General features: G+C 43.3%; 3 protein-coding genes across 6 annotated transcripts; 1 reads left to right on the forward strand and 2 right to left on the reverse strand.

Annotated features, from left to right (window-relative positions):
* Positions 1-15,736: 15,736 nt before the first annotated feature.
* On the reverse strand, positions 15,737-36,278 carry tut4 (terminal uridylyl transferase 4). 4 transcript variants are annotated; one of them, XM_031574442.2, is made up of 30 exons: positions 36,133-36,278; positions 34,434-34,940; positions 31,148-31,293; positions 30,716-30,832; positions 30,288-30,465; positions 29,910-29,998; positions 29,663-29,714; positions 29,258-29,327; positions 28,837-28,963; positions 28,391-28,510; positions 27,481-27,657; positions 27,101-27,275; positions 26,073-26,680; positions 25,575-25,725; positions 25,321-25,407; positions 23,301-23,404; positions 23,053-23,110; positions 22,837-22,940; positions 22,477-22,566; positions 21,565-21,678; positions 21,391-21,468; positions 20,891-21,068; positions 20,575-20,622; positions 20,360-20,442; positions 19,704-19,819; positions 19,199-19,353; positions 18,644-18,747; positions 17,686-18,301; positions 17,081-17,251; positions 15,737-16,669 (listed from the first exon to the last, which is right to left on the reverse strand). In XM_031574442.2, the coding sequence occupies exons 2-30, from the start codon at positions 34,903-34,905 to the stop codon at positions 16,587-16,589; spliced, it is 4,671 nt and encodes a 1,556-aa protein (XP_031430302.1). In that variant the 5' UTR covers positions 34,906-34,940; positions 36,133-36,278; the 3' UTR covers positions 15,737-16,586. The 4 variants fall into 4 exon arrangements, with proteins under 4 accessions (XP_031430302.1, XP_012677214.1, XP_031430303.1 ...); XM_012821760.3 differs by having other exon boundaries at positions 34,434-34,985; XM_031574443.2 differs by lacking the exon at positions 15,737-16,669 and having other exon boundaries at positions 17,087-17,251; positions 17,714-18,301; positions 34,434-34,985.
* Positions 36,279-36,358: 80 nt separating this feature from the next.
* On the forward strand, positions 36,359-46,783 carry gpx7 (glutathione peroxidase 7). The gene is made up of 3 exons (XM_012821759.3): positions 36,359-37,012; positions 45,263-45,524; positions 46,219-46,783. The coding sequence occupies exons 1-3, from the start codon at positions 36,881-36,883 to the stop codon at positions 46,380-46,382; spliced, it is 558 nt and encodes a 185-aa protein (XP_012677213.1). The 5' UTR covers positions 36,359-36,880; the 3' UTR covers positions 46,383-46,783.
* A 7,389-nt stretch (positions 46,784-54,172) lies between these two features.
* shisal2a (shisa like 2A) lies at positions 54,173-60,180 on the reverse strand. The gene is made up of 3 exons (XM_012821601.3): positions 59,802-60,180; positions 57,340-57,476; positions 54,173-54,602 (listed from the first exon to the last, which is right to left on the reverse strand). Exons 1-3 carry the CDS (start codon positions 59,981-59,983, stop codon positions 54,430-54,432), a joined length of 492 nt encoding a protein of 163 aa, XP_012677055.1. The 5' UTR covers positions 59,984-60,180; the 3' UTR covers positions 54,173-54,429.
* Between the last annotated feature and the right edge of the window lie 11,909 nt (positions 60,181-72,089).

The following is a 72,089-nucleotide window of genomic DNA, read 5'->3' on the forward strand; positions in this document are numbered from 1 at the left end:
CACACACACACACACACACACAGTCACATGTACATCCTGTCCCTCACTCAGGACTCGTGGTCGACTGAGAGCACTCACTCACACCCTCTCCCTCACACACACACACACACACACACAAACACACACACACACTCACTCACTCACACCCTCTCCCTCACATGCTAAAATATGCAAAGAACAACTGCAGGCAGGCGAGTGAGTGAGTGAGTGAGTGAGCTAGCGAGCGACCGGGATAGGCTGGGCTCCGCTGGGCTCCGCTGGGCTTCGCTCGGCTCACAGCTTGTGCAGCACTTCTGCTGCGATGACTACTACACGTCTCAGCCACCCACTGTTCCCCTCACTCTCTCTCTCTCTCTCTCCCTCTCTCTCTCTCTCTCCCTCACTCACTCTCTCTCTCTCTCTCTCTCTCACACACACTCTCTCTCTCTCTCTCTCTCTCTCTCTCACTCAGGGCCGCTCTGCTCGTGCGTTTTGGTTTTCGAGTCCTCTCTCTCCTGCTTCCTGTATCTGAGGAAGAGAGAGGGCGAGAGAGAGTGACTGACATGGCACACGAATAGCAGGCTGAAAATGCTAAATAAGCTAAATAAGCTAAATATAGGAACATAAAATACAAGTGATGCATACAGACAGATGCAGGTAATGGTAGATGGAACAGATGTGATACAGACAGGCTGAGATAGACAGACATATACACTCTCAGATAGATAGATAGATAGATAAAGAGAGAGAGAGAGAGAGAGAGAGAGGGGAGCAGCTGCCTCTAAAACACAGAGCACACACCCCACCTCCACAAGTGGCGGTCAGGCTGGGCTTCAGTGAGTGTCAGGCCAGTTGCGGTGTGGGCTGTGACTAATGTTAAAGAGCACGGAGCATGACTCATCCTCACTTACGACCACCACTGAGCACACGGCTCCCCCCATTACTGACAGCAAGAAAAGAAAAGAAAAGAAAAGATCATCTCGTCCTCTCCACCTTCAAAGCGTCACACTCTTCATGAAGTGCTTCTGACAGGATGATTTGTTACTGCTCTTGGGTTTTGATTTTGTGTGTGTGTGTGTGTGTGTGTGTGTGTGTGTGTGTGTGTTGGTGTGCGTTTCACACTTTTTCTGAGGATGGGAAGAATAAAAGTCACATTCCTGGCGCAGCAGCTTGAGTTTGGAGGAGAGCCAAAAGACTCTCTGATTGTGAGTTTGTGAAATGTCTCCACTGCTCTTACAGACGCCAGAGAACTGACAGAGACCTACTGAGACTTGACATTCTTTTCACATACACACAGACGCAAACACCAACATTTATTTAGACACGTTTTAGACTTTAGACTCACCATACACAGAAGGTATACATTACATCAGTATACGCCTTATCTGGTTATACATCCTACAGCTTTGGTTCTGTTGCCACCTTCCTTTACCAGTTACGCTATATAAGTACACAGGTTTCAGTGCAATATAATATACAGAAACATATAGAAAGGTTTCAGTGCAATATAATATACAGAAACATGTAGAAAGGTTTCAGTGCAATATAATATACAGAAACATGTAGAAAGGTTTCAGTGCAATATAATATATAGAAACATGCAGAAAGGTTCATTTTTCACCCTCATGGTCTCTAAGGCTACATGTGCTTTCACAACTTGAGATGGTAGACTCTCTGAACCTGGACTGGAGCAATCTATCATTCCTGCAGTCAGGGACCAAGGGCCGTGCCTCTCTCCGGTGTGAGAGCAGCTCTTTGTTATTGAGTGTGCCCTCGGCTGGGTCAGCCACATGTGGGGCTTGTTTTTACGCTCCTCTGCTCCGACCGGTGGGGTCAACCACGCTCCTCTGCTCTGAGCGGCGGGGTCAACCACGCTCCTCTGCTCCGACCGGCGGGGTCAACCACGCTGGCCCACTTCCTGCTCTTTGTCACACGCGGCTCCTCCACTCGCTGCTGACCTCGAGGGGCCTTTTAGGTTCTTGGGTTCTTGGGTTAGCCTTCCGATGCTTTCAGCAGGACTCCAGGAGGACCGCAGCACCTGAAACACAGGAGTCTTCCCTCCTCCTCTCTGCTTGCGTGACCTTTTGAAGTTTACGACCCCCCCACATCCACACCCCAGACCTTTCCATTAGTTCACCGGCTCGCAGTATTTCACTGAAACCCCTCCTCTTAAGAACCCAATCCACCCAACTCTTCCCAGACACTCCCTCCTCTCTCTCTCTTGCCCTGGGGCCATGCTCCCTGCCTGGACTTCCTCCCACTCCTTCAGCCCCCCCTCTCTGCGCCCGCCCCCACCCCCTCCATCACCCCTGTCCCAGTCCCCTGGGCCCAGCATGCCTCTCACATTCTTCAGCGCTGACTTACTCTGTTTACATGGATCTTCTTTTTTAGTGCACTGGGGTTCCACTGCTCAGAAGCATTCTTTGTCTTGCCCCCCCCCCCCCCTTCCTTTTAATCTCTAATCTTGTCCTCTGTCCTCTTGAGTTGCACGTTTATGAGGCAGAGTCCAGTCAAAAAAAGAATAAAAGGAGGATTGTTTTAGATACAATAAGCACACAGCTGATGCCATAAATGTGTTTTCAGCGAAGCGTCTCCAGACTTCGCTTACAACACATTTTTAGGTTTCCGTCATGTCCGTCACTCAAAAGCACTGCATGTGGTAAAGCTGTAGTTGGAGCGGTGGCCAGTATAAGCAGAGAAACATCTGGCAAACTCTGAGGGAATCTTTTAACTTCCCTATCACTCTGTTATATTTACAAAAAGTAAAAAAAAAAGACAGAGGTAGATAGGTAAAGAGAGAGAGAGAGAAAGTGAAAGAAACAATGAAAAGAAAAGAAAGAGAGGGGGGTTGAGAGAGAGAGAGAGAGAGAGAGAGACGTGACAAGAGACAAGAGACGTGACAAGTAAAGCAGGCTGAAAATGCATTTACTGTTCACCTATCAAGAAGGTCATCTTTTTCCTGTGCGTGGCACCGGTGTTGCCTACAAGACAGTCAGCACATTCAAATGTCATTGTGTGAGCGCCTGTTGCATAACTCTCATTGTGCGGAACGAGGCGGCATGGAATGCAGTGTTATAAATCCTGTCCTGAGTGGGGCTGCTTGAGCAACAGACACCTCCTGTCTTTTGTGATCTTCGGTCCTTATTAGGGGAAAACTTCAGTCACGCAGTCATCATTCCTTAGTCAACATTTTCCACCTGGCACGGCAGAATTATTCCCTGACTTTGTTTTCGGAAGACCACAGGGAGTTTCGACTCATCACTGTCTTTGTGCTTCTAGGCAGTCGCTTTTTATAATCAAAGAAAAAACATTGCACATGACTGACCCTTCATACATGATTTCCATACACTACAGAACCGTCTACCTGAGCTATCTTTCTCCCTACCTACCTACCTGCCTACCTGTTCGTCTGTCTATCCACCACTACTACTATTAACAGGAGAGCTCCAGCTGGACCTTTTCATTAAAGGTGTGGGTTTCAATGACGTAGAGGGGATTGTGCACCATTTACTTCTGTTCATTTTTAATGATTATAATGATTACTTAATGATTAATAGCTGTCATCTAATGACGTTTTTTGTCAGTAACTGTAATGGATAACAATTCAATTTCTTTTGTAATTTCATTACGTGACTGTGTTACATGTGACTAGTTACTCCCCAGCCTTGCTTCTCATTACTCTTAGACAAAGCCATCTTTGAACTGTCTCTGTGTGTGTCCCTGTCCTGGATACAGCAGGCCAGATACCTGCATCCAGGGCCTGAAGTTCCAGTCTACCCAGGGGTGGGAGGTGTAGCCAGGCAGGCGAGTGGGTGGATGGCCCACAAAGGCGCTGATGTCAGTGCTGTGGAATTGGCCAGCGCACAGGCGCTGCTTCTCTGTCTGCGCTGCGACACAACGCCCTCTGCCACACAACGCCCTCTGCCACTGAGCCGCCCACGCCCTCTGATCCGGCAGGAATGCCGGACCCGGCTCCCTCTCCCCGCCTCATGCCACCCCCTTAACCCCCAACCCCCACTCCACCCCTCCCCAAAGATCCAGTGTCGACTGTTCTAGGCCCCCCCGCCCGCGTTGAGTGTGTTCAGAGGCAGCCCTCGTAAACACTTCTGCTTCTGCAAACACAAGTACAAGCGGCTAAGGTCACAAACACACGAGCCGGAGCAGAATCTACAGTGTGCACTTTTCATGATGCAAAAGATCATGCACTGCATTCTTCTCACCTCATGAAACCAACCACGTGAGAAGATGTACTAGTTTCTTAGCCTCACTGCAAATGACAGCAGGGCTGAACAGCCATAGGAGGCAGCCCACACAACAGAGAGCTAGGGGCCACTGAGAGGCTGGAGGCTTAAAGGGCGCAGAATGGGAAGAGCTGTTTGTGTGGAAATGATAGCTTACGGCTCACCTGTGTGCCACCTGAGGGCCAGAGGGGGCTTGTGATTACTCCTTAGAGTGAACAAACAACCTTTTGCAGGTACGTGTATCAATGTATGGCATGAACCGTACATAACACCTCTAATTTACCATAAAGTCCTGAATGGAAAAGGTGAAGAAAGAGCAAGGCACTTTCCTGTTTCCCCCCACACCCACAGCACACAATAGCCTGGTGGCCTTGACGTCGAGTGAGGATGGCGCTCGGGAATCCTAGGACGGAGTGAGTCACTGAGGGGGAAGAACATGCTGTTAGAAGTGTCAGGAGCAGTGAATATCTCGCTCTGTCGGACAATGACTAGAGATGACCCGTGCTAAGGTGGCCCGACTTAATGAGGCGTCTGAATGCGTCGAGTCCGTCTGGTGAGCTCGTTAAAAGCCCCGAGCTCGGAGATAAAAAGAGCCACTCGTCATCCTCCGTGGGATACCTTAGTGGGGATAGGTCACACTAGAGGCCACCTGTGTGAGTGCGTGTGTGTTGGGGCTGAGGGTGGGTGGGTGGGTGGGTGTGGGGTATTATGTTTCTGTCACCACCACCTGCCACCACTTGTGAGCCAAGCGTTCAAATAACACCCACTGTATTCCTAGAACCCCTTGCTCTTGCCATTAAAGGGCTCAAAGATTACCCTCATCTTAAATGACAAATTGGAATTATCATCTCGCACATTAGCCTTGTTCCCACACACAATTACGGATGTCAAATGTGTCAAATATCAGGGATCGCACGCTGAAAGACCCCATAATTCCCTCGCTGCTCCAATATTCCCATTTTAAGGTTTCGCCCTCGAAACTACACCGCACTTAACTGCGATAACATCGTTAAACACAATATGGCTGTGTCAAGTTACATAAACAATAACTACAAATTAAACAAAGATGACTGTGTCACTGATAATCTAGTAATGAGATAGCAACAGTTATGAGGAGACGCTGAAGTAATGTTAAGGGTTGTTCCTTAGGCACTGAGGCGAAGGACAAGACTGGCCAGTGAGGACACAGAGTTTATGAATGCTTATGACCGCCATCTGGGCTGGTTCTGCCTGGTACCACCCACATCACTGTGGCTTTGGCCAAGAGCTGTTTGAGCACCCACACCTTGTGCTGTGGGTGCTGTGAAGTTTACACAGAGCACATTCTTTTGTCTGTGCGCAGCGAAACACACACACACACACACACACACACACACACACACATGCATGCATGCACACACACACACGTACACACACACACGCACGTACACACACACACGTACACACACACACACACACACACACACACACACACACACACACACACACACACACACACACACACACACACACACACACACACACACACACACACACACACACACACACACACACACACACACACACACACACACACACACACACACACTGAGAGGCCCAGGGAGAGGAGAGGGCTCCCAGGCGTAACCCAGAGAGACACGTTCGCTTGCGGGCATATTTCATAATCTCTCCCCTCTCTCGATTCTCCACTGTGCCCCCCCCCCCCCCCTCCTGCCCTCTGCTCTGCTTTCCTGTCTATCTCTCCTCTCCTCTCCTCTCCTCTCCTCTCCTCTCCTCTGCTCCTCTCCACTCCTCTCCTCTGCTCCCCTCCTCCTCTGCATTCCTGCCTGAGTGGGTGGAAGGTTGAATGGGGCTGCCTGGGCCCAGCGAGGTAGGAGTGAGAATGGGACGAGTGGGCCGCGGGGACCTCTCCTGCCTGTCTGTCCTCGTCCTCGTCCTCTTCCTGGAACTATGCAGCCCAGAGGAGGACATGGAGGATCGAGTGGAGGGGAGGGAAGAGAGTCCAGGGCAGGTGCTTCCGAAAAGGGTTCCCTGGGTTTTTCACTTTGCTCTGGAGACAGGCAGTCAATTCATAGCCAGCTCTGTGCTCTGTGCTCGCTGACTGACTTTGGGCAAAGCGGTAATCAGAGAGAGACCCCTGCTGGCGCCTTGGTGCTACTGCAGCTTTCGCTATTTGAACAGCTCTTCACGACTTTGTTGCCTGTTCCAAAAGGGCCATTCACAGGATGCATATTAGAGATTAAAGACATTTACACATTAAGGCCTAAACAAAGATTTAAAAACTTTGTTTGAAAATGTAAATCTTTTTAACAAATACAGCGTGCCACTGATATTCATTAGAGCCTAAATCCAAGCGATTAGCAAAACAATAGCCCCATTGAGTCAAGCAGTTGTTAGGCATTAAGCTTGGGAACGGGAAACAAGTCCTGGGGTGATGGGGCGGCCCATTAGCGGCAGAATAAGCCTCAATCATCTCCAGTCTCCTTGTAATCTGAAAATTGACATGCCTGTTGTTTCAATCTCAGCCTATTCTTTAACAAGCCGTTTCCCCCCCACACCCAAAAGCACCTTTGGATTGTCTTTCAAATCAACCAGAGGGGGTTTCACCCACACACAATAGAGGTGATTGTGTGTGTGTGTGTGTGTGTGTGTGTGTGTGTGTGTGTGTGTGTGTCTGTGTATGTGTGTGTGTTGTCTCTGAGAAGCCTTTATCACATGTGGCCCAGTGCATTAATGCTTTGCTATTGTGTGTGGGTTCACAATGAAAGGTGGATCCAGGTGGGTAGATCTGTCCAACTGGGCGGGCGGGGCGGCTCAAATGCGCTGGGTGAGGACCTCCACAGAAACGGGGCCTTGGCTAGTGGCAGGAGCCCTGCTCAGAAACGGGGCCTTGGCTAGTGGCAGGAGCCCCGCTCAGCCCAGTGACGCCTGGGCATGCCGTCTGTTTCCCCACACGCTCAATCTTTATGCAAAAGCTTGGTTTGTTATTTATCTCTCGAGGCTCTCTCTCAGAAGAGCACCCGTGTCAGAGACAGCGCTGGCCTGTGGGCAGCTTGATTCCAACATGCAGGAGGGGGGGGGGGGGGGGGTTGCTCAGCCAGTGATCTGCATTTGCCCTTCCTGTCTCGTCAGTGACAGCAATCAGGCTATCGATTCAGCCCACGCCAGCCCAGTGCACTCCTACTTACGTTTACTGGAATACACAATCACACAGACACACACACAAACACACACACACTCTCTCCCTCTCTCTCTTTCTACCACGCACACACACCATCACACACTACAGTCTCTGTCTCTCATACGCCCTTACAGTGCATTTTCTGTATACTGATTTCTAGTAGTTGACATTGCATTTCAGTTTATGGCCTGCAATTGACACTTTATGGGGACTGAACAACTTCAAATGCATTTATGCAGCTGGGCTTTCATTACTTTTTCCCACAAAAATAATGATTTTTTCATTATTTTTTTAGCCCTGAGCTAATCGGATGCTGTTCTGTCGTCCTTTACCTGTCAATACCATTAGAGGGAAGAGAGACAGCTGGAATCAATGAGAACCATCCTGTGGCGTCACAACCAAGACAACAGCTCTATGATTAGGCACTTTAGCAGATCCACTCCAGATCCCTGCCAGATCAGGGCCAGATCAGGGCCATATCAGGGCCAGATGAGGGCCATATCAGGGCCAGATGAGGGCCATATCAGGGCCAGATCAGGACTAGATCAAGACCTTATCAGGTCTAGATCAGGGTCATTTGAGGGCCGTATCAGGGCTAGATGAGGCCGTATCAGGGCTAGATGAGGCCGTATCAGGGCTAGATGAGGCTGAATCAGGGCTGGATCAAGGCCAGATGTACACTAGAGTTAGCTGCTCTCCTCAGAATGCTGCACAACAGACATGTCTTGTTTCCATCTTAAATCTCTTTACAGTAAGTGATATTTCCAGAAGATCACTGACCATAGAGACCTGTGCAAATATTAAGGCAAGCCCCCTTTGAAGTCTTTGTTTGCACCCTTAGATAGGCATTGCGTTTGATTCTACTTTGCTGCACACCACATGACATGAAGGGCTTCAGAGAGACAGAGACAGAGACAGAGACAGAGACAGAGACAGAGAGAGAGGGAGAGGGAGAAAGAGAAAGAGGAGAGCTTCATCAGATTCAGAGCCACTGTGATGCGAAATAATTGTGCTTCTATGGAAACAAGAGTAGGTGTCTCATACAGTCTCTACAGTAACTGGTTGCTTTCGGTGGTCACAATAACAGATGCTTACAGGCAGAAGTGCCCCAGACTAACATTCATGATAAATCTGTGGAACTGCAAGGTTAGCAAAACTCCAGCTGCAACACCATGCACGAAAGTTAGCAAAGCAAAGGCTGGAAAGACATTCAGATGCACGTACCGTTCACGTGTTTAATATAAAATCTTTGCACGGCTTTTGAATTGAATTTTACAATTGAATCTCACATACACTGGTCCACAAAATATGATATCATACTGAAAACTGCAGTCAAATGTGTGAATACCATCAAATGCCTCAAAATAATCTGCAAATCTGATTTTAAAGCTTTTTTTATTCAGACCACTAGAGACACAACCAGCACTATCATTGGCAGCAATCAAGCCTGAATCTAAGGATGCATAATAATGTTTTTATCAGGGCAGGAAGTCCATTACCGCCTAGGCTTTCAGGCATCGAGCAATACGTCTGAGCCTGTAATTAAATAAAATCTGGTTGAAGACATTTCTAGAAAGTCACAACATCGAGATATTTAAATGCCTGCAAGCTTCTTCCTAATTGCCTTATTTAAATCTAATGGGTCAAACAAGTTGCAAGGAAACAAAGAAACATGTAAACACAATTATCATATCAAATGCGTCGGCTGCCGGGAGAAGGAAATAGTAATTTGATGAGTGCTTTGTTCTCTCTGTCTGTCTCTCCCCATGTTTGGGAATGCCTGTCATAGTCATTGCTCACTATTCAAGCTCCTGCTATGTAAGCTGCCTGTACATGCTGCATGGTATTTTAAGAAATGCTCTTGTTGTCGAGATGTAATATTTATTCAATACAAGAACGGTTTCTTTAATGAATTGAATACGAACAAGGAAATGGGTTTGTATAGTGATGTCATTCTTAATATACCTTACAGAGCTGTGGCGAAATAGGCCTACTGCTCATTGTTATTGTATTACTATTTGAAGATATTCCTAATACTGGGCAGATTTCAGAAAAGACTGAGAGAGAATGCAGGAACAGAGGTTAAACAGAGTGACTCTGGAGACGTGTGGAGAACAGAATGACTTGAGTATCGTGTGTGTCGGCACATGTCGGTGTGCATGCTGGTTGTCATGGCAGCGTGTTGTCATGTCAGCTCCGGCTCACCTTGCATGAATGGAGGCCCGTGGGATATGCTTATCAGCCCTAGGCTCCAAGGAGGGGTGTGTGTGTGTGAGAGGGGTGGGGGTGGGGTGGGGTGGAGTGGAGTGGAGTGCGAATGCGTCAGTAGCTAAACAGCCGGCACACACCCACGGCAACCGTGGCTGTTTGTGTCTCCTGTGCCAGGATACAGACATTCAGCTCTCCAAAAGCGACACACATGCCCCAGGGACAACAAACAACAACAAAAGCGACATCTCCCTCCACTTTCCCTACCCACGGCCTCTGGGCTCCTGCCAAGTGATCATGCAAATTCCACAGCCCTGCAAAATTTCCTGTAAGGTGCTCGTCCTGGGCTTGATCTCCAGGACAGCTTTTACACGAGCCAGAACCAATGCTTTAGCCCCCCCACCAACCCTCCTTTAATAGAGACAGGGATTTTGGGTGGAGGATGGTATGGCGGGTTTCCATGGCAACAGCTTTTATTTTTGCACTTCCTTGATGAAGGAAGAGGAGAGGAGAGGAGGGCCTGGGCGAGGAAGGGGGCTGAGAGACAAACCAGTGGACTGTGTTGAACAGGAAGAGGAAGAAGAGTGGGAGGAGGATGAGGAGACAAGGCTGGTGGGCTCAAGGTATCCAGCCCAGAACACAACGTCCGTTTTTCACTCAGCTCTCCATGAGCCAGCTCATAGTGTCTGATATTGTCTTTCAAGTGCCCTCTTTTGAGGACCCACACACACACACACACACACACACACACACACATATTTATAGTCCAGACAGTGGAAGGGATAGTCCAAGGGAAGAGTGCATCAAGCGAGGGTCGAGAGGAAAACTGCGTGTATACATGTAGTTGGTTGAGGAGGGGGAGGGGTGACTGTGTGTGTGTGTGTGTGTGTGTGTGTGTGGTGTGTGTGTGTGTGTGTGTGTGTGTGTGTGTGTGTGTGTGTGTGTGTGTTTTAGGTCTCTAGGTGTAGTTCTGAAAGGAGCTGACAGGTTGACTGAGACTCCTCCTGTACTTTCGAGTCCCACAGGGACATATCCCCCGTGTGCTGTGAGGTGGTGGTGACGTCAGATCCGGTTCCTGGTGGTACTTACACTTGGCTGTCACAGTGTGCACCTTGGCTAATCCTGATCATCCTCTCCCACTCAGCTCGATCACACCTTCACGCGTGTTTGGCCCGATGAGACACATTTCGCAACTCCCACTCACTCTGCTGCTCCGACACACGCACACTCACACACTCTCAGACACACACAGACACACACATACACGCACACAGGTGCACCCACGCACGCACACACACACAGACACACACACACACAGACACACACACACACACACACACCTCCCACCACAACGGTAACTGCTAGCTGGCTGTCCACCTCCACATGCACGCGGACAAACTCAGAATAACAATATGGTTGTGTTTGATCTCTTCAAGCCACATGTGCAAGACTAGCACGGGAAACAGCCCACTACAGTAAACACAAGCCCTTTGCTGTGTTACCATATGCTGCAAGCACACTGCAGAAACACTGCATGTGTCTATAAAAGTGCACAAATTTGAATGCATTATAGCTATTTTGAATTAGTGAGAATTGTATTGTCATAGATAGCTGCAACCTTGTTTCATTGGGTTCAGAGACTGCTACTGTACATTGTCAGAGACCACAGAATTAACTAGAAATGTTTTGCAGAGGGAAAATATACTATACTACAATGTATGACCGCATATATAGTTTACAGAGACCTACACTGTATACGCTAACCTGCAGAATCAGTGTGATCTTAGTTTTGGAACAGTGAAAAATAAACTCACTAATGCCTCACAATCTCATTTTTGAAGAGGTTTGTGAAGTATTATTGCTTTAAGAGGATGGGCACTATATCATATCAGCATGGAACATCCAACCTGATCAAGCCCCAAAGGTACACGCTCCAGTGCCTCACATATCTGGGCCTCCGGACAGCGTCACCTCATTGCCAAAGATCAAATCAGTGAGGGTAAATGTGCTTTTTGTTAAGTGTCACAGTTTGACAGGTGACCCAAATAGGCCTGGAGTGCAGCCAAGGCAACGAGCGATTGCAGCTAGACAGAGAGAGACAGAGAGAGAGACAGAGAGAGAGAGAGACAGAGAGAGAGAGAGAGAGAGAGAGACAGAGAGAGAGAGACAGAGAGAAACAGAGAGAGAGAGACAGAGACAGAGAGAGAGAGACAGAGAGAGAGACAAAGAGAGAGAAAGAGAGAGAGACAGAGAGAGACAGAGAGAGAGAGACAGAGAGAGAGAGAGACAGAGAGAGAGAGAGACAGAGAGAGAGAGAAGCTGTCAGCTCTACAAACAGCTGAGTGGAAAAGTGTAGCCCTCAACAGGAAGCCATGGAGCGTGTGCGTAGGAGGCACAGGCAGAGGGCGCACTCACACTGGCCCACAGGCACGGGTATTTTTAGCCTGGCTGTGGTCCCCCAATATGCTCTCCTGTGGCCTGTGATGCGAAAATGTGTGTCTATTTCTGGGGACTGTGCGCGCTGGGCCGTCGCAGGCGTACCATGCATTGGGAAGCCGCTGTGATGTTCTGATCACACCTTCCTCATGCGTGCTGACGGTGCAGGCCGGAATAGTAATCGCAAAACATGCGTTGGCATTTGTAAACTGCAAACAGTGTTCAGGCAAACAGCTGGTATGGTGCAATCTTAGAAATAGCAATGCTGACAATGCTGACAAGGATGAATGATTATTATTATTATTATTATTATTAAGGATGAATGCAAATGTGATATTCAGGAAGATTCTCAATCCTCACTGTCTGTTGTGTATGTCACTCATTACACATAAGAGTGTTACAAGATACAATAAATATGTTATCTTTCCAAATTATTATCACCAGTTGGTGGTATGGCATGCACCCTCCCTTATAATTGGTAAGGGTCGTATGATATTACTCTGGACCTAATTCCACATGTGCTTGGTCAAATAACTCGTCAAATATAATTATTGTTTTCTAACAAATAGAAACGAATAAAAACACACAGATCTTCTGCTTAACCATGACGATGTGCATATTTCTGTGCAGCAAGCGCATGAAGAAAAAACTGCCCACAATGTGCACCACTTAAGACTGTTGAGTGGAAACAAGAGAAGCCGCAGAAGTCATTTAAATATGTTAGATCTGCTTGTGCCTGTTTCCTGCCCAGTGAATGATATTTGGACCAAGGGACACACACAGTTGAGTGGCCAAATCTCTCATGTTCACAATCCGGATAAAAATGCAAAGCCTCATCCCATGAAACATGATTTGACATAACCAATTCTGGGCAACTGCAGTCTTAAAATTAAATTGTCCATTGGATGGCGCTATCACCAATTCAGCATTACAGTAAAAAAAGGATTGTTTATGACAGATGCCATAATAAACTTTTTATCCTTTGGAAACAGCATTATGCTCAGTCTTGGAGTTTACTTTAATGCTTTTATTTTGAATGTCTCTTTTGAGCTCTCTCTTCCTGAGTGTGTTTGTGCACCAATGCTTATTAAACTGAGCAGAGCTAAAAACAACTATGTTTTCTTTGTCATCCTTCCTATAAAGGCACTACCCTGGAAAACGGTTGTTTTCTTTGTATGTTTTCTTTGTCATCCTTCCTATAAAGGCACTACCCTGGAAAACGGTTTGTATAAATATATATAAATAACTGTAGGCCTTTTTAAGATGACTACATGTTGAATTTGATGTTTACCAATGGTTTATAAGAACAGAGCAAGTACTCCACACACATAATTTATAATGAGGAGTCGCAGTACTTGAGCTCCCTCTGCTGGTGGCAGAGCATTCTGCACAGTTTGACGAAGAGAATGACGTGGTTGTTACCTTTGTTACCCACGCCCTCCAAAAACACAAAACAAGGAAGTTATAGCTTTACTACTCTTTTCTGAAATAGTGAAACAGAAAGCAGTAGGCTAAGGTCCTTTAAACATCACTAGTGGTAAATGTTAGTGACTGACGGGTAAAGTGGTATTAAGTCACCTGCAAGCTGAACTCCTAGGAATTTTAGTTGCAAACTATATCCAAAACACCTTTGTCGTGAGGAAATTATAATTAGTTCGACTCCTTATCGGTGTCAATTGGTAATCCACAGTGGGTATATACAATTAATTTTATAGTCTATTAACACCTTTTGTATGCCTGTGTGTATTACATGATAACTGAGGTGTCTGTAGCCTAATTGGGTTTCCGCTTCTTCATTGTGAGTAGAAATGACGGGAGAAAGTAATGGAGCGCCAAACATCATGTCCTACAGGGACGCAGTGAAGACTCACCTACCTCCTCAGCGCACAACAGGTGAGTTCAGTGAAATATCCTACACATTTTTAACATTACGTTAACTTTTGAGTTAGCCAATAGTTCTTGTCTCTCAATACCCATAACACAAGAGGGAAATACTTGTTAAAACACCTGTTCGGGTCCATTAAGTCTTGTCTTTGATCCCATAGCGCCATCTGTGAACGTCAACCGGGCCAACCTGAAAGCCCAGCTGCGTAACCTGTTGAAGAGACACCCAGAGGGTATGCTGCTGACCCGGCTTCGGAGGACCTGCCCGCTTCTCTTCCATTCAGAGACCCTGAGCTCCTATGCGTCCACTACAGAGCTCTTGAGCTCGATGGGGGATGTGTTACGAATGCAGGGTGTCGGGGTTCAGACCCGTATCTATCCTGCTGGCATGTAGGCTGGGCCATACGGCTGCAATACGGGGACCAAAGAGTAGCTCATTGGAGTAGTCGAATAACTTGCATCAGCACTTTGTGAATCACACTGGCCAGGGACACCTGGTTAGTGCGATTCAAAAAATATTTAAAAAGACAGATACAATTGGGGAAACACCTGGTGACCTGGTCAGTATACCTGTCTAATGAGTGACCAAATTACAACGATGATAGCATTTATGTATCAACACAGAGGTATTACCCTGAAAGTAAACAATATAATAATTTACTTTTTTTGGTGCATTGTAGAGTGTGGTATGTGACTGAGTGTGACTTTCAAAACGTTCACATTTTTTGTTAGAAATCAATATTTAATACCGGGTAAAGAATATTTTGGGTTGAATCAAATCTAAAGTCGTATTTACACTCGGTACATTTGATACAAACACATTTATATATATATATACATATCAACATACATATATTGACTTGTATTTCATCAATAATGCATTTTAGTGATTGGCATTTCTTATGTTGCCATGTATTTGATACAAATGTTTGTAAACAAGGATTTTAATACCTTTGATATCTACAAATGTTCAAATATTCCATACACCAAATCAACCAAAACAAAATGTAATGGAATGTGGTGTAGGTGATGACATTTAATAGTGAATACCGTATATAAAAAATAAAATGATTATACACATCTGTCATGTTTCAAATGTATGAGGACCAATTACTTTTTAGTCACACAGGCATACTGATGCCATTATGAAAAGGCAGTGTTAATAGTTACTTAATCTGTTGTGAGGTTAGACATGTACAAGATGGCAGAGATAGCACGGGGGCAAAACACACTCATATTCCTCTCAGGCTGCCAAGGTAATGGTGGCTGCTAATGTTCCATTAAATTGCTGGCGTCCTGAAAGTACTAAACCTTTGTTCTCCAGAAAATGCATTGCTCTCGTTAAATATCATCGTCATAGAGGTCATGAACTGTGTTCAGAGCATCTTCTTCATTTCTCAGTAAAGCCATTTTATTATATTGCTTATTCCACAAGCTGAGTAAGCTAACATGTCACATCTGCAGAGTTCAGCCTGGTTGCCTTGCTTTATCATTTATTATTTTCCCATTACATTACTTACTTACTTTCGTATTGGGTATGTATCATCCAGTTAACACATTTGGGTAATGACATTTCCAACACTGAGAACAGTGATTGATGATGGAGAATGTAAGTGCCATGTGTTGTATATTGGTAGATAATATGTTTAGGTAATGGTCCTGTAAAATAAGTTCTGGACTCCAGGGTTTGATTTTGCATACTGCTGTATATATGCCATTTCTATTTCATCCATTTCAAACCAACACTGTGAGCACTTCCCCTCAATCTAATCCTACTACACACATTTGCCTTCATTGCTTTTTGTCCTTTTTTTTTTTTTAAATTACATTTTTTATTTTAAACCCACTTCGTGACCCTTCAGTCTCCATGTCCTGGTCTGGCCCTAGACTCAGAGGATTATCTTTCGGAGTAGTCACATCCTTTAGGACAGAGCAGGACCTTCTCACCACTAAGAGTGTATGCAATGTGGCGTCTATAGGTTGGTCTATGGCAGAGACCTTATGCAGTAAGTTCACAACAATCATTACTAAAGTCTCCTGTAATCATTCAACCAGTCTAAACAACATAGTTTGGTTTTTCCACCTGTTTTGGATGCACACATACTAACTTGGTGGTTATTAAATAACAGACATAACACAACAACATGGTTTGCTTTTTCTTTATTTTTTTTTGGATTTTCTGATTTTATCTTTTTTTCCTCTTTTTTTTCTTTACTATTGGGGGTTTCTGGCACTACATAATTCTCATCAGGTGGTATGCTTGTTTTAAAAACAAAGTTCTATTCAAAGCTGGTTTGTTCATTATGCAAGCAAAATATGAATACAGCTACCAAAAATAAAGAGAATACTTTTGTAGTCCTTACTTTACACATAAAATAAAAACACTTTTAGACCCCCTTCAAAAATGAGGGTATTAAAATATTTGACATTTGTATCACAAATCAATGTGATGACACACAGAAGAAAATAAAATGTAAAAACTGTACAAAAATGATAAAATTCATTATTTAAAAAGTCCTGTGACCAAATAATGCAAATACATACTTGATTTTCCTGATTGTTGTTTTCTTTTTTTTGTTTGTTTTTTTTCTTTCTCAGAAAAAGGACCATGGGCCAATACTTCTCTAATTAAAAAAGAAACCAAAATTCCCTCAGCTTCATTTCTTCTGCTGGATGAAGTTGAGATTGTGATGCCTCCCGTGTTGGAGGAGGGGGTAATGCTGATTGCCCACAACAGAACCTGCAAACAGAACAGAACAGTACAGCCTTTAACGTCTCCAAGCCACTGCAAACTACATTCTAGAACTTAAAAAAAAAAAAAAGCTTTACAATCAATCTAAATGTGCTTAACTACTCTTAACTCTGTTCCTTTTGGTTTTTAACTAGTACAGTATGGTGTTAAAGCTACTAACATCATGATTATGGATTTGATTCCCAGGGAGTGAAGCATACTGACAAAATATTTAAACCACCTGTACTTTAGATAAACCATTCTGCTAAATGAATAACCATAACTATAAAAACAAAAACAAAAAATCAAATCATGGTCTATTTTTCCCACAAAGGCGAGAGACATGAATACGAGCTGTGGTGCGAGCTGCTCTCTACGGTAGGAGCTGTGGTGCGAGCTGCTCTCTACGGTAGGACTCACCCTGGGAGAGGTAGGGCTTGTTGGGCTGGAAGCCCCCGTTGCCCTGCGGCAGGAAGTTCTGGGGCATGCGGTAGGGCCAGGAGGGCGGGAGCGCAAAGTGGGGCGCGCCGCCGTGTTCCCACGTGCGCGAGCCCTGGCTCAAGTTACCAAACGGACCCTGATAGCCTGCATCTGCAAAGAGTCGGAGAGAGCACATTATATTACTGGGACTCATTAAAGACGAGTAACACAACAACACTCATACAACTCAGACAGAAGGTTTTTTTTTTGGTCTAATTGCAAAGAAGTACAAGGCATATTTAGCAAGTGAGGTAGTGTGCTTGTTGTCCACCCAGCACCAAGTGTCACCACACACACACCACATCCCAGGTGACACTTACCTCATCAAACACCAATGAACACACACACACGCACACGGCAAGAAAAGCTAAACAGATCAGAAGTAGCAGGACCCCTAGAAATCCGGGTTCGAGAAGAGCATGTATTTGCACAAGGTGCATTAGAACTTATAAAACTGATACAAATAAAACAAAAACAAAACACATCTGCACGCGCACAAATACACACACACACACACACACACACAGTGCACACCCAGTGTGTACCTGACTTTCCCACCGTGCCGTTGCCCACCAGTGCCCCCGGGTTGAGGTGGTTGTGCCAGGGGAGCCCGTCCCGGCCTGAGCTGCTCATGCCCAGCGGCCTGCTGGCCGGTTGGGCAAAGATGATGCTGGGGTCGTTCAGGTTCATTGGGGAGGGGCTGCCAGTGGGTCCACCTCCACCTCCACCACCTCCTACCCCTCCAGCAGCGCCACTGTTGGCGGCCCGCAGAGGGAACTTGAGGCCCGGCGGGGAGGGGCTGGCGCTGCTGGAGGTGCCCTGCATCACCGGTCCGTGGATGGGCCAGGAGGCCGAGGTCAGGGGCACGGCCGGGTGGTGGCCCGCCTGAGCCTGGGCCTGCGCCTGAGCCTGCACATGTTGGGTGTGCTGCTGCTGCAGGAGCCCCAGGGCCTGCAGCCCAACATGGTAGGGCCCCGGGTGGGAGTGAGGGAAGCCCGGGGGGAAGAGGGGGAGCTGCACCTGGGCGTGGGGGGGCTGCTTGGCGGCGGAGCCGATGGGGCCGTGGGGGCCCTTGTTCTGGGCGGACTGCGGGGAGCCAGCGGCCTGGGAGGACGCCTGGCTGAACTGGGGGGAGTAAGGTGGGGTCTGGCGCGTATCAGACTGGGGGAGAGAAGACAAGAGAGACAGAGACAGGGTTAGAGAGAGAGCCAGAGCAAATGCAAGTTAAGTGGATTAATCTAAGATGGGGACATTTAAAGTTTTATGATGATGCTTCTATACATGCTTCTAAACCTACAGTGATGCATTTCATTGAGAAGTCTCTCTACATATGGCTGAGAATTCTAGCTGTGCATCGATTATAGAACACCTATAATAAGCATCCAGTGCTTTTCCCTGCATCTACAGGTCTGAATGCATACCGCTGCATCAGTCTTCAGCCCTGGCGAGACCCTGATTACAGACATGGCAGGTCTAAACGAATAAGAGTTTGGCTGCTCTTACACATTCTGAAGGCTGCCTGATGCGGCCAGTCCTCTCCTGGGCCACGCCACTCTGAGGGATGGGGATGGACTGAGAGCTCACCATGGAGCGAACCATATGAGGGACTGAGGAAAGAAGGAAGAGACCAATGTTAACGTGACAAAAAATTCCAAACATGTCTACGCTGCCCTCTGCTGGTCATAAAGTTCTACTACAAAAACAGCCAAAACTCATCTGATCACAGGCTGCTATATACTGAGCACAACGATGGTTTCGTTTCCTCTGAAGGACTAGGGTCACTCATTAACTTTCACATTTTAGAGCTTAACATGCCACCTCTACAGTCTGAACACTTCAACCTGGAAGAAACTAACAATAATAATATAATTAATAATTAATATATTCTTCATTTCTAAATGATCTATTTATTTATTATCAATCAAACAGGATTAACTTCCCTAGTGGTTAGCTTTACTGAAGTAACTCCTGACATAACAACGGTCAATGGTGGATTGGCTAGAGCTGGCTGAATGCCTCCTGTCTAAGTGAGCTGTGTGATTGGCTGAGAGCCGTCACCTGGTCCGGCCGAGCCCCTCTGGCGGAGGTGTCGGTACTCTGGGCAGTCGCGCCGCACGTGGCCCATGTCCCCGCACTGGAAGCAGCGCCGCTCACGAGGCTCGCGGTCCTCCTCCTTCACCTCCTCATCCTTATCGTTCTCCTTCTTCTTTATCCTGGGTCGAGGAAGAGGAGTGTTAACACACACACACACACACACACACACACACACACACACACACACACACACACACACACACACACACACACACACACACACACACACACACACACACACACATTAAAACGTGAATTGATGAAGGGCATTCAACTGGACACTCAACACGAGTGAAGCTACAGAAACCTTCCAGTCCAAAACCTCATGGCAAACTTTTGAAGGATAGATCAGCAACTAACACACACACTGGAAAAATAAGAACACACTCGAACTCAACACGAGAAACAACTCTGGTGTTAGGCAACACGGGTTGGGGAAGGCGTTGATGCTTTGGCTGCGGTGCCTGACCTGCGTCTCTTGGGACAGTCCTTCATGTAGTGTCCAATCTTGCCACAGATCCGGCAGCAGCGGTCGTTGGGAGCCAGCTCTCCATCCGTTAGTACCTTGGAGTCAAAGAAGTAATCCTGAGGAGCGAGAGAGAGCAGGACCGTTAGACATGACTTCCTCACGTTTCATCAAGTTCACAAGCTCAGACATGCAGTGAACACAAGCTCAGACATGCAGTGAACACAAGGGAACACAAGGGAACACAAGCTCAGACATGCAGTGAACACAAGCTCAGACATGCAGTGAACACAAGGGAACACAAGGGAACACAAGCTCAGACATGCAGTGAACACAAGGGAACACAAGCTCAGACATGCAGTGAACACAAGGGAACACAAGCTCAGAATTGCAGTGAACACAAGGGAACACAAGCTCAGACATGCAGTGAACACAAGGGAACACAAGCTCAGACATGCAGTGAACACAAGCTCAGACATGCAGTGAACACAAGCTCAGACATGCAGTGCACACAAGGACTTTTGTTACATGGGACTTCCAAGAGAATCTATTTGGGATGTACAAAGGCGCAAGACAATGCGAGTCCCAGTGTTTGTGTGCGCACGTGCGGACATGTCCAAGTGCGTGCGTGCGTGCGTGTGTGTTAGATGAGTGCCTACCGCTTCAGTGCCAGGCTGGGGGAGGAAGGGGATGCCAAACAGCTTCCTGCCGTTTATGAAGGCCTTCATGATGAAGTTGGTCACTGAAGGAGCAGGTGGAAAAAAAAAGAAAACAAAAATCCAAATTAGGCTAATAAGCAAGATGGAGCACATCTCCAGACAAAACGTAGCATTACATGTGAGGGTCTTCCATTTAGAGCCAGACAGACACTCACTTTTGCGAGAGACCCCTGCACCAAGGTTATGATTCAAGTCAAAGGGATCTGCGGAGATGAAAGATTTCACATTAGAAAAGGACAACTATTCCTACTTTCACTTTGGACAGAAGTGTCTGCTACACTATAACTATAATTCTAGTTATAACTTGAAAGGGCATTTTTATCTCACACGTTGTAGTTCGGTGCAATTGGACATAGTTCCAATGAATAAAAACTGTTCCATCGTCCAGCTCCCCTTTTATTTGTTATCTGCCGTGGTCTAAACACACACACAGCAAGGCAGCGGAGTGAAATCACGGGTGTGGGTAGTCACCTTCGATGGCGATGCATTTGGAGGTCCACTGCTTCTCGAAGGTAGTGAGGCGCTTGTGCTGGCGGATGCTGATGACGTGCTCCTTGAAGTCGAACTCCTCGGTGTAGAAGCGCAGCAGGCCCAGCCACAGCTCGCCCACCGACTCACGGTTCTGCTGCAGCTCCGGCATGCGCCGCCGCTGTAGGGTACCCAGGAGAAATAAACAACAACATCAATAACAACAACCACTTCTCAATAACAAATGTCTGTGTGTGCTACCATTAATGCTATCAGTTATGCATAGTGTGAGAAGGTTTGGGGAGGATTTGACTTCTTGCCATTTAAAAAAAAAAAAGAAAAAAAAAAAGGCAACATCCAGAAGTCTAAGGGTATTTATTCAAAATCCTTCCAATTCAGTTCAGTTCAATATTATTTATATACCACCAAAACAATCAAATTGTCTCAAGATGCTTTACAGAGCCCAGGGCCTAAAATATATATGAGCAGGAAAAATATCATACCATATCATCAAGGTCATCAAAGAAGAATGCATTCCAACCGTCGACCATCCTCTCAGGAACATCGCTCCCGTCATATATCTGAACACAAGACGAGGGAGAGGCAGGGGGGTTAAGCAAGGTGGGTCAGGCTGACACTGTAAGAGAGGCGAGGGGAGGGACTGGGCTGGACTTTACCTCCTGGAGGACGGGGATGACAGGCGGCTGCCTCTGCTGCAGGTAGTACAGCACCATGAGGATGTAAGCGTAGGACGAGAGACTGCCTCGGGACGCGTCCCCAATGTCACAGCGCTGGGGGGCACAGAACACAGCCGTGTTACTGCTGTTCTACAGCACTTAAGGAGAGCGCAAAAACACGGCATGAAACTTCAACACCACTTGTTAAATTAGATAAATCAACCACCTTATTTACCAAACCGACAGATAAAAACAGCATTTTACATGCTTCTAGTGCACACCTGACATTTGTAAAACAGGGACTACCATACACACAATTTTCTAGGATTAAATGGATATGTACTAATAGCTCAGATTTCGACAAAGTCTATGGATTTTTTTTTATTTAAAGACTCCACAGGGCAACAAAGAATTCTCTTTAGCATGCTTTTATAAACTTTATTCTCTTTAGCATGCTTTATAAACTTTATTCTCTTTAGCATGCTTTTATAAACGTTCTACACTGTCTAGCCATCACCGTCTGTGATCGTCTTAACATGCCTACGTTCCGCGACATGTCTACAATAACCTGTCCACCTGTATGAATCTACTTCAATATTTACGGTAGATCTTATGCCATAACCTATTAGAAGCATTGGCGCATTAGGTGAAGCTTCTCACACAGGGAATACTGAGGATGGGCTCCACCCGAAACCTTCCGTCCCTTTGTCTTGTCCAATGAAGTTCCTTACACTTTTTCGGTTATGTGTTTTTCAGTTAAATCTCTATGTCATCTTTTTGGCATCAGTCTTAGTTTGTGGAGTCCTTTCTTTCACCAAACATCACTTGTTACCCATCCATATATGCAGGGATGACACAACTTATAAACAAACTATGAAATATTACGCTGTGGCTGAACACAGACATCCAAACCTTGGCGAAGACTTTCATTGTGTATCCGAGATATTGCACACGAGGGTCAATGGCAGCATACTTGGCCAACATCCTGGTGTTGTGCTGGGCCTGTAGAACAGATGGCAAAGCATGGAACCGCCATCTTAAGCATAACTCTACACAAAGCGCTTGGCAGTTAACTCTTCCCTCTTAACTGAAACAGCAGTAAGGTTATTCTTTTCTTTTTTTTTGTGTGGTGAATGTAATCATGTGTGTATCTGTTTACATGTTCAGTTGGCATCCACTACATTAAGACAGAAAGTGAAACGTTCCCGACTGAGAGTATAAAACCCCGACAGCAAAAAGTAGACAACATGCTAACGAGGTATCGGAGCTCACCAGGGTATTATAGAGGCTGATGTCACCTTCCAGGCCACTCTGGCGATGTTCAAATTTCACAATAGGCACTTTAGCGGTCGTTATAGGCAGGATGTTCCTCAGACCTAAAGAGGAGATGTTCACAGGGGGGAGGGCTTGTAGAACCAGCTCACTTCCAGATAATGCAGGTGTGAATGGTGTGTTGCAGAAGAAAAACTGGGGCGTCAAGTTACGTACCTGTGTGTTTCTTCAGTACCTTTGCAAGCCCCTCAATGATCTCCTTACAGTTAAGTTTCTAGAAGGTGCATAAATATAAAATCTCAAAGTTAGACAAGGTATGCCGATAACTAGCAAGTAGTATGAGAATTGATGTAAAACATTTATGGACAAAGTCAAATATAGCCACAGCGAGTGTAAGTGTGACAATCTGAAGGCGAGTTGGTGTGTGAGAGAGATAAACATAAAGATGGATTCCAACCACATACTTCTGCTGTGTCATGACCTTCCAGTGTCATGCAGATGTCCAGGTCGCTGTCACGGAACCCAAAGCCGTTCTTGGAGGAGCCAAACAGACACAGCTGAGCCTTATCTGGAAGAAGACACACCCGCTCGTCATCATCACATACTCATCTGGGAGAGTGAGTCACGCGCTTCGTCAACAGGACACCGAGGCAGGTGATAGCACAATTACTCCAATTCTCCAAGTCAAGCAAGTACAAAAACAGATAACTACCGTGGCCCTGAGATCTCAACACACTGCAGCTTAAGAAAGTACATGCAAATAGACAAAACACAAAAGGGTTTGAATTTCTTTAAATTAAAAAAACATCTTCATCAATTTGACAACACACGTGCAGCTGTTAGAAACTTTAGAGAACACGACACCTTACGCAAAAAAAACAGGACACTTAAAAGTAGGGCTGTCAGCGTTAACGCGTTAATCTATGCGATTAATGTTTAAAGTTTTTTTTTAACTTTAGTTTAGTTAGGGCTGTGTAGGCTACGGTTAACTCGCCTTGCTCCTTTATTGATGTCAGGTGAAAACTTATGAGTGAAACTATAATACACAAGAAACGGAAAATACTTAGAAGGTATCTTAACGAAACACAGCAAGTTACTATTAGATTCATTCCACCAAGAATCAGAGCAACAACAGATTACAACACAGCTGGCTAATAAGTGCTAACGTCTGCCACCAAGTTATGAATGAATGGTGTGCTAACGGTCACATATTAGAACGTAACGTATCTAAATGAATAATAATTACATTTTACGTTACAACGAACTAACACAGTTCATAGAATTTAAACATAGGTCACTTAAACATATTTATCACAGTGTGAGACAGCTAAATAACTTAGTCATTGTTTTTGAGCGTGCGAGGGAAAGCATAATTTAATAGAGGCTTACTAGACATGTGCGTTACTAACTGTCACAGTTGTCAAAGTAAAAGTCCGTCAACAGAAAGAAATACAATACTGTGTGCGTGCAAGGATGGATTACCGAACGGGCTGAACGGGCCCAGGCCCAAGGCCCCTCTCCCTAAACCAGAGCCTCTGCGTGAAGTCGCTGTTATTAACTTTGCTTGCTGTCAATTGTTTTTAGACTTTGTATTTGTTAATATCAGAAGTGGCTTAAATGTATCTCTTATTTGTGGTTGGAAGCGGTGTATTTTGTTACACGTCCTGACCAATGGTTTCATAATCCGTCCATGTGTGTGTGTCCATAGCAACAATACACTACAACATGAAACATTAAATCACTCCAAGCAATATACATTTGCTGACCTAAATAAGATGCTATTTGTTATTACTTGAGGTTATTTCAATAATTAACAATTTTAAGCTTGGCCTACCATTTTATGGGAGCGATGAGGGAAAAAGCCCCCCTTGTTCAAAGTGGGGAATGACAGAAAAAGTTTGAGAACCACTGCTGTAGTTGAAGATGGAGAGAGCTGAGGGATTGTTGGGCGGAAAGTCTCTGTTTAAGAGCCAAAATGACGGAACAATCGACAAAACTGAAGTTGTATGTAGCGTACACGCTGTATGAAGTGATTACTCGTTAATTTATAACAATTAGTCTTTAGAAGAAAAAAACAAACTTTTAATCGCGATTAATCTAGATTAATGAATTTAAAAATGTGAGATTAATTAGTTAATTTTTTTTAATCTATTGACAGCCCTACTTAAAAGTGATGAACACGTCCGGATTATGATTACATGCTATGTTAGCTGGTAACATACGATAACATTAAAAGTTACTTTTAACCCGAAATAGGACACAAACAAGTCAAACTACTGTTTTGTCTGAATTTGCATGTGGTTTTTGAAATTGCAGTGCGTTGACCTCCCCGTAGATAATAGCCTTATCCATGGTCACAGTCAACACAAAAACAGCAAGACTTCAATTTTCATGGAACCGCTATGAAGGTTGATGAACTCAGGACAGAACACGGTTTCTCATCAGTACCAATCTGCAGTAATTAAAAGGGTCCTGTTCACCTACCAATAAACTCTTTCCGTATGAACCTCTCCAGACCGACCAGAATCTGCTCCCTTTTCTGCTGTTCCATTGGGGTTGGGGACAACTCATCTGCACACAAACACACACACAACCTGCTGACTGACTCAATACTACATAGCCAGTTAGCCCACAAAAAAAAGGCCCATTGTATTAATGGAAAGGAGAACTCCAGCCATCAGATGAATGTTGAGTCTATGAGACTGCGGGTGTGTGCGTGTGTTGGGAGTGCCTCTTACGGTAGCAGAGCCTGCACAGGCCATCGAGGATCTCGCGGAAGCGATCACCCATCGGGGGCAGAGGCAACAGCTCGATCTTCTTGAAGTCCTCTGGACACTCGTCCTTCAGGTGGCCGTCCCTCTTGCAGATGCTGCAGACCACGGTGGGGGGCTGCAGAGGGGGAAGAGGGCTTAGAAGAATGGCCTTTCAGAATGAGCATGCAAACATATACAAGCTACACTGACCGGTTTGCTCTGTAAGAGGACTTATGGGTCTGAATTCACCTGAAAAGACCGATATTGGTACAAATACGAGTATTTGAGTCCAAGCAATTACTCGCGTCATGTATTGTAATTACAAAGTGGTTTTGTTGCCAACAGCTGAAGAGATTGCTCACTTGTCCAGAAATGGAATGCTCACTATTATGTGACACAATGAAATGATGATTCCAATGCCAAGCCTCTCTTTTAAAGCAGTTCATACACTTCTGAGAAAGAAGATCATTAATAGTACATTACCTTTCCTTCGGTGAAAATCATCCTGTCAAACACATACTGCAGGTCCTCTGGGGCAATTTCCTCCTGCTCTTCCTCTTCTTCCGCCACCTCATCCTCATCCTCTTCACTGTCCAGCAGGCCGTTTTGAGGGGAGGGGGAGCTGTGGTCCGAGGGGGGCTCCCGGCCCTCCCTCCTCACGTTCGCCGCCTTCTTCTCCCTCTTGCTCAAAAGCAAGTCCGCCAGCCCGCTCCTCAGGCCTTCCTCATCTTCATCCACATAAACATCATCATCATCTTCGTCATCCCTCCCGCACCTTCCCTCTACGCCGTCCTCCTCTTCCTCCTCACCACCTTCTCCTTCCTTGCGCTCCTCCGCTGTGGTCCGGCACCGCCCGGCCTCGGCGCTCTTCCCCCGCTTGCCCTCTCCCCCCTCCTCGGAGGCCTCTCTCTCGGGGTGGGGGGGGTGGCGCTTGGCTCTCTTCCTGGCCCCCCGCCTCTGGCCCAGCTCGCGGTTGCGGCTCTGGGGGCAGGCGAAGTAGCGGTAGGCGCTGCGGAAGCGGTCCTGGATGTATTCGAACACCATCTGGCTGTTGAGGCTGCGCGCCACGTTCCTCTTCAGGGCAAAGGGGTCTGGGAGGCGAGAAGAGGGTTTACACATAAAAAAAAATGCTTTGTGTGAGAGCGGTCAGTGGTTACTCCTTAATTTACACTGAAAAAAACGGTCAGAGGATAAAAGATAAAGTGCATCTCCAAACTAAAAAAGTCAATGAATCAACGATACTCTATCATTCCTCGATTCTTACACCACTAAATTAATAGTAAATAGTATTCAATGGCCCATATCAGAGTTCATAGCCATTAGAAAACCCCAAAGTACATCTCAAAGTGTGTTGTCCTGCATTTCTGCAGTAGCTAAAGGCCAAACTGAAGCAACAGGTTTGTCTGGGCAGAGGATAGCTGTGTGTGTGTGTGAGGTGAGCAGGGTGGTGGGCAGGGTGGTGGGCAGGGTGGTGGGCAGGGTGGTGGGCAGGGTGGTGGGCAGGGTCTCACCCTCGATGGCGAGGCGGCGGCGGGGCCAGTTCTTGACCTCGCGGGGCAGGCGCTGGCGCAGGCGGATGCTGATGATGTGCTCCTCTAGGGCAAACTCTAGCGTGTAGAAGCGCAGCAGCTCCATCCACAGCTGGCCCAGGGGCACGCCCTTCCCGAGGTCAAGGGCCAGGCGCGTCTGTGGGGACACACAACAGCAGCACAGTCACACACTGGCCCTATAAGAATATAAACTATGAATAAACCTCAGGCGTAAACTAAAGACCATTTCATTTATGATAAATGGTAATTAGAAACATCAAGGAGAAACATTGTGGCTCTGACTTCGATTTCCTTCTCTCAGAGTTCTACACAGTTCTGGGGGCTGCCCTGCCCTCGCTCACCAGGCCCTCTGTGGCGTCGCTCTTCCTGCGCGGTGGGGCCTTCTGCTCAGGTTTGCCCTTGTTCTCTCCACGGCCCTCCCCACTGGTGGGGGGACGCAGCTCCCAGCCCACAAAGATGTCCAGCTTCACCCCAGTCAGGTGGTACTCGTCCACGCGCTTCACGTCAAAGCCCTCAATCTGCAAACACACACACAGGAACACCCAACACAAGAGAGGACATCAGCACCACTGACCGACCACACACACACACCAGAAACCGGAGGCTCCCTAAACACATGCAAGAAAACACGTTCTTGCTATGTTTTACCAGCCTATTGGGAATGTGTGCGTTGTTTTGCTGTTATTTATGTTCATAACAATGACAAATGAGGCTACTGAAAGGTTCAGAGTCATCACTGTACGCCTACTTTCCACTGTGCAGCAGAAAGCAGCAACAGTAACTATAAAGCAATGACAACAAGAGTTAATTTCCAATGGTAACATGGTTTAAAGAAACACCATTTGTTTAATCTATATCTTTCTACATTGATCAAGAAGAGAACTGGCGTCTAATAATGATTAATTCCCAGCCAACCTTGAAGTGACAGACAAACTTGGCAAGTCAAAAAAGTGAATCTAAATCATAATTTATTTAACACAACTTTTAATTAGGGCTGTGGACTTTTACTGAATACTGATTTTAATTAGACTGATGATGGTCTGACTTGCTTTGATTGCTTTTTATGCTCTTTTCACTACTTACATTCCACAGATCTTCCCCCCCCCCCCCTAAATATTCATTTTCACTTGCCTTTCAGCAGCATCCTCTCTGAAGCACTTTCTGAAGTGCACTTTGAAATAAAAAGCAGAGCCATGTGTGTATAAGGCCGATAGATCACTGATGCGTGTTATTCTAGGCGCATGTACCCACCCAGTTGCCCAGATAAACGGGCAGGATGGGCTCCTTGCGCTGCTGCAGGAAGAAGATGACCATGAGGGAGAAGGAGTATGAAGGAATGCCACCCTCCGCCTGGCAGTCAATGTGGCACAGCTGGAGACAAAACACACACACACACACACACACACACACACACACGTCAATGTGGCTGAAGAACAAAAACGTGCCTCAGAGAATAATTCACTCATTCATTCCAGCTGGGAAAGAAACAAACAAACAAAAAACCAACAAAAAACAACAAAAAGCAAAAAAACACATCTTGTGTTTAATTAGCTCTGGTAGGACCCACAGGACCCCCTCAGAGTGGTAGAGGATTTAGTTGAGGCCCTGGTGTGCTTGCTTCTGAAGCACTGCTGAAGTGAGACTCGCTGCTGGGAATAAACAGCTAACGCTGTGGAGGTGAGCGGGGATGTGCTTACTTTGGCCCAGTGGCGGAATGCCAGGACCAGGGGCACCAGCCTGGGCTCCAGCCTCGCCAGCGCCGCCAGGTGGTTGGTGGTGAGGCATGCAACATCGTTACCTGCACTGACTTTACACATCAGCCCACTGTGCAGAGAGGGTCAGAGAGAGAGAGAGAGAGAGAGAGAGAGAGAGAGAGAGAGAGAGAGAGAGAGAGAGAGAGAGAGAGAGAGGAGAGACTTTTAGGATCAAACCGCACTGACACAACTGTGTAACTGTTCAGAGGACATTCCAACCAGTTTGCAGTTAGCAACACAGACAGGGCAAAAACGTCGACAAGAACAAAGAACATGGCAACCTGCTCACTTTACATCACGCAAGGATTCATTGCATCCTGGATTCACTACACATAGGAAATTATCCCAGTGTGAGCACACTAACCTGCTGGCATCCTTGCAGTACACCACAGGAACTTTGGCGTGGAAGTCAGAGTCTACTTCAACATACTGAGCTGCAAGCCAGAGAGAATTTAAAGTAGCTTAAGTTAGCCAAGTGAAAAAAATGTTCATTAAATGAAATGAAATGGAAACCCCCCCCATTTTCTCTCTTTAGCAGTCCTAATCTCAGTGTTGGGTGAAACTAATTAAATTTGTTTTCCAAAGAAAGCTCATTCATTAAGGCACCTCGCCAGTCAAGGAATAAAGGCTGTGGCAATTAATGTTAAGTAATATCTATGCAAATGCAAACTTGCAACAAAAAAGGCAACAGCTTTCTTATTTGTGGTTTGTTGCCGTTGTTTACCGCACGACAAAGAAAGAGTACACAGCAACATGTAGGTGTACTTACAGCTGTTCTTAATGATCTCCAGCACTTTTATAAGCACTTCTGGTTGGGTCATCTGTGGATCGCAAAGGACAATAGCAAGGCCGATGTCAAGAGGTCAATATGTTATTCGACTGATGTAAATAACTTGGGAACAGTTAAATTAAGTTAAGTTTTAGAATTAGGAAAAGTAGACAGGATTCTACACAACTGGGTATGACAGTGGAGTGTTAAATGCAACAGCTAAAAAGACAAAATACTATTGACTTACACTAGATGGATAGGTGACATCAATGTTGACATCACTGGTTTTAAAGGCGAAACGTGTCAGGCATGAACCATACAGGCGGAGATTGCATTCTACAGGAGGAGAAGAACAAAATAAATAATTAATTTCACTTCAGCCAGTAACAAAACTGGACACCTCAAATATCAACATTTTCATTTTTTTTTAACTTGACTTCATGTATGTTTAAGTGACAGGATACTATTTCTAAATGACACAGTGTTAGGAAGTGAAAATGCTGATTAAGTATTAATACAGCCATTGACAAGGGATCAAATATTCTTCTAAAGGATGTAATGCAGATGAGGGAGTAGAGGGAGCCCTTCTGAGGTGCTTCCACAGGGGTTTCCCCCCAGGCTTTACCTGGCAGGCTTTCCTTGATGACAACCTCCATCCTGGTCACCATGGCCTGTCGCTCCTGGAAGTCCTCCTCAGAGATGCCGTACAGCCGGGCGGCCTCGTGCACGGCCGCGTCCACCGCCTTCATCTGAGCGGGGGAGGGGGCCGGCAGGGCCCGCAGCTCATTCTCCTCCTGCTTCTCCTGCACAACACACACACACACAGGCATGTGAGCGCACGAGGAGGACGGTGGGTCCAAAGTTACAGCACACCCTCAAATTACATTTTTAGTTGTCAAGACAGATTTGAATTAACAATTCAATCTAATCCAGAAAAGAACCATCGATAACATATTGTCTAACCAGCAGCCTTCCATCACGTCTATAACAATGACATTTGTTTATGGAAAAAGGCATAAAACCGCTGACTGCTCCGGGTATTATTGGACTCACCATGATGTTTTTCTTGTGCCGCTTTTCTTTGATGTGTTTGTGAGCACCCTGGATGTTCTCCACGTGGATTGAGCAGAGCTTGCATAGGTAGTGGTAGTTGGGGTACTCAGGGGACTGCTATAGAACAACACAGCTACGTCACCAAAAACCAATGGCGCATGAAGAACTGTGCACACACCCACTGATGCAGCAAACGACGGTCGTTTACAGCTCCACCCAAGCAGTGGAAGCCATCACAAGAGACTAGTTGAACTCCTCAGAAACTATGGTCATTCACACTTGCACACTGAAAACTACATTATGCACCCCCCCCCCTCTGAAAACACCTTCACAGACACAGTAAGGAAACATGACTGGTGACTGGTGTTTTACTTTGGAGAATTCAATATTAGGAGTGATGTCACATTTAGAGAATATGTGTCCGTTCCTAACCTTGACCAGCCGATGGATGTAGTCTCGACGCAGCCTCTCCTCCGCCTGCTTCAGCCCCAGCTGCTGCTCAGAGGTCAGGCGGCCATCGTCCACCTCCCTGCCACGCCCTGGTGTAGGCTCTGCAACACGCCGACCCCCCACCTCATCTGCAGGTCAGAACAGAGCAGCTACACTTAGACACACAGGTCAACAACAACAACAAAACACCAGTCACCAGAAGTCACCTTCCACTGGGGTTGCAAACTTTCGGGAATATTCAAAGTTGGAAACTTTCCATGGGAATTAACAGGAATAATTACAGGGGTTATTTATACTAACTGTATTAACCTGGTTACCAACATTTTGTTTTTGTCGTAAGCAGACATGAATGCAAACATTTCTAATGCTTCTAATGCTTAATGCTTCATTTAATTCTGGAACATTTCCTTCTCTTTTCAAAGTGGCTCGGGTAACGCCGCTGCTCAAGAAGCCGTCTCTCGATCCCACTCAGGTGGAAAACTATCGACCGGTCTCACTTCTCACGCTCCTATCTAAAACCATTGAGAGGGCAGCTTCCAAACAGGTCACCGAGTTCCTGTCAAAGAACAATCTCCTCGATCCGAACCAGTCTGGCTTCAAAAGCGGTCACTCCACCGAAACAGCCCTGTTGTCTGTAATGGAGGCCTTAAAAACAGCTAGAGCAGCAGCTCAATCCTCGGCTCTCGTCCTGCTTGACTTATCAGCTGCGTTTGATACAGTCAACCACCGCATCCTTCTGTCCATACTGTCAAGTATGGGCATTTCTGGCAATGCGCACTCCTGGTTTGAATCCTACCTCACTGGGCGCTCGTTCAACGTGTCATGGCAAGGTCATCTGTCTGTACCTCACCGCCTCACCACTGGGGTGCCCCAAGGCACGGTGATGGGACCACTTCTCTTTGCCATTTACACCACCTCGTTGGGCCCTATCATCCGCTCGCATGGTTTTTCCTACCACTGTTATGCCGATGATACTCAACTGTTTCTGTCTTTCCCTCCTGAGGACACCACGGTCTCGACGCGGATTTCGGACTGTCTCGCTGATATATCCACATGGATGAAAAATCACCACCTTCAGCTGAACCTGGCCAAAACGGAACTGATGGTCTTCCCAGCCAAACAGGTCATCCACCACAACATCAAGATCAATACTGACTCTTTATCTCTTGCTCCATCCAAAACAGCAAGAAACCTCGGGGTCATTATTGATGACCAACTGACCTTCACGGCCCACATCGCCTCTGTCTCCAGGTCGTGCCGCTTTGCGCTATACAACATCCGCAAAATCAGGCCGTACCTAACCCAGTATGCCACCCAGCTGCTGGTGCAAACCTTGGTGAGCTCCCGCCTTGACTACTGCAACGCCCTCCTAACGGGCCTGCCGGCTTGCGTGGTGAAACCACTACAGATGATCCACTACAGATGATCCAGAACGCGGCGGCGCGTCTGGTGTTCAACCAACCGAAAAGGGCACACGTCACCCCGCTACTCATCGAGCTCCACTGGCTGCCAGTAGCTGCTCGCATTAAGTTCAAGTCACTTATGCTTGCCTACAGAGTGCTTACTGGTTCTGCTCCCACCTACCTAAATGCTCTTGTAAGGGCAAATGTTACACCCAGGACGCTGCGCTCGTCTAGTGAGCGTCGTTTGGCACTGCCGTCCGTGCAAGCACGGCAATCCAGACTATTTTCATTTATAGTTCCACGTTGGTGGAACGAACTGCCTAGTACTACCAGAGCAGGGGCGTCCCTCTCTACCTTCAAGAAGCTTTTGAAGACCCAACTCTTCAGAGAGCACCTCCCCTCCTAACTGGCACCTGACTAGCGCTTAACTTGCACTTCAGCAGTTACATTCCTGCACTTCTTTTTCCTCTTTTCTAGGTTGTTGTTTTTCTAATTCTCATGTAAAGTAGTATTTATTGTTACACCATGCTTTTTTATTGCTCTTAGCTTGACTGTTCTCTCCCTTGTACGTCGCTTTGGACAAAAGCGTCTGCTAAATGACTAAATGTAAATGTAAATGTAATACAAATTTTAAAAATTTCATTTTTGACTAACGGATTATTTCATCAAACAACAAAAACATAAATGTAAAATGGAAGCATTTAGTTAAGCTTCTCAAGCCTCTTAGAGTTTTTCCAAGGCTAGAGGTTTTAGCGGTGTGCTACATTCCATACATCTATAAGATATAGTTTTGTATGACATTTTTATTGCTCAGCCTTTAATTTGCAGTAATTACTTTTATTTTCGATAAGTCGCCCCAACTTGCCGCCCCAACAGCCGCGAGTAATCAAGGTGATGGTGTACTTTTACTAGACATACATACATCCTACTCTCACTGCTGTAAAAAGTTAGCCTACTGTATACAAATAAACTTGGTATTAAAATGAACATGGCTTCAGTGTAACAAGTAATACATATGCTAGGTAATGACAAAGACGTTCAAAAACAACTGAAAGTCATAGGTTTGTTTCTGGCAGACAATGTTCCCAACTAGCTGCATCCAGGGTCCAGCTGAGCTACACTTGTGTAGCCTTGTTTTCAACTACATTTAAGTTCCCTGTTATAGGCTAACCTTTACAAAAAAAATTGTCAAAATTTTCAAAATTTCCAAGCTTAACTTCCCACGGAAAGTTTCTGGAAATGTTTCGCCCCTTTGCAACCCTACCCTCCACCAGACCAAAAAAAGGCTGATTAAGGATCCAGTATGATGTCCTCCAATACAGGAGGGTATAGCGTAATACTTGCAGTGGTCAACACTAAAACAGCATCAAAGATCCCTTTGTTGTAAGCACACTCCATGCCATTATATTACTAGTTCACAGGGGGGTGTTTAGCCAAACTATGATGACAACCAAATTAATTTAAAAAAGAACGGGGTAACCAGGTAAATCAGCCCACAGTAAACAAAAGCAGGCTACTACAAATTTCAACCACATTATCTGTGGTACCAATAAAAACAAGCATTCAAACTTGACTTTTCTCTGTCAGTCTCTGTTGTGTTCCAGAATACATGGAAATAAATCACTGTACGCATTCACATTGTTTAACAAATACTGCAATGTAGTACAATGCATGGGTCTCCAAAAGCTGCATGCACCTATGCAGAAGCCTCACAAAGCAACAAAAGTAAAAACTTGCTTTCCAAGACATGTTCACAAAATCCAAATGCATATTTCTGATGTTGCGCCATGACCAAATCATCAGAAAGAATAGCATGGAGTCACATATAGATAAGCAAGTCTTTGACTACAGAAGCAAATACATACCTGGTAACTGCTTTGCAAGAGCTGCTACTTTAGAAGGCTTGGATTGCAGTGTCTTTTCCTCATATGAAGTAGGACCTGCCGCTCCAGGACCCTCAGCATCTTTAAGATTGCGGTTCCAGCCAGAGGCCCTGTGGTCCTGGGCAGGATGCCTAGCATCTGTCTGCTGCTGTGGACACCCTCCCTTCCCTTTCACCCTCTCCCCAGAGCTGGTCCTGCCAGTCAGCCTGCGAGGCTTGCCTCTCCCCTGGTCCTGTGGGCTTCTAGCTGCTGTCCTGCCAGTGCCGTGAACACCCTGGCTGTCTCTGTGATCATCTCGTGCCCTGGAGATATTGTCCTTAGTGCGGCCAGGGGCTTTTGTGGGGTCCCTCAGCAATGGGGTATCTTTCAGAGTCTTGGAGGTCGGAGCTTTCGCCCCTCTGGCCTCTCCACGAGAGGGCTTGACAGACTTTTGTGGGCTTCTGGATTCCTCCATCTTGCAAGTGTCTGTATCTGAAGAAACTAACCTTTCTGTATTGTGGAAAGCCAGGAGGCAGAGGATAGACAAGTCAGAACCTGGAAAGAGAGACAACTATCAATTTCCTCCTCACCATCCACAAGGAATGAGGTACCAATATTTCTGGCTTAACTTTGTCTTTCGTGGTGTAGATATTTCATTATAGTTTCTGCGACTGTTCAACAACTGAAGCAACACTTGTATTTTACATATTACACAGGAAATAGCTGCTTTGCTAATGCTATCGAAACGGTTCAACATGACTTGCAATGTATTGTAGAGCATTGATTGTTCATACATTTACTATGCAACACGCAGAGATGTTAAGTGCTTAGCATATGAAACTAAATATGTAACTAAAAACTTTGTACATCCTTATCAAAGAGTTATCTGTAAAGTAACTGCAAACTTGCCCGCAACACCGGCTAGTTTCGCATGGTATCAGTAGTGTTGATGTTAACTTCATGCAAGGTAGGCCATCCAAGAATCGACATAGTACATAATTTAACATGAGACTGAAGACAACGTTATAATTCTGGGCTTTAACAAACAATTCTGCACAGGGTTCAAGCTGGTCAGATTATATTACAGACAGATGTAACGTTATCGCTAGCTCTTAACCAAGGGACGGACATTATTGGTCCTGTATAGCGCTAATGTTAGCTATTTATCAAACATTAGCTGCCAAGCATGAACTCAGTCACCCATCGTGCGTTCTACATATTAAAAAAATGCAAATGTGGTCCATAATGATGACTTGTTTGGATTGCTGGTAAGATGAAACCATTACTTTTACTTATTAAAAATCGGTATTTCTAGCTTGGTTCAAGCTATGGTAGCAAAGCAGCTAGCGTGTTAATTTTGCCGCAGAGATCATTTTATTGCTGCAAAGAAGGAAAAAAAGATGCGCCTCTTCATTACATATTATAGGCCGGACGTATTTTCCCCAGCATACTGTATAATTGTCAAAGATTCTTCAAACCTAACACAGCCTGACAAGCTTGCATAACCCATTGCTTCACGGGTTTGCTTACACTTAGTGACCGTAGCACGCTAGCTTAGCCTGTCTCTTGTTTGTTAGCTAGCCTGCTAACTGCGTAGCCTAAGATGGCTAGCTACCCAAGTTGTTCATTACCTTATTCCCAAACTAATCGTAAACCAAATTCTAGTTAGTTATATGGGAAGTTAATATAGATTATCTCTTACGTTCATGTAAGCTGTATTTCTGTTCAAACAACAGCTACATGCTGTCCATCTTCCCAGAATGTTTTTTTGTTTTTCATGTCCACGGCCCAGATCAAAACAGCAACCATAGCCGCCATGTTAATTCTCGACGAAAGGCATTGTGGGTATAGACTACAGCTTGTTTATTACTGGTCTTTCCTGCGTTGATTTATTCCTCCAGTTTTAACTTATGTGTACTAGTGGGTTCAGAGTGTGTTGAAACCGGTTACCCGTGTTCGTTGTGTGAACCACATTTTCACGGGACTCATTTGTCTATTTATAGAAACCCTCTGTTTCAGAAGTGTTCTACAATTGAGTGACAGATTTAGTTTGAGTCGTTCATTCTGAAAGGGATTCCAAAGAATCAGGCTATATTTTTCTGTGGCAAGTCACTGAAAGCAAAAGATTTAGCCTAGCTTAGTCAGATGTTAATATTGATACATCTGATTAGATGTTAATATTGATACGCAATTCTCCTCGCATGTCACATATTTTGGACTCTTACAACACATTTGGGATATGGTAATAGCCTTGGTCTGTGCAAATTCCGTACGAGGCCAGACAGGCAAGGCCCACTGCGTTTTCTTTCACTCATTCCATTTAATTTCATTGGCTCTTTGGACGTCCTGTACGTAACACAAAATCAACGTGTCCCACTACGCCACTGTAGCCTACTCAAAACGAGAAATAAAGTAAGCCAGTTTGGGCCAGCCTACCCTCACATTCCAAGATGTTTCTAGCGGTCCTTGTATTGTTACCCATCCTGTCTCATCTTATCGACGCCAAGCAGAAAGATTTTTACACATTCAAAGTCGTTAATATTAGAGGGAGATTAGTGACTTTGGAAAAGTACAGAGGTTCGGTAAGTTTTCAAACTTTGGAGCGCCTGAGAACGGGATTGGGGACGTTGGGGATGTAGCGCACCTGGTGTTTTGCATGACTCTAAAGCTGCTCTGCATCCTTTGTTTTCCACTGAGCATGTCTGTTCGTTTGTGTACCTTACTTTTTGTGCTTCACTGTCTTTCTGTTTTTGAATAAAGCACTAACACAATACAAAATTCCGCGGAGTTTTGTATTCTTTCCGTTCACTTTGTGTCTACGTGGCACCACCTTTAACTAGCTTAGCCTATCATCTTATGGTCCAATAAACGGTATGCTACCTCTATGTGACATACCCTGAACTGTCTGTTTAGTTTGATAACATAAAGTAGCCTAGACTATCGCTTCCCTATAATTAATATGAGTCCTGTAAGCTATTTCTTCTTGTCATATTTGTGTCGTCTGGATTACTTGTCTCATTTAAAAAAAAAAAAATGCGCTATTTCATGAATGTCTGAGGGTTAATATAGAACTCATTATATCTCGATAGCCTATGTGGTCGTTCTTGAATCTATCATGTCTAAATTATTCTACTCAGACATCCATAATTCAGCAAAAAGTACGCTACCCTACGTCAAAATAACACTAGAGGTCCTCACGAGATAACAAGTGAAGGCTCTTGTCATAAAGTGACTAATTTTACCGATAGGTGTTTCTTTCTGAATGTTCAACGTATGGTAAATGTTTCAGATATGACATCTTGCACGTGAAACCACTAACAACGTCCTGATAATGCTTTTTTTTCAACGGTATTCATTGCTGCATTTGAGGTCTGCTCTTTGTATTTAGCCTATTAGAGAGAGGGACAGTATGCATAATATTACAGCCTACACAGAATCAGGGAATGTCAGTATTACTTTTGTTTCAGAAATGTTTTATATACAAACCTTGATTCTTCACCCTCATATACTGACTACTTATTGTATATGTATAGGCTACAGTCACCCCATGGAGAACTAGCCTACATAAACATACATGTTTGTTCTGTCGTTCAGTTATGCCATCATCTAAACATAGTATACTATGTTACACTACTACTACCTACTAAGAACGAATTATTAAGGGTGTGAATGTTTAGTCTAATGGACAATGGTGTTTCCTCAGAGAAAGAGGGTAGTCCTGGTGTTTCCTCAGAGAAGGAGAGTAGACTACTACTGAATTAATTTGGTCCTGCCTGTAGGCCTATGACCTAATTTATATAAAAGTAAGTATTGTTTCAAGGAAAATAGTGAAAAAAAATGTGCATTAGTTTTTTTCGAGTAGACGAGAGAGAGAGAGAGAGCAGACAAGAAAGAACTATCATTTCCTGAAGCATACATTTTCTGCCGTAACTACTACCACACTAGTGACCACTATTCACTATATCTTTCTGAAAGCTATGCACTTCTTGAGAATATTTCTGCATGGTAGCAACAACCCATTAAGAGCTCTCAAAGTATCATAATGACTTATCAAAATGTGATATTTGATCGTTGCAACATGAAAATTATGATTTGTGTGCCAATTGGATCGAATGTGGCTTACAAATTTCAAGATCTGCTAAATATCCAACACATTTCAAATTGTCCGAGGCGTACATAATTGCATCACAGGCTATCACCACAATCTTTGTCAGGAATTTGAATTATACTTTTTTTTTAATTTTTCACACAGAATGTAGAGGTGGACTGGTGATGGTGAAAATACTGATACGTCTAGTAAGTTGAACTGGTGATAAAGGAGAAACACAACTAGTGATGGTGAATTAGTGTATAGAAAGACACTGTATATTGGTGATGTGAGCTAGTAGTGCTTGTAGCTAGTGATGGTGAATAAGGACAATTATCTGTCTGATGATGGAAGTGATGCAAAGTTGAGAGTTGAAAGGAAGGACCTGTAAGAGTATCTCCAATGGGTGTATAGTGACAATCCCTAGGCATGTGGATGCCGTGTTTCCCGCAGACATTCCTCCAGTTGGAGAGATATGATTGCCAATGGATGATGGCCCATCCAGGTAGAGAGAGGTGCAAGAGGTTGTGCGTTGTGCAAGGGCTGCATCAGCTCCTGGACCTAACAGGGTACCTTATCATGTCTATAAAGGAGCACCAACCTGGAAATATCTAAGGATCCAGCAGTCAAGAACACAGTTCCAACGGTGAAAACCGGGAGAAAGTGAAATCCACAAGAAGCCGTTCACCATGCTCAAGGTGTTTTGCAGTATAGGGATATCATTGGGCAGGTACAGAGTGGAACAGCAGGGTTTGGGTTAGGTGACAGTTGGAAACCATGGTGTAAGGCTACATTCGAGAGGAGGAGGCAGATGGTAACCAGCTTTGTTCGCAAGCAAGAAGCGGAAACTTGACCAGCAGCGGTGGCAATGGAGCAAGGGGCAATGGATGAGCTGGCATAATGTCGAGAAGAAGACGGTTAGCTATGGATGGAGGAGCTGTTGGCTATGGATGCTCACCACATTAAATTCATTGTTGGAGACACTTTTGATGTCCCCCTAGCTCTGCAGAACCTCAGTCAGTGGATGGGTAAAGATGGAAGCTGCAAGTTGCGTATAGATGTTTGCTGATTCAAACATATTCTGTCTGATTGAAGAACTAGCTTGAGCCAGGGTTAAATGAGTTGCCGGTTAATGACAGGGATAGTAGAATTTATTTTACTGGCAGATCTTGGAAGGCAACAAGTTCCACCATGTATTGTTGTGACTGCTATGAGACCAGACATGGTGTTGTATTCTGAGTGTGAGCGCATTGTTTACTTTATTGAGTGAACGATTCCCTTTCAAGATATGATTGAGGAAGCCTTTGAAGGGAAATAGCCAACTTGTGCATAACTGGTATCGAAAGCAAGGGAACGGGGTTGGCAAGCACACACAAGACCAGCGGAAATAGGTTTTGGCTTTGTAGCTAAATCAACCACAATACTTCTGTTCGATTTTGGAGTTTTAAAGGAGTTGTCCGAGACGCTCACAGACTACTTAGGGACATGTGAATTAACCTGTATTATGTGGGAAAGCCTACTGTCACAGGATGTTTAGTTGCTTAAGGTGACCAGGTGATCATATCCCAGTTTTGTCTATGTCATAAACTAAATAACTAAAAATGTTTTACCAAACATGATGGTTCTTTGATTATGTCAAGCAACCGGGCAGGCAGCTGAGTTCGCAAGAATTTTACTAGCAGACTGCTTGTAGTTAAATACCATTCATCCCCAGACATTATCTGATGAATCCTACACAGAAGAAAATGCATCAATCAAAGCTCAGCTTTGAGAAGGGAAGAGATAAAAAGACAGAGAGAAGGGGATGGAAATGGGAGAGGAAGAGCAGGTACTGCCAACAGTGCCAACTCTTATAGAAGAGCCAATTACTTCATTCCTGTTGCAAAACAAAGCCATAGTGCTTCTATTAGGAGGTTTACTACTTACTCTGAGTTAACTTACCCAGGTTTGTCACTAAACCATTTACTCGGAACACAACACAAACCAAGGATGATCATAGTGTCATAATATAGTATTATTGTGAAAAATATATTATTGTACATTTAGCTTATGCTTATGTAGGCTACTGTTTTAGACACATTTCTATGATTCAAATCCAAGGTGATGCAAACTCAAACTGAAAGATAAAATAAAGGTGTATATAATTTTGGTTTTAAAGCTATATTGTTATCTAGTTTTTGCCCTCCAAACATCTTAAAAAGCTGTTACTATGTTGCTCAAGCCTCAACCACTCAAAACTCAGCCACTCAACCACTTAGCCACCAAACATGAAGAGCACCGTCTGTGTTTTCACAGATGGTAAATATGAAAAATATGTAAAACAACAATTGTGGTATGGGTCATACTGTACTACACAATGGCCACATATTTTGCATTCAGCGCATGTAAATACATTTGAATCCATATGACATGATTAGAAAAAGATATATTCATCTGTACATCACTGAAGTTCATGTCTCATGAATACTCTGAATACATGAATATTTAAAATTCATTTTCATATACTGTATGTCTGAATGCATCTAGTTTATACATATGCCCTATTAGCCTGTGTTCAACAGTCTGCTGATTTCCTTGAGGCATTGTGTTAACAACCAAATGAGGAAATCTAGAATAACACTGTAGCTTCATGCCACTCATGGTAATACTTATCTCTGCATGATGTCAGAACATAATTGTCATGATGTACAGTAAATATTGCAATGTCTGTGTGTTTTTCAAAGAGGATAACTGCGTGGTGTTGCTTTTTTTTGTTTGTCTGTAGGCCTTTATTGTGACATGCATACAGGCAAGAAACACTGACATAGTAGGACAGGAGCGACTGACAGGTCTATTCTCGACATAAAGACACTGACAGTGTACAGATAACTTAAACTAACACAGGGGAACTACACAAGCATCAAACAGCAATAAAGACGGACAAAATGATGACAATCATACACGCTAACATTAGTCACAAACGGGAGTCATGAGGAACATTCTAGAACAGAATAGTTCCACATTAATCAGAACATATTGGGTACTACAAACAGTTACAACATTATGTTGCATCTTAAGACTTTGATCATTCTTATCCATCATGTCTTTCCCATGAACATCAGAATGATGTCAAACAAACATTTAGAAAGCATTTGAACATTGTTCTCCTCTGACTGAACGGTTGAATTGATATGACATATGATGTATTTCTTATTGAAATGATAATTGATTTAAAACAGTAGATGCACTGGCATTTGCCAGTGTGCTCTGAGTATCTTTTTGTGGCGCTGAATTTGATACAAATTACAGGGTAGCAACAGACTGACAATTGAATTTAATATCATTGAAGGAACACATTTGGGGCCTTTGTCTGATTGTGAGTGAATGAAAGAATTAAAAGTGAAATGCCAATCAGCCAGAGCAAATTTATGGGAGCTAATGGAAGGTGCGTATTTGCATATAGACCAATTATAAATGTGTGATTAAATCAGGGAGTCATGTTCCTATTCAAAGTCAAAACAAAAGTGCACATGTCCTGGCAGTTGTGTTGGACTTGTTCTGTTGTCATGTTGTATAAATACCTAAATATTAAAGGGTCACTGAACTAAATGCGTTCAGAATGAATTAAAATGACATTAAATGAAATGGCAGGTTTGAGTAAAATGGGAATAGTAGGGAATAGTGTTGTTAATCGTCCCTGTGCCCAAGAACACCAAGGTCACCTGCTTAAATGACTATCACCCGGGAGCACTGACCTCTGTGATCATGAAGTGCTTCGAGCGGCTAGTCAAATCATTCATCTGCTCCTTGCTGCCTCCCACCCTGGACCCTATGCAGTTTGCATACCGGTCCAACAGGTCTACAGACGATGCCATAGCCCTGACCACGCACACCGCCCTCTCCCACCTGGACAAAGGGAATACATATGTGAGGATGCTGTTCATTGACTACAGTTCAGCATTCAATACCATCATCCCCTCCAGACTCGTCTCGAAGCTCGTAGACCTGGGACTTAGCACCCCCCTATGCAAATGGATCTTCGACTTCCTAACGCGGAGGCCACAGGTGGTGAGGATCGTGACCGCACTGACAATGATGAGTCAGCCTACAGAGAGGAGGTTGTTACCCTGACTACATGGTGTCAGGATAATAACCTCTCTCTCAACATCAGCAAGACAAAGGAGATGATTGTGGACTATAGGAGACGGCAGGTGGAGGAGCACGCACCCCTATACATCAACGGTTCCGCAGTGGAAAAGGTCAGCTGCTTCAGGTTCCTCGGGGTAAACATCAGTAATGACCTCACCTGGTCTGCTCACACGGACAAGGTGGTCAAAGCGGCCCGGAAGCGCCTCTTCTTCCTGAGGAGACTGAAGAAGTTTGGCATGGACTCAGTCATCCTCACCAACTTCTACAGATGTACAATAGAGAGCATCCTGACTGGTTGCATCACAGTGTGCTGCACAGCCAAGGCCCTACGTAGTGTGGTCAGGTCTGCAGAGTTCATCATCGGCAGGGAGCTCCCAGCCCTGCAGGACACCTACCACACACGATGCCTCAGGAAAGCTGGCAGGATCCTAAACGACTGCTACCACCCAGCCTTCAGACTTTTTACCCCACTGCCTTCTGGAAGCAGGTACCGTAGCATCCGGTCTTGTACACGCAGACTGGAGAACAGTTTTTTCCCGAGGGCCATCAGGCTGCTAAATGGACATTGACACACTATCGGCACTTTTGCACTCGTCACTTTACATACACTGTAACTTTCAAATTACTGTTTGCACCAGTGGCGGTGCGTCAATACAGGGCGCAAGGGCGCCGCCCCTCCTAAAATTTTGAGATGAAAAAAAAAAAAAAAAGTAAAAAAACATTATATACCAAACAATTAAAATAGGAACTGTACTGTGTTAACGCGTTACATGTGTGTGGGAGAGCGTAAGCCCCTGTCAACAACCACTTAAATGTGACCAAATATAATATATTGCCATTCGTTATCACTGAGATAAGCCACTCCTCCCTGGAGGGGCGCCGGCCAAATGGAAGTCAATGGGAGCTCTCATACTTTTCTGCAACATTTGAGCAAGGACAGCTTCTCATTGGCGGATGAAAGTTCGATCCTGGGGCGCAAAATTTTGCGCCCTGACCAATGACATCGTTTCTTATTTCAACGCGACTGGACTATTCGTCGAATCAGAGACCTTTATCATTCCCTCATATCCCATATACATCTCACGTATCTACGAGAGCAACATAGCTAGCAGAGACTTTGATTCTGTGAGTATGCCGACTGAAAACTTTCGAATCGACGATCAGATGTCGATAAGAAGAGACTGAAAGACATGGGACCCGAACGTCCGGATTTAAAAATGCAGCAGCAGAGCATCGATCGCGGGAGGACGTACACCCGTAGCTTCTCCTCAAGCCTGTATGCTAACCGGAGCTGGTTAGCTGGTTGTTCAGTGAGTGATGCGTTTTTTTGTTTTCCCTGCCTGTTGTTCCAAAGTCCTGGGACTGAAACAATCTGGACTGCAACGGGGATGAGGGATCTAAAGCACTTCAACGATAAATGTAAGAAGCACGAATCTTGCCGCAGCCATCTAACAGCCTGAAGCTAAGCCTCTTTGGAAGACTGAGTATTGCAGAGCAGTTGGACGAAGGGTACCGAATTGGCATTCGAAAACATGTATCATCCAGTGTTTCTGAATCTAGTCTGCTCTAAACTACTGGTATCATTCAGTCTTTCTCACTCTATTCTGCTCTAAACCTCTACACCCTGTGTTTTTTTCATTTTTTTTATCTACTCTGTTTTAAACTTGTACACAATGTTTCTGAATCTAGTCTACTCTAAACCTCTACTACCCAATATTTAAACCTCTGGAACCCAACCCAATGTTTCTTAAACCATTCTGCTCTAAACCTCTCATGCCCAATTTTACAGTTTGTTGAGAGTTGTTAGTGGACAGTGTTGAGCACTGTGTTTTCATGAAATAAATCTTTTGTTTTTTAATATATTCGACTCAAAACCTCTCTTGTGTTTTTGTTTTCTCATTGTGGAGTGCTATTTAAACCGCACTGCCCAACTGCGCCTATAGTCTATATATGTCTATGATTGCGCCCCCCCCCCAAAAAAAATCACCAGCCGCCACTGGTTTGCACTACACTTACATTCACTGTCACTTCCAACTTACTGTTTGCAATAGCAGTAATATTATATCAGAATTATTGCACTACCTGTAACTCCCTCACTGGATTGTCTGTAGGTTAGTATAGGCTTAATAGGTTAGCATAGTTTATTATATGTGTATTTTATGTTTTATGTATATATGTTAGTATTATATAGGTTGTTATATGTTTAGCATATTGTATTGTATATTATAGGGTTAGGGTATATTATATATCTTGTATATTTAGTAAGGTTATTTAAGTTATTATATGTTTATTACGTGTAAATGATGTTCAGAGTACTTGACGTCATGTTATGTTATACTATGTTATGTTATGGTATGGTAGGTTGTTGTGCGGTGCCTTGTCCTAAGAATTTCAATGCCCAGTCTGATCCTGTGTCATTCTGTGCATCTGACAATAAGAGACTTGTAACTTGTAACTAATCAAAGGGTATTCAACCATTCTCTACTGTCAAGCTGTTCCTCCTTGTATGTTGACCAGTCCTCATTCACCTTTGTCCATGGGAAGCTTCCAATGAGCTCCTGCTACAAGCGATGTATGAACGAATCACCAGGTCACCTACCTCATTACTCTTTCGCAGGTATCTCTGGTGGTTAACGTGGCCAGCGACTGTGGCTTCACTGAGGCGCACTACACAGACCTGCAGCAGCTCCAGAGGGACTTTGGGCCGTACCACTTCAACGTCCTCGGCTTCCCCTGCAATCAGTTCGGGCAGCAGGAGCCGGGAAGCGACAAGGAAATCGACAGCTTCGTAAGGCGCGTCTATGGCGTGTCTTTCCCGCTCTTCAGCAAGATCGCCGTGGTGGGGGCAGGGGCCAACAACGCCTTCAAGTACCTCTCTGGTGAGCTTGAATAAAGAATGATGCATGTTTGGATTATCTGGTGTTAGTGTGTGTGTGTGTGTGTGTGTGTTCGCTTGTGTGTTTGGTTTTCTTGTGTGTATGTGTCTGTGTGTGTGTGTGTGCATGTGGGGGTGTGTGGGTGTGTTTGTGTTTGTGTGGGTGGGTAGGTTGATGTATGTATTTTTGTGCATGTGTGAGTCTGTGTATGTTCATGTGCATTGTGAGTAGCCGATGGTGAGGTGTGAACAAACTATCTGTATATGCATAAATGTCATGTAGGGTTTCCAATAAGGAAGGACTATAACTATTAGGATTTTGTTAACGTGCTGACAGCTGACAGAGGGTTGTTAGGTGTGAATGAATTCTGTTTTAGCATGAGGCCTGCATTTCTATCAGCAAAGTGAAGACAAAGCTACGCTGCTTACCCAAACCGCTGTAATCTGCAACTGTAATCTTTTTGTAATCTGTAATCTAATCTGTATCATTCTCATCAAAATGTATTTAGGGATGTTCTCAGAATGATGGCTACCTCTGAATTGTTAGCCTGATAGAAGCAGGTATCTCATTTGAAATAAATACAATTACTCACTCAGTCATCTCAGAAAGAAACCGCCATTGCTTAATGTTGGTAGAGTAGAATGGTTAGACTAAAAAGGACAGGAAGTTCATTTGTTTTAATTTTCTCTTGCTGTAGATGCGTCTGGGAAGGAACCTGACTGGAATTTCTGGAAGTATCTAATTGATGTCGATGGAAAAGTTGTCGATGCATGGGGTCCCCAGACATCTGTGAAAGAAGTCCGACCAAAAGTAGCTGATATGGTCCGAAAACTTATCCTGAAGAAGAAAACTGAACTTTAGTGAGCCACTGTAGTCATCTTTCAATGAACCACTGTTACAAATGCCAAGACACCAAGCACTGGGCAGGAATCCATACTGCAGAAAGAGGAGCCATGCCTTTGAAACGTGATAAACCTCCATCATAAAATCTTGAGAACAGGAGTTTTTGATATTTTGAAAATGAAACCATCAATAGTTCAATGGCTCATTAGAACATGGATTCATTCAATCAATTTTACATTTTTGTTGTGCACTATTATATGCAGGATAAGTGACCATTTTGTGTTGAAATAAACAGATTTCTTTGCCTTGCCTTGTCACTTATACTATGCCGCTGCTGAAGCTATGGAATGTGTGATGACACACGTGTGTGGACTAATAAAGAAGCCATAACCTACAGGCGTCCGAGCGCCAGAATTGTTTCTCATGTTTCCCTGTTATTCCTGAGGGTTGAAGCAGCAGAAGTGTATTCTGCACACAGTTCATAAGGACTGCTTGTGCATGTCCACAGAAATTTCCCCAGAGATTGGCAATTTGCCTTGCACCAACAGCAGAGAAATTGGGCTTGAGCTGAAGCTTCCCATCCTTCTTTGTGGTAACAGGAAATCACATTAGTTTTCCAAGAAGCCACTTGTCGCCAGGTCCATGATCTCTCCCTTGCATATTAAACATAACATAAGCCTGTAGATACATGGCTTCACCTCATAGCCATTGATTGAGAACAGGTGGTGTTTGTCTATTTGATGGAGACTGAAAACTTAAATTATCTAAAAAGAAAAACAATTTTACAGGCCCAAGGACCATATGGCGGCAGAGAAAATGTATTTCTTCAGTCATCTTCTTTCATTGTGTTCATTTAGTTTAGTTTAAAAAAAAAAAATGTATTCCTCGGTTGTTATAAACCTGGTCTGCGCAAGACAGGAGGGAAAGGTTAATCCATCATGTTTGTGTTCACAGCAATTGGTCACATACATATTTTGTGCCAAATTAGTTTTCTAATGAGTTTTGTTAAATTATCACCCTATTCGCCCACCTCTGGGTCTATCCCATAATGAGTAAAGCTTAGGTTCTGATTTGTTCTCTGGCCTGCATCCTTTCACAGGATATGCGAGTCAAGTCAAAATTATGCAAAACACAGAGAAAGACTGCCAATGATGTAAAGTGTATTGAAAATCTATGGAAGATGCAAACAAACAACACAGAAAAGGTTGATGAACAAAGAGTGATGAATAAAACATTTCAATTTAATGGTCAATATGCTGCACTGGTAATTCAAATATCTGAAGCCATTTTCACCAAGAAGCAAACACTATACCCTGTGTGGTGATAGTCTCGGTATCTGATTTCTTGTTATTACATTTGAGTACATATTTGACCTAACTTGTCACTCTGAATTTCTCAGTGAAGCTAAAAATGATTTTCAAGCAGGGCCTCTGATAAACCCTCGAAGAAGACTGTATTAACTTAAGTGCAAATAAATTGCACAATAACCCTATGAACAGTATTTCAGTATTGCAACTTAAGCTTAATATACTCTTAAGCTAGTTCTGCTCCTGGGCTTAAAGAGAATATTAACCCTGACCTTTCTGCCTCAGCCTCTCATGAACATAGACTGAGTCATCTCAAATTCACAAGTGAGGACTTGTGCAGGATTTGAGAGGTTTAATATGAGAGGTGAGAGGTGTTTTTTCTTCATCTCTTTCTTTAGTTGTCTGAATTGAAGGACATTTCTGAGGTCAGGTCAGTTAATTAAATATACAGCTTTAGCGTTACATCTTCTTTCTCATGAACAATGTTTCCCTAGAGGGAATAGGGACTGATTTCAAGTTAAGACACTAAACATGTTCAACCGTGAGCAGGAGGTATCAAGCATGGAGCTGCTTTGTTTGTTTATGTTTAATTAAGACACATGAGGTGTTGTTGGCTCTGGGACACAGTGGCACTTCCGCAGACTCTCGTAAATTAAGTGTCTAATATGTTGCCCAGAGGTGAAATATATAGGAGATTTAAACCAGTATGCATTTATGACTCCCATGAATGTGTAAATGTATACATACAATGTATTTGTCAGAGGATCATCATTAAATGTATTTAAACCTCTGTTAAACCATGCGTCTGTTCTGTGGGCAGCTATCTGTGCACAGATGTGCTAGGTCAAAGTGAGCAGAGTGTGAAATGATGAACTAAAAAATGATTAACTAAAAACGGCCGAAAGAGCTTCTGTCTTATCTTCCAGTGAAGCCATGCAGAGACTGACAGAGGCATGTACTGATTGGTAGTATTGCCCTTTGCGTCTTCAAGCACACGCTTCCTCAGAAAGAGATAATCAATGGAAGATTGATTGGAGTCTCACTTTCTTATGAAATGAGTATGAACTCCAACGATTTTTGAAACATGGGAGGAGTAGTGAACCTTGTAAAGTCCATTTGTTTATCTATCTTACATCAAATAACATGGCCCTACAATCTTGTCTCTTGGGGAAAGAGAAGCCTCACGTCTCCCGCCACCCCCTCTGTGATGTGTGTCTCTCCGTGCCTCTCTCTCCTGCCTGTGGATTTCAGTCAGCAGGTGACACAATAACAACAAAGTAATTTGGGATGCCTTGGCTTCCAACTGTGTTTGCAAATACGGTGGAGTCCTAAGAGTCGCACAGTGCCTCAGATACATAGCGGAGATACATTGGTGATTGCTAGAGAGGAGGCAGGCGAATCGACACAGCCACAAAGGTGAGATTTACACAAGGAGGTTAAAAGTGAATTCTGACTTTGAAATGTAACCCAAAGTTCTTGGTGACCTTTTGTGGTTTTGAGTGTGTGATTTTGTCACACACACACACACACACACACACACACACACACACACACACACACACACACACACACACACACACACAAAAGAGAGAGTTAATAAAATGAAAGGACAAGAGTGGGCATGGTTGTCATCTATATTAAATTCTCTGATAGAGAAATTGTAGGTAGCATGTCAACACTCATGCTGAAGTCACAATAAATTAAAGATTATGGCAACACAGAGGAAAGTCTGTGATTTGGCAAATGACTCATACTAATTTAACATAGAGGAGGTATTAGTCATGTTTTCACTCTTTCCCAAGGTTCTGCTGCACTTCATTTTTCTTCTAATCTAAAAATATGCTGGGGGTAAAAAACAAGATGAAATTAATTAAATTTCCTCCCACACAAACACATCAAAACCAACATGGCTTGTGAACACATTTCTGACACAAATTAAACATTAACATATTTGTTTTGAATCCCAGTCAGGACTGGCCAGCAAGTGCTCTACTCTTCAGTTTTAGGCAAGTATGAAACAACACTAATGTAGGAAGGCCTTGGCATAGTTCTGAGGGTTTGTTATCTCTTCTTCCGATGGAGTATTTTTTCCTTGTCTTATATATGGTTTGGGTGAGGAAGGAGGGTTAGTTAAAAAACACAAGCTTCTCCACATTTCAGGAACATAGGTTTTTTGGTAATTGTATCAACCTGAACTGCAAAATATCTGCTAAATATGAACGTTAAAGCAGCAATAAGGAGTTCTGTTCCAAAACTAGCAAGCTAACTATCTAAAAGGCATGCAAAAAACTTGCTAACTGGTGTATTTTTGCAGTATAGTTGGCAATGTCATGCTGTGAAAGCTGAGGAAAGGTGATTCAGATATGACCATGCGTGCGTTCCACAGCACTCTGCCTCCGTCACGCCCTTAATGATTCAGATATGACGATGCGTGCGTTCCACAGCACTCTGCCTCTGTCACGCCATTAATGATTCAGATCGAACTGTCATGGTGTGTTGTTTTGTGAGTGTGGTTGACAATGGTAGCCTGACGATGTCATACTCATAATTCTAGTCAGAATATGAGTCTGATACCGCTCCGTTGGACTGTGATTATGGGGCGTGTTTCAACCGAACCAGGAAAAAAAATGCCTCTTCGCTCAATTGGATATATCTAGAACCAATCAGAGCAACGTAGTATGACCATAACGTAGACCATGGGGCCAGCTGATACATTAAACTTTTACCGGATCCCGTAGGAAGGACGGCAAAAACATATTTTCGATCGACAAATGCCTTGATCGCGTTTCTCTGTTCCTCTTTCAAAATGAATGTGCTGTCAATGTCTTCTAAAACAGACTCGAATTTCCACATTTCAGCTCTCCAATGGCAGCCATGTTTGTTGAAAACGAATTCACCCCAAAAGCTCTTTGGTGACGTAGTTGATTACGTTAGGGTTGATCATCTGTCCATCGTCGTATAAAGCCCGCCCTGACAATTTGATTGGTCTATCTATCTCCTCACAGATTTTTGTGAGGAGATAATTTCTCCCCAACGGAGCGACACCAGACCGAACTTCCCGACCAAAAAATGTGTGGGCGTGGCTAAATTCGTCTGGCATCCAGGCTATGACAATGGTTGAAAACTTCTGAAAATCAAATAAAACAAACAAACATTTCTTGTATGGATAGATACATAAATAAATAACTGGACAAAACCAGACATCCAAATGGTCTCAACATAACTAAACTAAACTTATTATACAGGTCCTCTGAATGTTGCAAAAAAATCAGTTGAATTGAATGGGCTCTCCTAATATGCAGAAGTTAGTCTGGTATTTCTTTATGTTGACCGCTGCAAAAAAATGAATGAATGCCTTTGGCAATGGGTTTTATGCTTCTAAATCACATCAAGCAGTCTTTTTGTAAAAGTCAGCAAGTAAAACGTTGCTAAAATATCTCCCTTACATTCCCTCTCCACAGGCAACTCCTTTGTGTCACAGTGACCTGGCAGCAACAGAGTCAGTGTCTCCACTGGGGATTTCACAGTTGAATCTGTATACCTACCATTCTCAGTAAAAACAACACAGAACAGAGAGAGATAGAGAGAGAGAGAGAGAGAGAGAGAGAGAAAGAGAGAGAGAGAGAGAGAGATACATGAATGTGATTATAGACTGATGTAGTTCGCTTGATGCTTGGTCACAGATTCCCTCATCTTTTAACTCATTGTTCTAACGAACTGATCAAAAGTGTAAACGACACAAACACGGTGTTTCATATCACCATTATCATTGAAAGAAAACTGAAGACACCACTGAATGCAAAATAGCCCTCCTGAATATATTTGATGGATTAACATTGTTTACTCATGGTGAACGTTTAAAAAGGAAATTAAATCAATGACGAACATGTATTCCCAGACAGGTGTTGGACCACCCACAACACAACTGGCCACATCTGGCTTCTCCCCCGAGATTTACCACTGGATGTGTGGTTTAATTACTGTAGAGATACAAGGCTTATCATGATGCGGCGGCACAGCTGTGTGGGTGAGAGTCAAAGGACATCATTAGTATTAAGTGCTGAGATCAATAGTGAAATGATATGGTTTACATGGCAGAGGATGGACTCAAGCCATTTGTGACTAACTTCACTTTCTCAGTCGACTAACATAACTATTTCATATTAAATCAAGCCATTAAAGGTCTTTGGTTTTATCTTTAAATGCTTTGTTCTCTAACGTGTTTTTGGTGACACATCAGCCAAAGACCTGTGCCTTCATTACTCTAGACGGGACTGATGATAGAGCGTGTAATATAATCTGTCCTTTCGGACTGTTTCTTTAAACAGCAGTCAAACTGTGATATCCATCTTTAAAATCAGGTTTTCCTAGTGGATATCCCAGGCAACACTGATTTCTGATACTTTTCCAGCCAGAGTTTTTAGATGTAGGGAATGCACAATCAGATTATCAGTGTTAAATCCTGATCTCAATGATGCATCATGTGTCCGCTGCTCTCACAGGAATGTACATTTTTGTAATGGAAGGAAACCACAGGATTTTTAGGTTGATAATCTTCTGTCTATTGTTCATTTACCTGGTGCCCTACCATAATAGTTGACCAACACAGAGCTATGGAACAATATGAATTCACCTGTACATCTAAGGGGAGAATAGCTTCCCTAAAACATGTCTGAGGATAGTGGATAGTGACCATACATGGCTAAATGTCATCCATGTTTTCTGACCCATTCATTGTAAAATGCAAAGACTTTGATGTAAAGTAAATATATGCATTGATACCGTTTACCCATGCCTAATTTGCTTCCATGGACACCTCAAAGCTTCTTATAAATAAATGCATGTGGGGAGTGATAAATATCAGGGGCTATGTCATTCATTGATTGACTGTTCCTGACCAACAGCGCTTTACATCTATCTTTCAATAGACTCAAGTAACGTACCCTTTTATGTTGAGCGCCATCACCTCTGATGTTCTCCGGCCCATCCCCCCTCCCTCTCACCACCCGTTTGGCCACTGTTCTGCTCTGCCTCCGCTGTCACAATCCAGCATGATTCTGTGAGCAGGGGGACTACACGTTATCCTCGACTGAGGACAGGCCCTACACCAAATACTATTTAATTGCTCTATGCTGAGCTTGCCTCGGCACCTTAAGATACCCCTTTGTGTGTGTGTGTGTGTGTTTAGAGGGGTGTACAAAGGGGCTGTTTGAGTTAAAGGAGTTGATAGAGTGAGAGAGAATTTGAGCATAGCGGCCTGTCTTGTCATTCACTTGGTGGTCACTTAAGGCAAACAGTATTCACTTAATACTCGGGGGTACCTTAAGGCAAACGTCATGGGTTAAAGTGGTGCGACCGTAGGCAGTTATTTTTTATTTTATTTTACTATAGTTCCTGTTAATGTTCTGGGTAATACCAGGGTAATTACTTTTGTATAGTTTTCCCTATCAGTGCCTCTATGTAAGAAGTGTCAAACCATCACACTTAAGTGTAAGACACAAAGTATCTCTTTCAGACGTAATGTGACAGTAAGGTTACTAGGTGTTAAATTATAGACCCCTATTTCCTCTTGCACCGTTTCTCTGCATAAGAGGAGTAATACAACCGATGATTGCATGTCCATTTTGTCAAAAAATGTGAGAGGCAACTACATTCAGAGAGAAAATTGCTTTAATGCATCAGTCATCATCCATCCTATAACAATGTCTGTAATTAGCTTTTGGCTAAGAACTGTAAACACAGATAAAAGGCCTTCATTTGATCACAAGAGAACACAGAGAAAATCCTCTGACAAATCCTTCACAGTGATGCATGCCAGACACCTGCCAGAGGACACCAAAGACAGAAGTCACAAAAGCTACGCGATCATGTGACACTTGCATGAACATGTCAGCATTGCTTTGGCACTTTCCGGTAACCATGGACACACATACACACATAGGGAAAACAACAAACAACAGGCCAGAAGTACACTTCACAAGCGAACAATAACGTTAAAAAAGTTTGACAAGCCTTGAGAGACAACAATGAGTACTGCTTAGGCAAAGAGTCAGTAAAAAGATACAGATACTGAATAGAGAAATAGGAACCTGCATTGTTGTTGCTGACACATTGAACAGTGCATCCGATGCAGAAAGGACAGGTTTAAGACATGCACAGACACTCACAGGGGTATCCAAGAACACTTTGGGGACAGTCTTCGTTTCTCCACACAGTCTGATGCTCACCAGAGTACAGACCAACAGAAGTCGGCAGCAATCACTGGATGCTTTGCTGCTGTAAGTCATCAGAGCATAATTAACTATAGCATCTCAGGCTCAGTCCAGAATTTAATCAATTGGCATTTTGCACCATAAAATCTAAAGTCATTGACAAAGTCAATAACATTTCATGGTATTACTGACTAAAGACTAGACCAAGGACTAACATTGTACATCCAGTGGTGTTGTTCTTTGTTTAAGGCACTGTCTGGGTGCTAGTTACTCATCGACCGTTCTTTTATGTTTCCAAGTTTTTTTTATTTTTATTGAAGTGGGACAAGAAAATGTGTTTTTGACAGAGCATGCACTGTTCTGGGGCGGCTTAAATGGACAGACTGTGCCGTCCCTGTTGCCTGTGGGACTCGGAGGATAAAGGACAGGGAATGACTCAGAGAAACCTGATCTTGGACAGATGTGGCCAAAGCATCTTGCTGAGGTGGCTGGTGGTTGGTTCTAGCAGGCTGGGGAGACGAGCGGGGTCTTTGTCCTCGGATCCCTCTACGAGGGTCCCTCCACATTGATGGTGGTGACGGTGGCCATGAAACAGCGCTGAAAGAGGCGGTCGGGGTCCGGCGGCTGGTTCTCACAGTCCAGTTTGCTCCGGAAAAAATGCTTGCGGAAACCCTGCGGCCCGGTGGGAGCGGCAGCCTGACTCGGACCCTCTTGCGGACCTATGGCAGAGGACAGAGACCAAAACAAACTCACAAAATCTCACAAATCAGACTGACATGAGGAAAAAGTGGTTCAATAATCTCATACGGCTGCATACAGGGTAAAGCTTGGCATGAGAAGATTGAGGCACAAATAGTAGACGCAATTTCCCATCTATATAACAGTCACGAAGAGGTAGCAACCTCAATCTTGGGAAGAGTCAAGTAGATTCTATCTGCTCAAGTAATGCTTTTTGCCCTTCCACCCATGCACTAGCAACCCCATTCTCATTGAACCTGCAGCCTGTAGAAAAGACAGCCTTGTGTTTCAAATAGGTTTTTCATTTTAGATCCTGGCAGCAGTGCAGATTTAATATCTATTTAAACAACACTAATCTGCTCTATTTACACCTGACGGCTAATTAATTGAATGGCACGCCCATAATCTTTACCCTCTGCCAAGAAAACATATAGGCTGATTACCAGGGCTGTTGAGTCTCATTATGAGTCCACAGTATTATAATTACAAAGTTTCAGCTTTAATCTCATGCAAAGATAGCTGTTTTATATTCATCCCTCATTTTTGTATGTGTGTGTGTGTGTGTGTGTGGGGGGGGTGTATTTGTTATGTGTGAGTGTCTGTGTGTGTGTGTGTGTGTTTATGTGTGTGTGTGTGTGTGTGTGTGTTTATGTGTGTGTGTGTGTGTGTGTGTGTGTATGTGTGTGTGTGTGTGTGTGTGTGTGTGTGTGTTGAGGTTTGTTAGGGGAGGTTTCCTGTGAGAAATCTGTAGGCTGGGCGACAACACAGCTGTGAATCACCCATTATTTCTTCCTCAGACAAAAACAAGCACAAATGACGGTGGTGCCTCTATGACTCTCTATTGATTGATTACCACCGGGGCACTGGCAGATCTCTACATTTATATTGATTGATTACCACCGGGGCACTGGCAGATCTCTACATTTATATTTATTGATTACCACCGGGGCACTGGCAGATCTCTACATTTATATTTATTGATTACCACCGGGGCACTGGCAGATCTCTACATTTATATTTATTGATTACCACCGGGGCACTGGCAGATCTCTACATTTATATTTATTGATTACCACCGGGGCACTGGCAGATCTCTACGGAAGCCATGAACTGAATCAATACCTGGTGAACACCCACTGAAGTTGACAAGCTACAAAACTGTGTTATCTAGCCTTTAATGTGTGTTATGTGACACACTAGATAGGCATGCCTGTCCTGGTTGTCTATGGAGAACCCCCCCCCCCCGCAAATCTTGCCCTTGAAGAGCATTTTTATAAATACATGGGCCAATCAGCATCAATGACAGGGAGAAACTGCATACATGTGCAAGACTTTTTTAACCAACAGTCTGAAAACATGCTTGCATAAAATTAAGTTTCAATATCCTTGTATGGCATTTGTGCACCATAAACAGACAGCTGATTTGGTGTTGAGCCTTTAAACAGGCTTATAACAATGATATTTTTTAATGAATGCCTGGCTTTCAAAGTTACATAAACTTTGACAGAATTTGTGTTGCTTTCGCCTGGTACTTTGCCTTCTTCCAGGGAAAAACATGAGGAAATGGCGTGTATTTTCCCTGCAAATGATGTGTGCTGTTTGGGAAGACACTGAGAGAAGACCAGTAGACTTCTAAGTGTATGGTTATATCTCACAGTACTGCAGCTTCAAAGGGATCATCTGTGCCTTACAGATCAGCAGAGGTAGCCAGTGTTTACAGCCCAGAAAGCAGATTACTCATTGATATACACCCTAGGGTACTGACTATATCAGCACTGTGGTCTTTGATTAGAAATGTTATGGTTTTGATATTCAGAAGAGTCTGAGGCTTTTTTTATTCTTCCATCTTTCTCTGCCTTCACTCAGTTAATCCAGAGCTAATATCAGTAACACTTAAATGGTCTGTTATGAGATGGCCTGCAAACTATTCGTTGTTATTATACGGCTCCTTAGAATGTTGCAAAAACTTCCATTGAATTGAATGGCTACCCCAACGTTCGGGGGACTGATATGTCTTTATATTGACCTGCTGCAAATGGAATGGAATGACCACTGCCATTGGCAACAGGTTTTGGTGCTTCTGATTCACATCTTTCATCATTCCGCGAGTCGTCCATTCACTTTTCGTAATGGAAATTCAGTGAGTACTTGAAGTCAGCAAGTAATAGGTTGCTACGCGGCACCTGAAACTTTACAGTTCCATTTGCGTGAAGAACTATTTTTTCTTAGCGGAAGTCATGAAGCGGCAACAAAATCATCAAAAAGAGGTATTTTGGAGGGATGTCTTTAATCATTTTGGTAAGTAACCGTATAATAACAAATATTTCACAAACCTATAAAATATTTAACAACCCAACCTGCTAACCCTTCCCATAACGTGACCTTAACCCCAACCCAAAAGCGTATGCCATTCAGCTCTTGTATATGAAAAATGTCCCTTTTGTGGGTTGGTGATGGGTTGACATGTGCTGAGAAAGCTACACTGTGGGAGATTGAGGGCACTTATTTCCTCTAAGTGGGTTTCATGTCCAGGTACTGAATAAAAAAAAGACCTGATCTCCCACAAATGCATAGCTTCCATATCTGAATTCCAGTCATGGTGCGACTCTAGCCTGCAATGGTAATGAGGGCTGTTGTAGTCTTTTACTGCTCCTGCTAGAGACACTCATTAGACCATGATGGATGCGTGTGAGGCGCCTGTCTGATTCCGGCGAGTACCTGGTGCGTGCAGTGGCAGGCCGTTGTCCAGTCCCCGCGGCTTGGTGGCGATGAAAAGGTAGCAGAGCACACATACAGTGATAACGAAGGCCAGAAGGACCACTGCTGCAATGGACAAGCCCACCAATGCGCCGACACTGGAGAGCAGAAGAGAAGAGTGGTGGGTACATTCACAAAGATAAAGGAAGAGAGAGAGAGAGTGAGAGAGGGAGAGAGAAAGAGAGAGAGAGAGAGAGAGAGAGGGAGGGAGGGAGGGAAGGAGAGGAAGAGAGAGAGAGAGAAGAGGGAGAGATAGAGAGGGAGGGAGGGAGAGAGAGAAGGAGGGAGGGAGAGAAAGAGGGAGGGAGGGAGAGAAAGGGACGGAGAGAGAGAGGGAGGGAGGGAGAGAGAGAGGGGGGAGAGAAAGAAAGAGAGAGAGAGTGAGGGAGGGAGAGAGAGAGGAAGGAAGAGAGAGAGAGGGAGGGAGGGAGAGAGAGGAGGAGAGAAAAAGAAAGAGAGAGAGAGGGAGGGAGGGAGAGAGAGGAGGAGAGAGAGAAAGAGAGAGAGAGAGCACCAAGCTCATTTCAGCACCATGGACAGTCAATAGACATCTCAAAGTGGCTCTTTTCCACTTATCACTTAGTTAATTGGTATTACACACAGGAGGCAGTGTCTCATGCACAATACATGCTATGATGATATTCAGTAGAACAACAAGACCTCAAGACCTCACGCATCTCAAATAAGACTATTTCTAGGATAGGAGTAATTTAAAGAAAATGGCTTTTGTCATTTCTTTGTCTCCACTGATAACAATAGCAATGTTCTGGGTTCTGACAAAAAGTCTGTCCTGTTACCAGGCAACACATAAACTGCCTACAGGCAATCTCTGAAAAGCTGGACAATTCAAGTTGTTTGTACTGCCCTCCTGCTGTCGTCACTATGCTTGACCCAATGCTCAACTTTACAAAACTGAAAACTATCTCTATACATTTTCTTTAAATCCATGCAACATAAAGATTTTGCAGTGATACAACACCACATGCACTCCACTGCCCATGGGATGCCCCTTGCCAAATAAAATGACCCCACACTCACGGATCTATCATAGGCCAGCACCCCCAGGATTGCCCTTCGCCCCCGGGCAGCGTGACATGAATGATTTCCAATAGGCTGTTGACCATTTATTGCCTTGCAGGTGTCATAACCTTCGCCAAGGAGGTTATGTTTTCTGTGCGGTTTGTTTGTCTGTTTGTCTGTCTGTCAGCAGGACAACGGAAAAACTACCAAGGGCCAAGGAAGAACCCATTCAATTTTGGGGTGGATCCGAATCACGAGGCAGATCCATGCATTTAGTTTTATTTTCGTTGACATTGCGAGATACGGCATTTGGTCTTGGCAGAGGTCTACAGTCTCCAAGTGCAGTCTTCCATGCATACCAAGTGACTAACTATGCAATTAAACCTCCCACCTATATACAACTGTTGGTGTGGAGGTTGGAAAACCCATTAGTGACACAGAAATTAAGGGTGGAAAGATATTTTTCTCTCCACTATAGCAGACCAGAAGCTCCACACCAAAGCAAACAACTATGACAGCCATGATTCCACATCACTGGATACCATAGAAACAGTGGATCACTCAAAATAAACCTCTTATTTTTGGGATGTTACAAAATGGAATGATGATCCAAGTGACTTTGACTACAAAAATCTAACAAAAAGTAAAACGTCACTGAAAGATTTTTTTTTCATCTTTAGCATATTATTCATAGTGCAACAGCAAAGATATTTAAAGAAAGTGACCAGAATGTCCTCTTCACACTAAGCTACAACTCTGATGTCTCAACAAAAGCTGCATAAGTATACACCTAACATTATTACCTTATTCACCTGAAGGCCAACCAAGCTGATAGAACACATGAATAGTCAATATTAAAATAATTTCAAAATGTTAAACTGGTTACTGGGCAATTTAGACGCCTCTTACTACCTCTGCATTACATTATTATATCATATAAACTGAACATTAACTTATCTGTCAGAACATTTAGAGCCTGGCTATTTAGAAATTACTTTAACTACAATTCACCTGTCGAAAGGTTGGGTGTTAAATCCACCCTTGCAGAGTGAAACAATGTTGCTCATTGTGCTGCTATTTCAGTTGATGGAAGTCAATTAGTTTGCATTCCCTTTCCAAAAAAGTAAACATGATGTCAAGGGAGAAGTATTGCCATTCCTCATTCAGAAGCATGAAAAAAGAGGCACTGCTGGGACCCCATGTACCCCTGCAATCTTTGGAGAGGGGTTAGACATATTTTATCCAATATCTCTCTCAACCAGTAGAGTGTGCAGGCTATAAGGCTTAATACAGTACACAATACAATTTAGTGCAGAAGAGAAAATGCTTCATTAGGCTTAAAACTATTGAACTTTCTTTGTGTAAACAGGTGGCACAAACAGAGGTTCTTCGCTCATTCTTACCTTAACCACCACATGTACCCATACTCGTAAGGAAAAAAGCTGTTTGGGTCATCACAGCAATACTTGAAGTCGCTGAAGCCACAGCAGAACACAGCTCTCGCGTCGTTGCCCAGTTTAGGACACGTGGATGCGTTCACAAACTCCTTTTCCGCGTTGTAATAACCCGAACAATCCGCGCTCATACTTGTTACAATAAAGTCGCCAAATTGGGACCGAGAGTTTTTCAGATTAGAGGAAACTGCAGTGCGCAAATGATGTCCATGATGTACCTTAGCGTCTCCAACTGATTGCTACAACGGTGCTTTTGACAAAGGCGATGGCTGATGCTCAAATGCACAACTCAGCTTCTTCTCAGCAACTGAGAGTACATTTCTGTATTCTTCGTCCCTCCCCCCTCCCTCTGTCGCTGCTAACATTGCATCACAGAACACTACGCGTCTAAGTATCCATTCAGAAAAAACGCTGATGTGCTCATTCAGACCATTTATCTTCTGTCTTCACCCCGCAAAGTATTTGGCGCTCTATAACGAGGAAAAAAAAACGGTGACAACTTTCCACTCACATGAAATCAGATGGTTCTGTAAGCCATGGAAATGCCAAGGAAATGCCATGCAATATGTCTTAAAGTAAAGGTAAATTAGGAGGAACTGAGTCAGCTCCGATAACATTTATATAAATTTAATTCATAGCGATGTAATGGTCAACTAGGCTGTACACTTCCTGTTTACCACCACTTTTGAAATAATGTTTGATTTTGTTTTGGTTCATGCAGTCATGTAAACATTTCGGATAGTCATGTGTAAAATGATTTGATGTAATAGAAGTTGCACTGCCTTTAGCCTATCCGTTCTCCAGATTTGGAGAGAGAACAAACAGGGGCAAGGGTACACTGTAAACCTGAACAAGTTCAGAGTACTTAAAACTTTTGATGTAACCGATTACATAATAAAATTTGAGTACATATATTATTATTTTTAAGTAAACTTAACTTTAAAATGATACATCGGCTATACTGATTTATTTTGTTATCGTTTTCATAATTTTTAAGTTCTCTGAACTTATATTCAAATATTTTTATACTTAAATCTTTTAACCTCTATGTACTAAATTATTTTCACTCAACAACACAAAATAAAATTAAGTTTTAAGCCTTAAAAATCAAGTTCAGTGCACTTATTATTGGTGAAAGAGTTCAATTTAATTATTCTGAGTAAATAATACTTAATAAGCTTACTTTTTTAAAGTTAACTCTGCTTGATTATTCTGAGTAGGTAATACTTAAATAGCGAACTTTTTTTAATTGAGCACTACTTATTTTCAATTATTGACCACATATACTGATTTTCTGGTTCTGTTTACAAACTGAAAGTTACTCTACAAGAAACATTCAAATCTATGTAAGATTTCTATTAAAAAGAGTGAGATGAGAAAAAACTTAAGAGGTATCACATCATTTATATTTCTTGTAAAACAACTGACAAAATAAAAGATTACATTAAAGCTTTAAAGAACAGCGTTACAAAGTTAACAACTCAACAACAAATCGTTTATTTCAACAAATAATTTTTTAAGGTGAGTAAGGACGGTTTCAGAGTTTTTTTTGTCTTCCAGACACATAAAAAGGTTCTGTATGAGAAGGTGTGCGTGAGTTTTTTGGGATATTCTAAATTGAAAGCATATGTCAGGCCAAACAACAACATAAATGCCTCAGAAATCCTCTGCACCCAATTCAAAGATGTTCTCGCAGCTGAAGGGGTCGGGCCCGATGTAAGGAGAACAACAGGAGCATCATCAAAATCTGGCTCCTACTCCTCCTGCAAAACACCATCAATACAATTACCAGGAGAGTTTCAATGGAAACACTTACAAAAAAACTGGCAATTAATAATACATAGTATCAACTAATATTAAAGTTTCAGTAACAAACAAAATGTGATCACTGTTGTGCAGTTAATCCTAGACATACCTGAAGGTCATAAGCCTCGAGGATCACCCGTACCTCTGCTGTCTTGCCAGTCCGTGATGCCTGTACACAAAAAAATATCTCCTTTGGTTGACTCCTCTTCTTATATGTCTACATCAAATCGGTTTGTTGTTTATATGCAACACGAATGCTGTCAGGGCAAAAAGAATATTGTAGGTCTTAACTGAAGTTCTCAACCATTATTGTTAGCTTGCTGCTAACACTTTTATCCATCAGATCCATTAAAACACATAGAAGCTAGCTAGCTGCTAAAAAGTTACATATAACCTTAGCATGCTGATATGAATGATATGGTGTTTCTGTAGAACATGAGTTGTTTTCAACATAAACAATTGATTGTTGTTTACTTTGCACATGAACATATTTGGGGGGAAATAACCCACTAACTAGCTCTTTAGCTTCCTAGCCGCCAGCGCCAACAGTCGTGCAACTGAACTTGCTACTTGACAGCCAAAACGTGATTACTCAATAATAATTACAAAGAGGGAAACTCGCCACTTCTTATCGCAATTTCACTTGCTCCCGCAATTTTGTCGCAACAAACACCTAAAAAACACTGTTTACTTACCAGATAAGAACGCTTAGCAGCGACAGGATTACTAAAATATCTCCTTTGGTGGGGTGACCAGACGTCCTCTTTTACCCGGACATGCGTCCGGCAGTGATTGCAAAATCGTCCGGGATTTTGCCTCGTCGGATATTTGTGTTTCTCTGGGTCCTTCACAAACTAGTTTTTACGCCCTTACAAGTTTAGGAAAGGGTATCTCCCTTACGTTCCACCTTCTAGCACAAGCTCTGACTGTAGCGAGAACTGTCATTGGTCGACCGGCCTCTCAGTGTTGCCAGATTCACGATAATTATCCTCCAAAGACGATCATTTTGAGCATTTAATACGATACTTCACCATTTCCAATCTGGCAACACTGAGCACCGTGCCGCTTCCACTAGTTGCATTGTTTACAACAGCACATGACATATGCATGTGGAAAAGGTGTCAACATTTCAGAAAACTAATACATTTAAAGTTGGGTCAACTAAATACCAGGTTTTAAGTAATGAATACATAATTTTGATAAGTTAGTAGAACTGTTTGGGTTTACAGTGTAGGGGCCGTGGCATTAGTTGCCTTGACACCGACTTATTCAATGTCAAAGTGATGGATCTTGTATGTCTGGATCTTGTCAGCCGCTGGTGACACCACAAGACACTGCTGTGACAGGGCAGTTACACAGGAAATGAGAACTTTCATCTACAGCCACTGACATTTCCCTATGTGATTGACAGCATGCTTGCTTTGGACATCATTATCATACCACAAAATAATGGGAAATGACAGAAGCAGCACATTAAGCGCACCTACAAAGAGGCTTTTAGCCACCGACAAAACCCTCAGTGCACAGTATACATCAAAGACACTGCACTTAAGCCTTCTCCAACCTTTGTTTAAGAGTGCTGTATGAAGCTCCTCTCCAAGGTCTTTTTTCCAATTTGGAAGCTAGCCACAAGTAGCCGCAAATATCAGGTCCTCCAAGGCCACAAGTCAACTGACCTGATAATGAGTTAGGCGAGAGATAGTATCAGTCACACCCCAGGGTAATCCACCACAGCACTGAAGTCTCCCATATGGATTTCTGTTACACAGAATAGCCATGGGACAATTGATAACTAGCCTACCACCAGATACCATGTCTGTAATTAATCTTGTGGTCACACCAGAAAAGTGTGTGTGTGTATGTGTATGTGTATGTGTGTATGTGTGTGTGTGTGTGTGTGTGTGTGTGTGTATGTGATAAGTGCATAATGTGGTGTCCACAGGAAGCCAAGAAAATATCTTGTCTACAGTCAAGAAGTGGGTAATGGCAATTCCTCAACACATTTCATCAGAAGCAAATGGTTACGGCTTTGTCCATGGTGCTCACATCCACTAATTAACACTCTCCTCAAACTAGTGGCAGATTGCTGCATTGATTAGCCTTCATTCTGTTTGATGTGTGAGTTCTCCCAGTCTGGATTTTTAATTGGTGAAAATAATCATGGACATGGCATTTACAATTTTTGAGCCGTTTCTGTGGTATTCTCTGAAGGGTGGAGGCAGCAATAATTAATTGATGTGAATGTGAACTGAAAATAGAGGGGTAAAAATGTATTTGATTGATTGATTGAATTGAATTGAATTGAAAAATAAAGTGATAAATTATCAACTGATTTGATTCATTTAAATTTGATTAAAACAGTGGTGACATGATAAAATAATAGCTCATAGCTATTGTTGTGTTGTCCAATAAAGAAACTGGTTGTCATTAACTTCTTTTATTGTCAACTCTGTTCGTCTAACATACATGTGACTTATCTCTGTACTTTCGCGGTCTCCTCTCCTGGCTTCCGTAGTTCGCGTTTCCTTAACTATACTACAGCTATAATCCTTGAAATCTCACATATTCTACGTCATGTCAAATGGTGGCTGTATGTTGGGTATCAACCATCGACTATTCATCACCTCATGAATATTAAGTTTCACCATGACAACACTGTGAAGTAACTCCTCCCCTTCAGGAGGGGATACAAACACTCTGACAGTCTATAAGATCTGGACAGCTCTTCTCCAATGTTACCATTAAATCTGACATGTAAGCTACAGATGTTTGTGTCCTCGTGATATGTCTTGTTCTCCGTTCTAGGAATAATTTCCAAAATCTAAGGTCTGTTAAAATGATGAACTATCTAAGGTGCAGAAGTGATGTACCATTGTGTTCAATGATCCTTGAACTGGCCATGAACTCCCACTCCCACATATCCATCCCCTCTCTCCCATCTCCCATACCCATTGTTCTAGGTTTTTTGTCCAAGGCTGTTTCTGTATTGTGGCTACTTGTATGACACTCAAGTGAGCTCCTTAAACACACAGGTCGAGTCCACAGCAATGGCATGTTTTCAAAAACCTCTTTCACACCTCCTTACCTTCATCCTCCTTCCATACATGTGGAATGTAACCAACCAGCAGGAGCCTTTTACAGCAACATGGGAGACCAAGTGACTCACCACTGATTTCCACAGGAACAACTAAACTGGACAGAAAGTTTAAGCAGAGAGTCCACAATTCTAATCCAATCCAATAATCCCAGACACTTTCTGTCAAATTCAGTAAATTGCTCCTCACAGCACTCCAGCTGTCTTCTCAGTGTGTGTTCTTTAAAAAAATCCAGTGTTCATACACATCCCTGGCACTGGAAGAGGGAAAAGAACACGATGTCTTGGACCAAGCTTTAAATAATTCCAGCAGATCAACACGTTGCTTCTAGAGCATGGAAGGGAGTGGTGCAATTTGATTGGCTGTTGAGCTCAAACATCAACAACTTTCCACCAAAATCAGGAACTCCACTTTTAATATCCAAATAAACCTAAACACAACTCCCCACAGCCCCCTTCCTCAGTGCTGCAATCCTGGGGATTTAATTAAAGGCATTAAATGGGTTTATACTATAACTCATTACAGGAGGGTTGGCCTGAACAAGAGTAATTAACTCTGGGTATGGGACAAGGCTCAGGTAGCCATGCATACTCTTTGTGTGAAATAAGCTATAAGTATGTAACTGTGATGCTGTGTTCTGGTTTTAGTGCCAGGAATAGTTATAGTCTATAGTTTAGTCTGCATGTTGCAGCATTTTTTTTTTGTTTTCTTGGCAATATAACATGACTGTGACCCTCTCTCAAGGCTGGCCATCCATGCATTTAAGTAACTTGTAACATCATTCATTCAAGATATTCATTTCAATTCAACAGAATTTTCATTTATTTATTCAGTGCCATCAGCAATTAACATTGTTTCAAGGCACTTTATAGAGCCTATAGAAACCTTCTAGCCTCTTCTTGGCAGGACAGTGGAGATAAGACAGGAGAAGATTGGGACAGAGAGAAGGGGAGTGGGCTCCAGAAATGACCTCAGGCCAGAATCGAACTTGGGTCTCCGTGGGCACCAGAAATGACCTCAGGCCAGAATCGAACTTGGGTCCCGGTGGGCACCAGAAATGACCTCAGGCCGGAATCGAACTTGGGTGTCTGTGGGCACCAGACCCGTTTGTGGTGTGGGACGCCAACGCCGCTGCTGCACTATGATAAAGAACCTTGAGCAGGACCAAGCTCAAACTGGTGGCGGCTTATGAGCACTCTTCAATAACGAGAGATAAAAAAGAGAATCATTTTAATCATGAATCATTTCTGAACAATTTTATTGCAACTGTATGTTGTCACATGAGCACAAATTAATGTTTGATTGTTTGTGAAGATATCGTGTTCAAGTGTGTGTGTACTCTGCGCAAGTATTTCTTCTTACAGCAAAGAAGTGAGAGCTATGGTACCAACACCAAGCTAGTTTTGACTGCAGCGCTGTAACGCAACACTCGCCTGCTTTTAGAGTGAACATTGTGAGTGAGCAATTTGGCCTGCTGTCCTCATTTAATACTCTCTTACGCGCTTACAAACACTTGAAGAACATGAAGACATGAAGAAAGCTGTACCCTGTTGAAATGCTCCACAGCCCACTGTTTTGGATTTGAAGTGACCTTTCAAAGCGTCTCGGTGGACCGTCTACCTTCCTCTCTCTTCTTGTTCATCTGCTGCATTTTCAAGTCAAGTCAAATGTATTTATAAAGCACCTTTAAAAACAGCTCACGCTGACCAAAGTGCTGTCAGACAACACCAGAGGCAGGGGAGTGGTCCACTCCTCGTTTCTCAGAAAGTGATCCACCTTTCAGTGGAATCCTTAGCCTGTCACTTTGTGCCAATTGCACTCTGACAAATTCCATCGCTTTCCCCCCTCTATGCCTCCTGCCGTTCAAGGCATCACTGCAAGGTTCATATTGCATTTGTATTTAGGACCCATAGTGAAAGTGACTGTAAATTATCCTACCAACTAACCAACCAACCAAAAAAAAAAAAACCACTTCAAGATTTAAACATCAAGCTTTATAGAAGTCCAGATGTTTAGATGGTCCATGGCAGAGAGCCATTTCAGAACCAGCTGGAGAAGCACACAACAACATGCTGAGATGACTGGATGAGCTGGAAATCAATGGTACATTTGCCACCACAGTCCTAGAGACCGAATGGTGTTCAATCAGGAAAAGTTTGTTTTCTTTACAATGGTGCGAGAGAGGAAGGTTTGGCGTGCACATCCACTCACTTCTCTGATTAGATGAGAAAAAGTCTAAGTGAGTTTAAGTATCCTCTAGTAAGCATCGTAAGCATCTTAACTTTTCACACCAGGAGATAAACATGTCTTCACAAAAACACAAAAGCATGTAAGCATGTGTTACGACCCCCTGCGCCCCTGCAGATGATGTAGTGGCCATGCATGGCCTGCAGGCAACAGTGGGGACCGACGATTGCTTGATTGAACGATTACCCACACCTGGGGAGGTGTGGAGGATAAAAAGGACCAGTGGGCACCTGTCTCTCTCTCTCTCGTGAGCTGACTCTCAGCGTACAGACGTTCAAACCCCCTAGACACGTCATTTTGTGATATTTGTATGTCCCTAATACAATTATTTTGTAGAGAACCGTTGTCATCTGCCTCCAATGCTATTGTTGCGGTCACGAGCCGGCCGTAACGTAACAGCATGTAAAAGGAAAACAAATTGCTCCTCAACCTTGCAGGCAGTCACTAAGGCACTCAATAGACGTCAACCACAAGATCAAATAACACATTCCTGCCAGTCTTCAAATAGAGCACATTCATTTTGGAGAACATGTTAGACAAATTAATTTTTAACTCTAATTCTAGTTCTAGGGATATATCAATATAGGATACGAATAAATAATTGCTTCTGATGTCCAATTGTCATGGGAGTAGATGATAAATACAAGCAGATGATAAATGGCTGATAAATAAAAAACACAAATGTGAAGATTATGGCATAGGAGTAGCAACTGAACAGAGAAATAATTATTGTTATAAATAATCTGCTATTTTTTTTTATGTTTGTTTGAATTCAGGAGAGATTTAAACCTTTTCCAGACATGTTTACCAGATCCAATCGCCCCCTCACCGTAGAAGTAATGGTGTTTGGGTGCACTTAGGCGTATTTTTCTGATTCCTATTTCCTGTGTCACAGCAGGGCAATCAGCAAACATTATCCCTGCTCTTGCTTCTCAAAGGTACAAATGCACTGAGCTCAGATCCATTTAAAAGAGCGCACCTGGATGTGCTCTCAATGGCCCCCAATTACTCTTTAAATTAGAATATGTTGGGATGACCTTCGGGAAGCTTCCAAACAGCATCTTTGCTGGAGAAGCATTGTATGGGTGAGTGGGTGAGGTCACAGTAACCTTGATATATATGACATAAGAAAAGTGAACAGGGGGATTTAATTGTATTTTCCTTTTCTTTCCAGCTCACCAGCCTGACAGCATTTCAGGCTTCTGTAGCGTAGAGAAGTGTAGAGGCACAACTCCTGTGAACGCAAGATATGGAACACCTAAACCAGAACTAATCGGCAGACATATTCCAAAGGAGCTGTAGAAAGGTACATTGGAAGGAACTCTGTCAGCACAGAATACTAAAACAAGACAGTAGTATTCCACTCCTGTAACCCAATTTTATTGATTCAGTCACATATTTTCCAGGTCTGTAATTGTTAAATTGTTGCTGGTGCTATATGAATACAATTTAATTGAATTAATGTCGTCGTCGTCGTGTATTTGAATAGCACACCATTCCCATAGATTACTTAAGGAATTTTATATAACACATAAATTTTTATTAGGAAACATTGTTGCTAAAATGAAGCATGCCAATAAGGATAAAAGGCACAGTGCAGTGCAGTGCAGTGCAGTGTTGACTGGCATTGGGCTGGACTGAGAAGATCCAGCACCATGGACAGTGCCAAATTTAGACATACCTTTTACAAACACTTTAGCTAAACATGGCTTAAGTCAGACAGCTATCACAAATACTGTATATGTGCTCTAAGGAAAAAAAGCTTCTTGGGCTCTGTAGTGTGAGACAGAAAATTCAGTTCCTGTGTACCCAGCACATAGACAACTACTGAATCAAAGTAGGAAGCTGCTTACAGCACCTTAAATCATCAACATGTTGTCTCTACACACTGCTGTCTGACCTTTAATAACTCTGTAAAAACTGATTTGCAGCAAATAGGTAATGGCTCACTGCTCTCAGTCACTTTCCCAAAGTCACTAAAACCAGCTGCCATTAAGCCACTAAAAAGCGAAGACTGGATGACTCTGTATTTCAGTAAACAACTATAGACCTGTATGCCCGATAGATAAGATCATCAACAAAGTTGTTTTCAATCAACTTAGCATTTGTTTTAACTCAGGTTTGTTTTAAATCAGGCTTCCGACCTCACCACAGAACTGAAATGGTTAAGTTATATATGGCCGAATACTGATTCAGGTAAATGTCAGTTCTGGTTTTACTAGATATCAGCGCTGCATTTGATAGTGTAGATCATAAAATACTGACAGACAGGTTGGACAATTGGGTAGTACTCTCCAGAGCCATCCTTAATTGGTCCAGGTCTAAGAAGATCTAGGAAGACCAGAGTTACATGAATACAATTGAATTGATTGAATCGCCCCAAAAGTTTCTTTAATTAAATATGAATAAAACAGAGATTATTTTGTTTGGAAACAAAGATACGATAATTTGCACCAATCATGTCAAAGCAATCACCAAAACAGCCTTCTATCATCTTTAAAAAAAAGACAGAATTATGAGTTACGAGAATAACCTTGAGTTTGGGGTCCCCAAAAGACCAAGAAAAGATCATTCATGGTTTTATTTCCAGTAGGGTGGACTACTGTGATGGTCTCTTAACTGCTCTTCCTAAGAAGACCATTAAACAGCTGCAGTTCAGTCAAAATGCTGCTGCCAGAGGACCATGAGAAAAGAGAACATTACTCCAGATCTAAAATCTTTACATTGACTTCCAGTTAGTTACAGAATAGACTTTAACATGCTGCTATTAGTCTACAAATACACAGCGACAGTGGTACAGGAGGTAGAGAAGTTATTTAGTAATCAGAAGGTTGCTAGTTCAATTCCCTGTCGAAGCATCCTTGAGCAAGACACTGAACCCCTAATTGCTCCTGATGTGCAGTGTGCCATCAGTGTAAATGTAAAATGTGTATACATCCTTGTAAGTCGCTTTGTATAAAAGCGTCTGCTAAATGACTAAATGTAAAAAATGTGACAAATCACTGAATAGTTTGGGCCCAGAATAGATTTTAAACATGGTGAAGCAGCATTTAGCTGTTACGCTGCATGCAACTGGAACAACTTGACAATTTAGATGTGCCCTAAATGTAGCCATTTTTTAAATCCAGGTTAAAAACATTTCTCTTTGTATGTGCCTTTGATTGAGGTAAAACTTGCACTTTAGCGCTTTACTCTTCTTCATCATTCATCATCATTATTTATTCAGGGAGAATTGACTGAGCACAGGGCTCTTTTGCAGCAATGCCCTGATTGAGGGTACATAATACAGATGAACAATAAATAAACAAACCATAACAAAACAAAACAGACAAAATACATAAACAAAACACATTAAACAACTCCGAAATTAAGTATAGAAAAAATTACATACATTTTTAATAAAATCAGAGAATCATTTAAAACAACAGCACTGAGGCACATTCTTAGCATCTAAAAGGCTCTTAAATTGGTTGACAGACAAATACTTGGTTAGTTTTAAGTCCTCTTGAACAGTGTTCCATTTATGGGAAGCAAAGAACTTAAAGGCTATTTTACCTATATTAGTTTTGGTAAGGGGGATTTCAAGGGAGAATTTAATTATATTGCTTACGTTTTAATTAGGTACTGTGCACTTTTGTACTTTTTAGGTACTTTTTTCTTTTAATTACAGCTTTATGTGCTGTGTACTTTATTTGAATTATGTATATATATATTTTTTTTTTTATCCTTTATTGATTTGCACTCTTAAGCGCTTTGTCTTCATGTTTCATTTGGATGTTCCTTTTGTTTTTATTTAAGCAAAGCACATTGAATTGCCTCTGTGTGAAATATGCTCAATGCTTCCCTTGCTTTGCCCTGCCTGTAAGAATCTTGTTTTGAACCAGCACAAGATCGCTTGTTAAGTAGAGCACACAATCTGCCATGAGCATGGCATCAACAGCAAATGCAGCATGTTCTGTCAGCCCCCAAAGACTAAGTCTACCAGAAGGTTGAACTTTTGACTCTACTCAATGACAGTGGTAAAGGTAATGACAGTGGTAAAGGCAGCAACAGAAAACAAGGCAATCATCCTGACTCATGAGGTCAGACACAGTACACAAACTACACATAGACTGTACAGATTCACATAAGTACTGTACAGATTACAGATATACATTTGTAGAAGTATGTGGTCTTGAACATATGTGCTTGGTATTGTTAACACCGTGCAGACTGAATGATTATTTACTGATATTTACTGAGACTGTGTACTGATTTACACACACAGAGACCACCTGTGCATTGCAGTTCAACATGTGGCCAGAAGGGGCAGCAATATGTTGTCACTGACTCACAATCTGTGCAAAACCAGCATGTTATTTAAGCCTGAAGAGTCTCAAGACTCCAAGATGGGGACCATTTACCGCACTAAGACTGAGACACAGTATCAAAGCCACGTTTCTGAAAAGATTATATGTCCTCGTGGCATTGTATTGGATGTGTTACAATTATTTAACCTATATTATTTAGGCGGATCAGACAATTAATCTGAGTATTACTTGACTCTATTGAATACCTTAAGAAACAGTATAACATCATCAGGCGAGAAACAGTAGGTGGCTGATCTGCTTATTGACCTATTGACCTAACATATGCTCAAAATGTAATCCAGGAAAAAGAACTGACCAATGAAAGCCTATTCTTAATGTGTTAATGTAAAACACATCGTAAAACCCTGCGACCATAGAATGTAAGAAACAACATCAGGACCACATGCACCCCCAAGGCGTAGGCTAGCTAGGTGGTCCAAGATAGCCATATTGGCAAGGCCAAATCTTAGTGTATCATGATCTCTGCATTTATCATTTCTAGTAAGCTTCATCAAAGTTGGCAAAACTGAAGAAGGGAAGCCATCATGTTTCTTATTGTCACTGCAACTCAACTCCTCCCTTAAGTACGCTCCAACTATTATTGTTCAACTCTGACCTCAACCAGTGGTTAGATTAGCTGTGGAGGCGAAAGGAAAATCCAATGGTGCATAAACACTTCAAGTGATTGCTACCGGAAATCATTATGTATGCAGTAAAAGGCTGTTTTCAACCACTGACGG

The sequence above is a fragment of the Clupea harengus genome, chromosome 10, assembly GCF_900700415.2.
Source record: "Clupea harengus chromosome 10, Ch_v2.0.2, whole genome shotgun sequence".
In the NCBI taxonomy this organism is placed as follows: Eukaryota; Metazoa; Chordata; class Actinopteri; order Clupeiformes; family Clupeidae; genus Clupea; species Clupea harengus.

Bases quoted from the DNA above. Each gene is read 5' to 3' on its own strand.
- tut4 (XM_031574442.2), bottom strand. From the start codon at position 34,905: ATGGAGGAATCCAGAAGCCCACAAAAGTCTGTCAAGCCCTCTCGTGGA. The intron at 22,567-22,836 runs GTGAGCTCCGAT...TCTGTTCTACAG, and splicing joins TCAGCCTCTATAATACCCTG to GCCCAGCACAACACCAGGAT. The intron at 17,252-17,685 runs GTACACACTGGG...GACTCTTTGCAG, and splicing joins CGGCACGGTGGGAAAGTCAG to ATGCAGGCTATCAGGGTCCG.
- gpx7 (XM_012821759.3), top strand. From the start codon at position 36,881: ATGTTTCTAGCGGTCCTTGTATTGTTACCCATCCTGTCTCATCTTATC. The intron at 37,013-45,262 runs GTAAGTTTTCAA...ACTCTTTCGCAG, and splicing joins TGGAAAAGTACAGAGGTTCG to GTATCTCTGGTGGTTAACGT. The intron at 45,525-46,218 runs GTGAGCTTGAAT...CTCTTGCTGTAG, and splicing joins CGCCTTCAAGTACCTCTCTG to ATGCGTCTGGGAAGGAACCT.
- shisal2a (XM_012821601.3), bottom strand. From the start codon at position 59,983: ATGAGCGCGGATTGTTCGGGTTATTACAACGCGGAAAAGGAGTTTGTG. The intron at 57,477-59,801 runs GTAAGAATGAGC...TCTGCTCTCCAG, and splicing joins GGGTACATGTGGTGGTTAAG to TGTCGGCGCATTGGTGGGCT. The intron at 54,603-57,339 runs GTACTCGCCGGA...CCTCTGCCATAG, and splicing joins CCTGCCACTGCACGCACCAG to GTCCGCAAGAGGGTCCGAGT.